At 37.4% G+C, this 72089-nt stretch overlaps 1 protein-coding gene across 1 annotated transcript; it reads right to left on the bottom strand.

Annotated features, from left to right (window-relative positions):
* Nucleotides 1–17725: 17725 nt before the first annotated feature.
* Nucleotides 17726–42200, bottom strand: Gm21477 (predicted gene, 21477). Its single transcript, XM_030251623.1, has 9 exons — nt 42083–42200; nt 36691–36757; nt 36090–36124; nt 29001–29067; nt 28388–28422; nt 21115–21232; nt 20258–20357; nt 18115–18213; nt 17726–17755 (listed from the first exon to the last, which is right to left on the bottom strand). The coding sequence occupies exons 1-9, from the start codon at nt 42198–42200 to the stop codon at nt 17726–17728; spliced, it is 669 nt and encodes a 222-aa protein (XP_030107483.1).
* Nucleotides 42201–72089: the final 29889 nt, after the last annotated feature.

Here is a 72089-nt window from a genome sequence, read left to right as displayed (position 1 = left end):
GGATGCTGAAAGACATCTCTGAATGACTAATACTTACTGAAATATTACTGTGCAATTAACATGTTATTGTTCAGAGAATAAGGGCAAAACAGTAATCTATTTATAGTACAGATGCAAGTTTTATTTCCAATATTTTAACTGTTTTTGACTAGATTCAGAACACAGACAAAGTTGGACTCCTGAATGTAGCACTAGTGGCCTTAAAGAATTGTTTTGTCTGTCACAGTTAGCAAGTTGGGTTCTTATTCATTTTCATATTTGGATTGCTTGTTGAAGGTCATATAAATCTCCTGAAGCACAACAGGATAATGGCTCACATCAGTGGCAACACATGGAAAATTCAGTTTATGTCCAATGATGCAGCTGGAATATAGTTGCACAGGATTGTTTATTAAACACTTAGTCAAGCTGATTCTTTGAAAGGTCATGTTTTATAGAAATTGGTACACTGAGAAAGTGTAAAATTGAGGCTATAAGTGAAGATCCTACTTTACTGACACAGAAACTTGTTTTGCCTGTTTTGTACACTTTGCCAGTTTTCTAAGAGCAGTTTTTGATCTTGCTGGATGAAAGGTGTTTATTTGGCTCCTCTCTTTGATTTTTGTGAAGGATTTCTGTTTCCCTTTGGCTATGCAGCAATAAAGGCTTGCATCATTCAGAAACTCAGGGACACTTTCTATCAACCAGTTATTTCCTTGTGCCATTGCCTCAGTGCTATGCCATAAGTTCTTTCTTCTTGGAATTCTTGAATGCTTTACCACCCCCTCTCTTTTTTTTTTTAACTCCAACTTATCTCAGGAGTTTATATTTAAAAGCTATTTGCTGTCAGAATATCCACTCTTCTCCTACAATCTGGGGTAACTTGTATTCCTGGCTAATTCTGTATTAACTATTCTTATCTGAATTTCTAGTTGGTCTTTTGCTATCTCTGAAAACATTGAATTTAAGTAACAGAACAATCCTGCTAGGCATGAAGAACTTGCTGCATGGTAAAATGGGTAGGAAATTATATGTATCGATTCAGATAATATACAACTTTTGAGAATTAGCTGTGCAATCTTAATGTCAGAACAAAATAGCTTTCTGGATTTAAGTTACTGTTACTATGTTTCTTTCAGATAATCTATAAAGGCAAAATGAGTAGTGGTTTATAAATGGAGAAATGCTTGATTTAAGCATGGTGATATTGAAAAGAAAGTTCAATTTTTCACTTTGAAATTAAATCTATGAAGGTGATTACTTGACTTATGTTTTGAAAAGTTTTCTGTGAATTTTTCTAAATATTGGATATGTTTTTAAACATATCATTATTAATAACAGCATTATAATGTTGTTCAAATAAAATGACTTTTATTCATTGTAAATGTAATAATGAAAATAACTGAATAGGTTTGTAGCATTTAACACAGTAATTAATATTCTTTAATAAAGCTTTTAAAATCTATTCCTTTTCTTAAGTTTATTCTCTTACATGAACAAACAACTGAATGACCAGGAAAGACATAAGACCAAGTCTTTTTGTAAACTAAATTAATATCTTTTGACATTTGGCATGTTAAAAGCTTGACACTGGAAGTCAGTCAAACAAAATGTTGGTTTGGATATTTAATAGGGCCTTGGTGTACTTTCTTTTTCATGACTGGAGCTGTATTGATGACACCATTGTGCTTTTATGCTATTTCTCCTAGCAGAGTTTTGTGGGAACAGTAAGACACTCTTGTTTGTCCTGTCTTAATGTTTTCTTACAATTTATCTTCTTATGACTCCTCCTCATCCCTTCTCTCTTTCTCTCAGTCTCTGTCTTTCTGTTTTTCTGTGTCTCTGTCTATCTTTCTCTGTCTCTCTGTCTCTGTCTCTGTCTCTCTCTCTCTTTCTCTCTCTCTCTCTCTCTGTGTGTGTGTGTGTGTGTGTGAGTGTTTGTGTGTGTGTAGAGTGGATGAGGGAGAATGGAGGTGGATCTTAATGGCATGTATATATAATGTTTTTTCATGTATGAAGCTGTACATATATGTAAGTGTATATGTTCATGTGTGTGCATGTGCATGTACAGACCACATGTTAAAGCTGTGTAATTTGATGACTTTCACTCTGTTTACTGAGCAGGGTTTGGGTTGTCTAGCAAGGCAGCTTGATCCAGGATTTCCAGTCTTCCTCTGCTCAGAGTATAGGTGAGCAGACACACTCACTCACCACTGGGTACTGGGTTATCTGAACTCTTTTCCTCACATTTGTGTGGCAAGCACAATATCCCCTTAACTATTTCCCAGCTCCTATTATTTTTAAAAAAATGTTATTAGGAGTTGGCTTTTACTTCCTTTATTTCTTTCTCAGCAAGTTCATTGATGGCATATATAAATATGTTGATTTTTTAATGTGACTTTGTATCACTCCAATTTGCTGAAACTGTTTGTATATAAGTTTTCTGTTGAAACTATTAAGGACAGGATTGCATTTTCTACAAATGGGGATCAATTGACTACTTCCTCTACCATATGTATCCATGGTGGTATGTAAACATGGGCAGCACTGTGTAAATTAGTACACTGGTTTTCAAAACTAGACTTATGAGATAGTCTAGCTGTCACACACCAAGACAAATACTTAAAGATCCCACGTCCTACATCTGATATATGTTCAATGCATGTTTATTGCAATATTCACAATAGCTAGGAAATGGAACCGTTTCTTTTCCATTATGAACTTAATAGATGAAATGTGGTATATAGGGCCGGTGAGATGGCTCAGTGGTTGAGCGCTCTGACTGCTTTTCTGAAGGTCCAGATTTCAAATCCCAGTAACTACTAGGTGGCTCACAACCATCCATAATGAGATCTAATGCCTTCTCCTGGGGTACCTGAATAGAGCTGGAGTGTATATATATATATATATATATATATATATATATATATATATATATATATATATGATATAATTTTAGTCAACTGAAAGGTAGCTTGCCACAGACAAACCTCACTTGGGTCCTTGCTCCATGGGCATATCTTGGATTCTGAGTAAAGGTGGGCAAGGATTTAACAAGAAGAGAGGCTGAGAAACAGACAAGACACAAAGGAGTGTGGATCTGAATGTAATTTGTCTCAAAGGGAGCAATAGTCTTATAAGTGACTTTTACACAAAATAGAGGAATGCCTACAAAGGACTGGCAGGGACCAATTGGGATAAAATTCAATGTTAAAAACTGGGATCAAAAGTAGCCTTCCCTAAGGTTTGCTTAATCTTAGAAGTCATAGGCAATGGTTTTGTGCCCTTGCAATAGTTCCTCTTCTAGTCTATCATATAATACCTCGGGCCCCTAGGTCATTGCAAATTCCTGTGTATGTTAGAAGCTCAAATATCTATAGTTCTAATTATCTATTCTGGTTTCTTCTTATAACACAACCTTTCTTATTCCTAGATAATAGTAAATTCTTGCATATGGTAGTAGTTTGCCCTGAGAATTCTAACTCTGTGGAACAGATAGTAATGCCTGATTTCTTTCATTATCTCTCTTACAGTACTAGAGGTAAATCTGAATGTCACTGAATAGGCAGCATCCTTGGTGAATTCAAAGACCATAGTTTGCTCAAGGAATGCCTAGGACAGGAATTCCTAGGTGAGGTATCTAACTTAGCAATATGTCAAAATCAATCCTTAGAGGCACTTACAAAAAAGCAATATTAAGGGAAAGCACACAGATCCATTTACCGACTAAAGCAAGGACATTGGAACATTCATTATACAGGTTACCATGAATACAGGAGACTAAGTTTCCGTGAAGTTTTCGCCTCGGGACCATGTCTAGGCTTTTCGGCCTGTCAGGTGGGTCACTACTGGTGTGTTTGTAGCAGTAGCTGAAATCAAGGCATTTGGAGGAAAATGGATGGAAGGAGAGTGTTTTGTTAGGTGAGTTAACACAGATTTGGAATAAGGTAATTAACATAGTTTTGCTCTCATACGGGTTTGAGGCCATTTTTATATAATTTCGTGCATGTGTGAGGTTGAGTGATAGTATTCTCTTGCAGAAAGATAGAAAACCTAATATATTACTTATCATAATGAACATAAAGGGGAGTTAGCAATTGCTGTATTATTGCTGTGATCAACCACTATTACCAAGGCAACTAGTAGAAGGAAAGCTTTTTTTGTCTTATCATTCCAGAGGGATAAGACTTTATCATGATGCCACAACTCTTCCCTGCAGCAGAGCTGGTGCTCCAGAACTCCTCCCACATACAGAGATATCTTGACTACTAGGAGGTCTGTCATAGCCAAGCTCACAGATGAGATACCGCTTGCCACAATACTGTGCCTACCTGGGACCTCAAGGGGCCCAGTGAACGCAAACCATATCTGTCTTGCCCTGGTAGAGATACATTTTCCTTCTGGCCGAAAACTCGGCCTGGGCCAGAGCCACTGCTCCAGATCCAGTCCCACAACCATCGACAACTTTGATTCCTGGAAGCTCCACCACAACCAGTTCACAATCAGCTCGTTGGAGGAACAGGATCCAGTCAGAAACAATAAGGCCAGTAAAAATCTGAGATAAACAAATGGTGAGAGGCAAATATAAAAATTGCAAAAGACCCAAAAAACACTGAAAGTTTAAAAAAATCAAGAAAACCAAAAAAAAGAAAATATATATATATATAAATGTATATGTATTTATAAATATATATATATATATATATGACCCTAAAGCCCTAACAAAATATACCAAATTTCTAAAAAATAAAATAAAATAAACAATGACAAACAAACAAACAAAACAAAAGCCTTAAAAAAATAGAAATTAAAAAAAAATCCTAAAATCCTTTAAAAGCCCTAAAAGACCCTAATACCCTAAAATACTTTAAAATTCAAAAGAAATCAAGAAACATCCATCCCTCTCCAAATATAGACCTCAAGAAAACCCTAAAATCCCAAAAAATCCAGAAATATTTTTAAATCATAAAAAACTAAAACCCTACATAAAATCCCTGTCATTCAAGCCCCCCATCCTAAAAACTCTAAAATACTTAAAACTCCCTAAAAGACTCCTAAAATCTTAAAAAAGAAAACCCTAAAACACTTTAGAATCTTTAACCAAACACTAAAAGAGACCTAAAAAGCTTTTAAAATAACCTAAAATACTTTATATTTATCTATCTACCTATCTACCTTTCTACCTATCATCTACCTACCTACCTACCTACCTACCTACCTACCTACCTATCTTATCTATGTATCTTATCTTATCTATCTATATCTATCTATCTATCTGTCTATCTATCTATCTATCTATCTATCTATCTATCTATCTATCTATCTATCTATCTACCTATCTACCTACCTACCTATCTATCTATCTATATACTTTTTACGGATTTTCAAGACAGTGTTTCTCTGTGTAATTCTGCCTGTCCTGGAAATCACTTTTTAGACAAGGCTGGCCTTGAAATCAGAAATCTGCCTGACTCTCCCTGCCATATGCTGGGATTAAAGCCATTGGACATCACAGAAAGGAGACCCGAAAATACTTAAACAAACAAACAAAACAAAAAATAAAACAAAAATACAAAACAAAACAAAACAAAACAAACAAACAAACAAAAAAACAGGAACTCTAAAAAGACCATTAAAAATTCTAAAAACCCTTTAAAAATGCCCTAAAATTCCCCAAAATCTCAAGAACCCTAAAAAGACCTTAAAAATTGTAAAAGCAAAAAAAAAAACAAAACAAAACAAAAAACAAAACAAACAACAACAACAACAACAACAACAACAACAACAACAACATGTCTTTAAAAAGTTGCCTGAAACACTGAGGAAACCCTAAAATTATTTTTTATATGAAAGAACCTTAAAAAAAATCCTAAAAGACATAATTAAAACTTTACAAACCCTAAAGAAAAATCTAAAATTCTAAAGAGAACTCAAGAAGTCTTACTAAAAAAACAAATGAAACAAAGAAACAAAATATAAAACAAACTAATGAAAAAAAAAACCTAAAATTCTAAAATAACCTTAAAAAAAATAGAACCCCAAAAAAGACACTAAAAACAGCAATGCCCAAAAACCCTGTGTACTGTGGCATGAGAATAGGCACACACGAATATATTAAATGAACAAATGAATTTGAATAAATAAATACAAATATTTTGACTTTAGGCCATGTTTCTGCTATAAGCATTAAAGTTGGCAAAATCAGAGCTGGCAAGAAGGCTCAGCAAGTCAAATTTCTTTTTTTGCTCCCTGGCATCTGGATTTCAAGGACTGAATCCATATGGGAGAAAGGGAGAATTTCACTGAGTTATTCTTATACACAATAAACAAGCAAAAATAATCAATCTGTAATAATTAAGGCCAAATGTTGGCTATTGCATTAACTGTGGTGGAATTAGAACTGGTTATGCTATAAATGTTGCTGAATTCCAAATTGGTTGATGAATGAGTTTTACTGGGATTCCTTACAGGAATATGTGTGAGGGGTTACTTACAGGAGCAGAAATGACTCAGGGACAGCTGCACCACCAAAGCCCACCCCACTATGGTCCACAAAAACGGGAACCTGGAGAATAGAGCAGACAGCTCAACAGGTTGGAGAGAATCCTTTCAATGTAGCTCAGTGGATCTAAACCTCTTCCAGGCAAGGTAGCTCCAGCTCCCTCTTGTTTCTGCTTCTTTCAGACAACTAGTCTCAACTTCACCAAGACTCTGTAAGACCCCCAAAGCTGGGCCTCCACTCAAGTCCCAGGATGAGCTGCCCAGCACCCCAAAGACTCAAGAGAAAACCACACCTAATGCAAACTGCAAGAGGTTTTATTATCAGGTAGCTGAGGAGGAACTCCTTCTGCCATGCAGGGCAGGGGAGTTTGACCCTGAGCAGTAACATTACAGGACTTTAACAGCTAGCTGAGGAATTGGAAGAAGTTGGAAGGAGAGTTGGCTATAGGTGGGGGTATAGTGGGGGAGTAGTCTGCACCTCCTCTCTATATCCATATCTTTGTAGGTCTTCCTACAATTATCGCATCTCTGGCTGTAAGGCACAGAAACAAAAAGCCTTTTGCTGGCAATAGAATACAAAGAGCTTCTTTCTGATGTTTATTTAGAGATCAAGGGAAAAAAAAAAGGTTGGGAAATGTCCAGGGGCTCTTCCTTCCAGGGATAAATGCTATAAGACAGGGTCTCACATACCCTACTCCTTCTAGTAAATAGTTCTAATATTAGAACTAGGAAAATTAAACCTCTGGCCCAGCTGTCAAATAAAGCCAACATGAGGTCACATCTTCAGAATTTGTTACATTGAGAGCCCCAGAAGCGCTTTAATGAGACTAAAGAGTTTCTCACCAGAAGTGGGATGGAGGGAGGAGGTTCAGTTCCTGAGCCAAGGCCAGTTAGTGCAAGCAGGGCTGGGTCAGTGGGCCTCGGTGGGGCCAATAGGAGGAGCCAGACACAGGCTGGAGGAGCAGCAGCAGAGCTTGTCACAAGCACCAGTTAGGGTCCTTTTCGTCTGGGTTTATGGTTGTTAGAAAGGTGGTATCAGGCCAGGATAGGATGCTCTATTTGAAATTGATGTGGTCCCATTGTGGTTCCTGGTACCTATGTATTGTTTGTTTGTTTGTTTGTGTGTGTGTGTCTGTGTGTGTGTCTGTGTGTCTGTGTGTCTTTGTTTGATTTTTTTTCAGCAATTCCCAGGAATCATTTTTGATCAGTTATAGGGCCTTCAAGTGAGCTGGCAGGGGTTGGGAAAAAGGAACACCAGGTCAAACATTCTCCCTGCTTCATTAGGTCTCCCATGGAGGAGTTCAAAGGGTGTAAGTATAAATTTCCCTGGGAACAAGGCGAAGGTTAGGAGTGTTGTCCAATCTTTTCTGCTGGTCTCTAAAGCCAATCTAGTTAAGGTTTACTTTAATGTTCTTTTTATCTGCTCTACCTGTCCTGAAATCTGGGGTCTATAAGCAATTGTCTTATCTGAGCAACGAAGGAGGGGATGTTGTCTGATGAAATTACCTTAGGGATGTCAAATATTGGGAAAATTTCCTCTAATATCTTCTTTACCATGACATTGGTGGTCTCCTTCTTAGTGTGGAAGGCTTCCATTCACCCTGAAAAAGTGTCTAAAAATACTAATAAATATTTATTACTGTACTTGGCTGGATTAACGTCAGTAAAATTTATTGCCCAGTATGCCCCTAGCGGGTCACCTCTTCGCTGCTTTCCCGGGGCGACGCCTGAATTTTAACTGTTAGCAACAGAGTATTCCCGGAAGACTGACAAGGGAATAAAACACCCAGTTCTAAGAGCTTTTTGAGGTGAGGTCTGATGCCCTTGAAGGCCTCTTTGTTCATGGGGTATTATCATACCCCAATAGGAGTCGCACCAGCTTTGAGCATCACAACGATGGGGGCACCCTTTTTGTCATTTTTATACCTGCAGTCTCTGGCCAGGCTTGAGGATATCTCTCTAACCAGTTCCCTTCTAGAACTTTTCTCTAACAGGTTTGAGGCTCACTTTATCTATATTAGTTTTCTGATTTTCAAGCTAAAATTATAGAGATGGTGGAATCCAAGAGACTGAAGTTCCTTCTGAAAAGAAACTTATGTGGGCTTTTATTTTGATAGTAAGTCTCTCCCCAACAATGGGGTGGAGCATTCAGGAATGATGAGAAAGTAATGAGTTACTTGGCTTCTTCTTAAATCAACTTTATTATCAGTGGTCCAAGAGTATGGATTCTGACAAGTAGCCACTATTACTACAGTTTTCTTGTTCTTCAATTTCCCCAGTGGCTCTTTCAGGACTAAAAATTCTGCTCTGGTATCAACAAGGAAATATGTTGTGGTCGCCTCCACAGTTAGGATTACCCTAGGCTCGGGGAGGGGGGCCTGAGGCCCATCTGCCCTAGGCATTGTCATCTGGGTTAAGGACCTTGGGAGGACTGATATCTATTTTTTTTTGGGGGGGGCAGTCTTTTGCCCAGTGTCCATTTTTTTTTTTATTGGTCCTTATCTAGAGGTGGTTGCGAAGGTCCTCTGGAGTTTTGACATCTTCTTGGTGCTGTGTTACCCAGGTACACTGTCTGCCTACATCCTCCTCCCTTTCTATAATATTCCTTATCACCTGGAATTATGTCTAAAACCCTAGTTAAATTTCTTACAGCCTTCTATCTCGTATAATTTATCTTTTTTCAGACTCTCTCTTTACTCTTTCTCTTTTTTCTTCTCCAGTCTCTCTCTTATAGTACACTTTCTCTGTCTCCTTAACCAGATCTTTCAAAGATAATATTTGCAGACTCTATAGACACTGTAACCTTTTAATGTCAGAAGCAGACTGGCCAATGAAAGCCATGGCCATCGCTGCCTGCTGGCCCTCTGATGTAGGGTCAAAGTGAGTGTAAGGCCTGTATGGTTCTAAGAGGTGCTCAAAAAAAAACACTGCTGGGTGCTACTTTTCCTCTTGTAGGATCCCTCTTACCTTGGCCAAATTAGTGGGGCACCTGCCAGCTCCTTTCAGCCCTGTTACTAGAGCCCAGAGGAAAACTGTCAACTGCCCCCTACTGTGAGGACTTTCAGGGTCCCAGTCAGGACTTGTCAGAGGCAAGCCTGCATCTATTTCATTCAGAAGATGTGACAGCCATTCATTGACCCCTAGCATGTTCTTTCTGGCCTCCAGCAGTATCTTTTTTTTCTCCTCTGTGGTGAAAAGAATGCTCAAATTCTGTTGACAGTTATCCCTAGTGGGCTGATGAGAGAACATGAGAGATTACATTAGATGAGTATGGCTAGAGGGATTTCCAGAAAAGGGGGCATGATATGCCTTCAAATTATAGGATCAGTAGAGGAAAATGGCCAGTACTAAAGGGACTGCAGTTGTCTGGGTTCTGATGGAGGAGGGCCGTAAGTATATAAAGGCAGCACTGTGCAGTCTGTTTCCTCTAGGTTCCGAGCTCAACAGCCTCAGGTTCCAGCTGCTGGTCCCACCCCCACATCTCCAGCGGCACCTCAGACATGTTGAGAGGTCTGGGAGGGGACGAGTTGGGGATATGGTGGTAGGGTGTTATGCCATTGTGGAGGTTCTTCTAACTCTGGATATATCTTTGTGGGAGCCAGGGTTGCAGTTCAGACTCCACTATTTTTATCTCAGTTTTTTTTTTTTCTCTGAGTGGCAGAGAGTTAGGTCTCAGGAGTCTGGCTTTTTCCACTGAACTCAAGGTTTCAACAAGGATGGGGTGGATCCTTGGCTAAATTTTTTTAGATGAGATTCTATGGCACTTGATTTGGTTGAGACCCTGGTCCCCTCTGCCTAAACAACATTTTTAAGGGCAGAAATCACAATCAAATCAAGAGTGTCCTCTGGTGTTAAACCAACACCAAAAGCGTGCCATTCCCTAGAGCAGAAAGTTCTTCAAAATCTCTTTCTGACATCTACAGACGGGTTGTGAATCCTAGTCTTAATTTCAGTCCAAATCACAAGACTCATACGAGGGGAGTGCTAAGAGTCTGTCTCATTGTCAGAGTCACATTCAGGGAGACAAACAAGATATACACACAATAAATTACGATAACTGCAACCAGTACCCAATCAGACAGCCGAGTAAGCACACTCTTAACTTTGCACCCAGTAACAGAAACAGATGACTGAGTGAGCACACTCTCACTTGGCACCCAGTAACAGAAATGGATTGCTGAGTGAGCACCTTTCAATTGGCACACAGTAACAGAAACAGATGGTTGAGTGAGCACCACTCAATTAGCACCTAGTAACAGAAACAGACGGGTGAGTGAGCACAGTCTCAATTGGCTCCCCGATGGGAAATACCCAGGCATCCCTGGAGCTCCCTCAGACCTTCTGGGATGTCTCCCAGGTTGGCAGGCAGTTACTCCTGACACGTCTGTCAGTAACACTCCCCTCCATCCCAGACAGGGAATTTGTTGCTCTCATGTGCACAGGCTACTGTAAACTAAGAATACAAAATTCAAAAAAGGCCTGCAGACAAAGACATAGACAAAGACATAGACAAAGGCAGGATCTTACCTCTCAGCGGGGATTTCTGAGAACTGGGGTAGGCCACAAATCTCAGCAAATGAGCACCCACATGTAAGACCACCAAAAGCTGGGCCTCCACTCAAGTCCTAGGATGAGCTGGCCAGCACCCCAAAGACTCAAGAGAAAACCCCCCCTGATGCCAAATTCAAGGGTTTTTACTAAATCTAGCTGAGGACAAACTCCTTCTGCCTTGCAGGGCAGGGGAGTTTGACCCTGAGCAGTAAGAACAGGGGGTTTTAACAGCTAGATGAAGAATTGGGAGGAGTTGGGAGGAGAGTTCGGAGGAGATGGGGAGAGTTGGGAGGAGTTGGGAGTAAACTTGGCTATGGGTGGGGAGTAGTCTGCATATCCTCTCTATCTCCATATCCCTATAGGTCTTCCTACAATTATCACATCTCTGGCTGTAAGGCACAGAAACAAAAAGGCTTTTTGCTGGCTATAGAGAACAAAGAGCTTCTTTCTGAATGTATTTTAGAGATTAGGGAAAACAAGGTTGGGGATTGTCCAGGGTTTTACCTTCCAGGGAGAAATGCTCTAAGCCTTGGCCTCATATTTCTCTTTTGTACCTCATCTTTCTGAATATGAGAGGGACTCTCAGCTTTTATTCCTTTCTCTGGCAGGGAGAAGCCTACTGACTTTTGTCAGTTTGAGGGACTCCTTGAAGCTCTTTGAAGGTGTTTGCCTTCCTGCTTAAAGGGCTTCCTGGATTTCTTTTGAGTTGTTTATCTCTCTGCTTAAGGAGCTTCCTGTAGGGTGGAAGGTTTCAATCCTCTGAGGATAGTATTATACAAATGTATATTAAGAGCTTTTGGAGTTATAGTAGTAATAAATTCAATGTTTCTTGTATTGTACAGTTAATAATTTTATGTCACAAAATAATATTATACTAATACTTATTTAAACTGTGTCTTATACTGCTAATATGGTTTCACATATACATGGGAGTTTGGTAGCCTCAGGACTCTGTCCAGGTAGCTGGATCATGTTAATGAATTTTACACTCAGATTGCCATTCATTTTATTTTTAGTTGCCAATTTCAAGGGCACCCCATTTACTTTGCGACTACCAGTACTTTAGATTTTTTTTTTATTTTCATGACAGGGTTTCTGTGTATACCCCCAGCTGTCCTGAAACACACTTTGAACAGCAGCCTGGCCTCGAACTCAAAAATCTGCCTGCCTCTGCCTCCAAAGTGCTGGGATTAAAGTCGAGTGCCACCACCACCTGGCTAGTACTTTAGATTTCTAAATGGTCCCCTCTGGTAAGTTGGAACAGGAAGAAAATTGTACAGCTAGTCCCCAAAACACACAATCCTGATTAGGTGAGAAAAAGTATAATCGAGGCTGTGTACCCAACATATCCAGTATAGCCCACAAAGGGCATGGTACCTGATACCTGCATTGACATTTTTTTTCGGTCCTGTCAGAGATTAGAGAAACTAGACAAGGAATAGATGTTTTGTTCAAAGTGGTTTGGGAATCCACACCATTGAATTTCCCAAGTGACTGCATTAAAGAATGTTTGGCCCAGGCATGTGGGGCTTCCAGCTGAAGTTTAAATCACCCTTCCATTAGGTAGGTCAGTTTTCCCCAACAACTTAAGTATTAGTTCAATTTTGGTTTTGGTTTTGTCCAGGATCTCATTATGTAGGTCAGAGTAATCTGGAACACACTGTGTAAACCAGGCTAGCCTCAAAATCACAGAGGATTCTGACTCTGGAGTGCTTAGGTTTAAACACATGTGCTATTACCACTCCTAGTCCCAATAATTGAAGTTTTAGTGAGTCAAGATTTGTAGCAGGACCGGGGAACCTTGTCTCATACAAAGGATTACAGGAATCCAGTTCTTTTTTTTTTTTTTTTTTTATCTATCCAGGCCATAGTTCTTCCATGTTAGTTTTTTCACATGCATGGCCAAAATACACCCTTAGCTACTGGACTCTAGTGTCTACCAGGATGCCGCACATGCACACTGTAGTGAAGTCTGCTTGGCAGTCCAAGAGCCCTGGAAGCACTCATGAGTCAAAGAGTTTCAAAATGAACTCAACTCCTGGAGCTTTGGCATTCTCATAACCCACATATTCATACCCTATCCCCTTGTTAGTCTGGTGTACAGATCCATGTGCTCTCTTTTAGTAATATCTTATTATAAGTGCCTTTTAAGATTGATTTCTGACATAGCTAAGCCTTTGCCAGTGTTCCAATGTCCTAGAAAGTCCTTGAGCTGACCATGGGTTTGGAATTCAATGTTGCCTATTCAGTGACATTCAGAATTGCCTTTGGTATTACACTATCACTTAGAATAAAAGCCAAATCACTCCCACATACAGGAATTTACAATGGTTTAGGCAGTAGATCTGGCTGTGGTTTTAGGGTAATGAGATGGTTAGCTAGAGCCAAACTCCCTAATTAGAAATATGACTTGGGTGTGAAAGCCATTGCCCTAGGAGTGTAAGACCTCACACCTGGCTTCTAAGACTTTAGGTGACCTTAGATAGGGCTGACTTTGTCTCAGTTGTTTTATTGACCAGTTCCTGCCTGTCTTTGTGTTTACATTCCTCTGTTTTGTGTAAGAGCCATTAAGCACCCAGTAACCTCATTTGTACTTTGCCAATGTGTCACCTAACTTCCCTATTTTCTTGTGTATAAAAAGTTTGATGCTCAATTTGACAAATGACATTCAGATAGTACACAATCTCACGTGTTCATCTTTCTGTCATTCGCAGACTCTTTGCCCATCTCGGACTAGTGACTCTTTCCATGCAGAAAGAGGGACCCAGAGGGTCTGTGGCAACAGGACCAAAAACAGATTTCTTGCTATGGGAGCAATGAGAAATGGGCTAATTTTTATTTCCTCATGAAAAGAATGGAAGATCTGGATGTCACTTAATGCATGATAGAAACTCTCTTGACATTTAACACAGACCCTGTGATCGTGCCCTTTCCAATCTGCCAGCCAGTATTCTGTCAGGGGTTTCTTAAGTTAGTGATATTGAAATTAGAATGTTTCCAGGTCCCTAGTTGACAGTCTGATGCAGAAGGCTCCTTTTGAAGGAGCACCATTTTTGCACTTGTAGTGCCAGGTTGTTCATAAGATGTGCTTCCAGTAGGAAATGTAAAAATGGGCTTTAGGGGTACATCTGGCCAGAGTTGAAGGATGTTCACATATATAGTTATCATTTAGCCTGTATGCCCACTCTGAGTGCTACCACTGACTCAATGAAGTTGATCAGCCATAATCTAGGTTTGCAGAGACATATAAAATTATTGACACTGGTTGTCCTAGGTTAGAGAATAGTAACTTTTGGATCATTTGTCCCTGTCCTAAGGGATGGCTCTGGTCGTCTTGTCATTCCACTGTTGGGGAAAACTGCATATCAAAAAATAATGTCTCCCATGTTGGTAGATGGAGTATGTGATTTTTTTTATACTTGAAAAGTGGATGTGACAAATGAAGCTGGGTCCAAGTAAATCCTTATCCCAAATGAGTCAGACAAATACAGTAGATAACAGAATTAGCAGGCTGGGCCCACAAAGCAGGGGAAGATCAGTCCAAGCAAGTAGTTAAAAAAAAAAATCTGTTCATGCTGTAGGCAGCCAGCACCTAAAAGATGGTGCTGGTCTCCGGTACACCATCGCAGTAAACAACACCACTGAGCAGGTGCTAGACCAAATCTGGCACCAACCCCTCCTGAGTGGGTGCATGCAAATTAACATGTCTGCAGACTGACCAACCCTAGCAGGACGCATAGCCCTCCCCAGTGCTGGGGTGTATTTAAGCAGTCCTCCCTGGGTTCCTGGGGTTCCTGTAGCATTGAGGCATTCCTGCTCTTAAGCTGTTGAAAAGAATTCAACTGTGTTGAATTCTCTTTACCAGGAAGAGGTAGGCGAAACATCACCCCAGCAATTGTGTTCCTCTTTTCTTGCCTTTGGGAGGGCCTCAGCAAACCTAGCCCTTTCTGAGCTTCCTAAAACTTGGAAGTTTTATTTGCTTCTGAGTTGTAGGATCCTCCATCCTCCTTATAGGAAAAAATGTATGAGAATTTTGCTTCCTATAAAAACCCAGCAATGTTATATATGTAGTTTTTTTTATTTTGTTTTGTTTTAATCTCATGTCTGTCCCCAGCTGCAGATAGTTTTTGTTTGAAATTCTAGTGATTCTTGAGAGTGAATAAAAGAAAGAGCTCCTGAGAGGACCTAGGGCAGATGCTGCTCCTGCTGCACCTGCTTTTGTTATCACATGATTAAATGAGCAATGCTCTTGTCAATGGAGCAAGTTTGTGGATTTATTTGTGTCAAAGGGCACTGATGGACATACATTGTTGCAAGGAGAAAAACAAGTGCATAATTTAGCATTCTTAGTGATTAGGTAAGGTTAGGATATCTGAATTTATCTGAAGGCCAAGCCAAATGAAATGTTGTTTTGATTCCTTTTTGGGAATACAAAAATCCATGTCTCAAACTAATATTTATAGTTTTTGTCAGTTGCTTTTAATGTGTTAGTGTTATGAAATATTACATAGCAAGGGAATACATTTGCTGGACCCATGCATGTTGTGACCTTCAGAAATTACACCACGGAACAGACCTGGTATAAAGGGAATGATTGGGAGAGGGTAGAGGAGTGAGGAAATGGGGGAGGTATAGAGGCATAGAGGCAGAAACAAAACCATTAGGTCAGAAAAATGTGGGGCAAAGAACAGATAGAGGGGTAGCTGAAAACAAAGAGAGAGACAGAGCTATAGAAACAAGAACAATGGGAACAGAGAGGTTGGGCCTAGAACAGAGAGAGGGGGCTAATCTGTCCTTTTATCCTGCCTTGAATTTAGCAGTTTAGTTTCTTTCAAGAAAGAAATATACTTTCTATGAATTTTGTAAGTTAACAGGAAATATTTTCATCTCTGAGAGCAATGTTAATTTTAAAGTGTTTATAGGAAATTTTTGTGGGACTACTTTCTTAAGAACAATATAAGCCAGGTATGTTGTCACATACCTGTAATAATACCTACATGGAATGCTGAGATCACCTGGAACCTAAACATTCTAGAACTTCTTGGACAATACACAACATACTATGTGCCTATTTCAAAAATGAAATGAAGTGAAATAAAATCAACCCAATGTACCTTCTTTATTTGTATCTCTTACCTTTGGAAACTAATAAGATAATGAATCAAAAAATAAATAAATTTCAATTATCTGTATGAATGAAAACAATTTTAAATGTTAAGAAGGTTAAAAAAATCACTACAGTGATGGGGAGGAAAGAGCCTGGGTGGGAAATGGGACAAGAAGGTGAACATGATCAGGTATTATGTGTGTGGGGAACATAACTGAAGTGCTGAGGAAAAGCAAAAAGAATGGAAACAGGCAACTTTTTGAGGTAGGAGGTGAGAAAACCCTCGGTTATATCAGAGACCTGGGAGGTGAGAGACCCTAAGGACTCAAAGGGAGGGACCTTAGAAGAAATGCCCTACAGTGGGGAGAGGGAACTTGTAGAGTCCTCCTCCAGTGGAGGGACAGGACATCAAGTGGAAAGATTGAGTTACCATCCCACAGTAAAAAGCTCTAACCCAGAATTGTTCCTGTCTGAAAGAACTGCAAGGAAAAAACATGGAGAAAAGCCTAAAGAAAAGGAGATCCAGTGACAAGACCAAATTGTGATAAAGCTCAAGGAGAGGCATCAAGGCCTGACACTATTACTGATGCTATTCTGTGCTCACAAAAAATGGGCTTATCATGACTGCTCTCTGAAAGACCAAACCAGCAGGTGAAAGAGTCAGATGCTCAAATTTATATGCAACAAATAGACAGAAGCTGGGAACCCCTGTGGATGAATTGGGGAAAAGCTGGAAGAAGCTGAGGAAGAGGCCTACCCGGTAGGAGGACCAACAATCTCAAATAACCTGGACCTCCCAGGATGTCTCAGACACTGAGCCAGCAACCAGGCTTCATACACCAGATGATATAAAGCCACCAACACATATACAGAAAAGGACTGCCAGGTCTGGACTCAGTCAGATGAGGTCCATGTAATCCTCAAGGGACTTCAGGCCCCAGGGAGCAGGGAGGTCTGGTGGAGAGGGGACAGGATGGTGGGGACATACTCTTGGAGATGGGGATTGTGGGCTTGGGGCCCTGGGAGCATGGGGGCATATAGGCAGGAGATATGGGGTGTGGAACAGTAAGAGGGGGAACTAGGAGAAGAATAAAATCTCGACTTTAAAAAAAGTATAAGAATAAATTTTAAATAATTCAACTATATTAGTGTGTGGAATTTCAGTCCACGGGACTATATACCATTCACATATTCATTTAGATTTCCTTTGGAAGTTAATATAAAGATGCACTTACACTTAAATAAGAAAATGATTAAAGATATTTAAAAATAAAGAAGTTCTATTTTAACTCTAAAGGTATAACTGCTAGTTAACTTTGTAATCACATCACTGGGATTAACTTCCTTCTCAGAATCATCAGAATAACAAGGATTAAAGAAACTTTAAAACTCTGTTTCATAGGAAACAAAAAAGTTAGAGATTTTTTTATTTGTTTTATATATATACCAGCAAGTGAAAATTTTTCATGCTTCATTTTTCTGAAGATGGGAAAGTAGAAGAGTACTTCAGATTATTCTCCATGATGGCTCTTTCAAACATAGACATTTTTTTTTTCTCAGTTCACCATCTACACCAAAAAGCATATCTTAGTTCTTGGTCCCCAAGTTCATCAAAACCTAAAACAGAAAAGTACCTCTTATTAAATAAATTCCCAAGGATACAAATATGAAAGATTCTGTGCAGATGATGTATAGGGTAAAGGTTAAGGTCAGGATTAGGATTAGGGTTAGTGTTAGGGTTATGTTTAATAAAGCAGGATAATTATAGTGTTATTAAAGTATGAGGTACATCTGAGGTCAAATTCCCATTTTATCATTTTATATCTTTAATAATTCATACAAAGCTATTAGGATTTTATGGATAATAGCAGTCATTTCAGTAAGAAATAATTCAAAATAATAAGTAGTTAAAACTTTATGATTATTAAAACATATTTAGATTCCTAAGGTCATTTTATGGACCATGTGCAACATACCTCCATGGACTTCTCATGCATTTCTTTAACTGCTTCCAGGGTCTGGTTCTGACTACATTTGGACAGTTTCAATGCTTGTTGTTCTTTTTGACAACTATTCTACAAATGTAAAAGGAAAACATTAGTATAACAATTCTGTTTATTTTTGTTGTTACTGCCATGCAACATGCATGGTAGTCTAACAATAAAACACTAAATGTATATCTAATACTAAAACATTTATGTGAGCAAAAATAATTCTATATGAAAGTTAAAAGGAATAGTTTTCCAACTGATTTAAAATTTTAACAACTATTTTGACTAAATATATATATATATTTACAATAATATGAAATAACATTATGCTACCAATTGTGGGGTAGGAATTTTTTTTAATGTGAAAGAGTTTTTCATAATGCACAGACTGGCTTTAGCCTCCCAAGTTCTTATGTTTATAGGCATGCACCATGTATACATGAACTCGGTAAAATCCTAGTCTTGGAATCTTAGATTGGTTTTCTCTAGATTCCAATCTCAAGCAACATATAGAAGTAGTAACATAAAGTTCTCATTGTATTCTTTAGGGTTGCGCACAACCATGATAATTTGCATTTAAAAAAAATTAAGACAAGCCCTTTACACCTTTTCACCTTGGGCTACTACAATCCTGTTTTGCCCTTTATTCACTGTGATCAATTTTTTACCTCACATTTGCACTCAAATCATCATAATTAAGTAAAATTACCTCTAATTTGCAATGCTTATCTTTAAAAAAAGTGCACCTGCATACATTTGGAGACAAAGGGTTAATATTGGGTGTCATCTTTGATTTCACAGTACTGTTTCAGAGACAGAATCTCACTAAACCTAGAGCTCATCATTTATGCTACACCTGGTGGCTACAAAGATCTGGAGATCTTCTTTTCTCTGAACTAAATCTGAGATTGGTTGTTTTAAAATGCTCACAACCACACCAACTTTTTTTTGTTGTTGTGGTGGTGGTTTGTTTTTAGTGTTGCTAGTTTGTTGTTGTTTATTTTGTTGGTGGTGGTGGTGGTGTGGGCATTCATCCCAATGCAGGGAATATAAGCTGGGGTCTCCATGCCTACACGGGAGAAAGATTACCAATTAAACCATCTTCCAGCCCTGTAAATCAATCTTATTGGGCCCACATGCAGCATATGACACATTTAGGGATCTTTTCTTCTTTAAAACTTTCCTTCACTCATGGTAGTTTTCTTTCTACCAGTGGTTCTCTTCCTTTACTGGCTCCCTCTCACCAGCTGCCATATGCAGAATTACAAATTTTGAAGTACCCTGCTGTTCTGTCTTTAGACTCCTTATTTACAGGGATGATCACTTTCCCTTGAAATGTCATCCAGAGTCCAATGTTTAAAAACTGTCTTCAATTGGAGTATTTATTATTTATCTTTAGTTCCTATCTCTTTCCAGAACTGACTCATAATGGCAGTTCCTCAATGCCTTCTGAGGCAAGAATGAATTTGCTGTTCCTTTCAAATTGAATACTTTCCAAACTATTAACCAGTAAATAAAATAAAATAGTTAATATGATTATCGTTGTCTCAGATCTTACTTGGAAACCAGGTGATGACTCTACAGGTAGAGTAATGGAGACGTGATCTAAAATTGTTTGCTGATATTCTTCCACAGGAAAATTCTTCCAGGGCTGTTGAGATTGTTTGTTTCCATCCTCTGTTGTTACTAAATCTTTACTAAATTTAGGACTGTAAGAACTGATTTACCAAATTGAGTTGGTTTTTTAATATAAACAACAGAGTCCAGGTGAAACCAATAAATAAGCTTTCTCTCTTCTTTGAACTCTGATATATTGTGGTTTTTTTGTTTTTTTTTTTTTTGTTTTTGTTTTTTTTTTTTTTTTTGTAGTCACTGGTAATCATCTCTTGATCTTTCTGCAAATGTCTGCCTCTTGAAAATTTATGATCTGGTATACCATAAAATGCCTAGTCGTTTTCATTGATATAGTATGCAATCAATAGTTTATATCTCAGTAAGACTAGAACAGAAGCAAGGATAGATAGATAATGGAACTTAATTTAGTTTCATATGCTCAACTCAAGGCTAGTTGTTCCATTCCTACTTAGTAATACTAGGTTAAATATTAAGTTTTTTTTATGGTACCAACCACTGATTTTTCTTTTTCTTCATTGAATTTCTGTACATCCATATCAGACTTCTGAAATGTAGTTATATACTGCTCACAAAATTTGTTGTTGATGTTCTTCCTGTAAAGCACAGTAACAAAAGCAGGCACATTTCATACCAATATGAAAATGAACACTCAGAACAAATTCAATTGAACATTTCATACTATAAAAAGAAAAATAGCAGTATAAAATATCTAATGGGAAATCATTATAGATTTTTCCGCTAACATATTATCAGAGAGGTTTTCATTTACGTTTTAGCTTTTCAAAATTAAAGAAATATAAACACACACAACACACACGTAACACACACACACACACACACACACACACACACACATATATATATATATACATGTACAAAATTTAATTATATTTCAATGTGGTTTTTTTTTCATTATTTTCTACCAAATATAAGTTCTAATTTATTTTTCATACATTGCCTTAGTAAAGACAGTGCAAAACATGTCAACTAAAATATACAAATTGTCTGCATATGTAATTGTAGTTGTTCCTTTTGAATATTGTTAAACATAATAATCCATAAATTACATTCCTAAGACTATGTGCAAGACTTCTGTATTTCCACAATGAATGTAAATTAAAATTTAAATCTCATTAACATTGACTTAAAGCAGAAAATAAAATTTTCATAGATTTCTATGAATTAGATTTAGTTTGCTTGAAGGCATGATGTTATAGGGTTAACTGTTTAGACAAAATCAAAGCCACACATTTTTACTAAAGAATCAGACATGATATATTTTTTTAAACTTCAGCCACATATAATTTTTAAAATGATACACATTTGACCCTACAAATATAACAACTCTACCTCTCTCGTTCGTTCGTTTTGCAAAATCTTTCTAATTTCTGGTTGCTGCCTTTGAAAGATTCTTTGACATAAGTTTCCATCCATTTTCTCTTTATGTGAAGCGTCTTATAAATGTCATCTATATTAAAAATAAAGAGTCATTTTGAAGAAAAATTAGATGATTCCATGTATTCAAGTAAAAATAGATATAGATAAATTTCATTCAATAATGCTATGGAAACTTAAAATTAAATGATAGATATCACAAACATGCTTCATACTTTAGAATACTTAGGGTTTGGTATGTTCAGATGAAGGATGTTCAACCTGTAAAGTCTACAGAAATGTTCCACAACATAGAAAAAAACAGTCCATGTATTTTGGATAAGAAATATCTAATCTTATCTGAATTTTAATTTCTGTAAGAAAAATAATTTTGAGCTTCAAGAACAGTTTTCAAAAGAACAAATGCACAAAACAAAGGATCAAAAGTATACTTAATTCTTCATAAGGAAACACTTTTAATAAAGGCTAATTCTTTTCCAAATCTAAAAAAGATGATGCAACTGAAAGAACAAACTTGACTGTGGAACTGTTAGACCCATTGTTTAAAATATTCAATTAAAATAAGAGGGCAACCGGTCATATTGGTTCCCATGTTAATCCTAGTATTCTGGAGGAAAAGGCAGAGAGATATTTGTGTGTTCCAGGTTAACCTGGTCAACATACTGAGTTCCAGGACAGACAGAGCTACAAATGAGACCCTGTCAGAATCAAACCTGCGTTTGATTCCTAGCACCTACATAATGTGCACAAATATCTCCAACTCCAGTTCCAGGGGATGTGATGCCCTGTTCTAAATTCTGCATGCACCAGGTACATATGTATATGACTCACAGACATACTTATAGGCAAAATACCTATATAAATAAAAATAGATAAAAATGTTAAAATCTATGTTTAAAACAATGATCTCCAAGTTTTTTTTAATCAAAATAAAATTATTTCTAAAGTGAATTGGTAATTATATTTCAGAACATATCCTTTAAAAAAACACTTGAAGAAAATTATGGTAGGAACTTTTGATCAGTAACTGCTGCAGTTCATGAAAATTGTAATGCTTCAGAAAATGTTTAGTACCTTTCTAGCATGCACAGTTAGCTTTCAGTAACTAGGATGAAGCTATATTTCGGTGTACATGTTTAATATTCTCACCATACATAGTACTAGACAAAATCAGATTATTAAATGATTATTCTGCCTCCTCTAAATAGAGCAAATCCTTCAGTTGAAAAAAAATAATTTGGTAAAATGGGTAACTTGAAAGAAGCAAAATATTATTTTTTAAAAATATAATATTGTTTCATGGGGGTAGAAATATGGCTCAGCAGTTAAGAGTACTTCCTGTTCTTTGCAAAGGACATAGGTTTGGTGTCTAGCACTCATATGGTGGCTCACAACTATCTGACTCCAGTTCCAGGTATCTGAAATAATCAACTGATATCTGAACAACAGGTACACATGTGGTGCACATATATAACTGTAAGCAAAACACTAATACACATAAATAAGTCCAAAAATAGGTATTAGGAGCATTGTTTAGTAAGCCATGTAAAGATGTTTTTTTTTTTTGTGTGTATGATCCTAGTATTGGAAGCTTAAGCAGGAGATTTCCAGTGTAAAGACTGCATAGGTTAAATAGGAAAATGCAGGCCAGCCTGAACTACATAATGACACCATATCTCAAAGACAAGTTACTGTCTTCTGAGAAAGCTCACTTAGCATTCAGTTACATATAATTTAAAACAGATACTTTAGAATCTGAGTATCATTCTCTCATTGTTTAGTAAGTTGTCTTCCACTTACAGTTACATAATTCATTTTATAAAAAGAAAAAAAAAACAATGAAGGGATTGGAGAGATGATTCAGCAGTTAAGAGCACTGGTTCCCTTCCAGCTTTCTGAGATTGGAGTACCAAAACCCACAAGGTGGCTCACTACCTATAACTTCAGTTTCAGGGGATTCAAGGCCTTCATCTGGCTTCCTCAGGTACAAGACACACTAGTTGTGCACATACACACGTGAAAGAAAAAAAAAACAATAACCATAACATAAAATTTAAAAATAAGTTATAAGGGTTACATTAAAGAATTCAGTTTTGCACTGTGCCATATAAAGAAGGAAGCACAGAAGACTCCTAGAAAAGAAACTGACTTAATATAAAATTAGCACTGGATCAATGAAAATATGTTTCATGTACAGAATTTTGTATACATATCACTTAGCTATGAGTACATGGAACTGTGAAATTGTTTACATCTATTTTTTTTTCCTTTTAAAATTCCTTCAAAGCTGTTACAAAAAAGCCTCAGTAGTCAAGAGGGCCTACTGTGAAAAGAGGAGGTTCACAAAGTACTTTTTTTTTGTTTTTTAAGGTAAGTAATGTTACTTCATGCTTATCAAAGGATAATTCATCAAAGATGAACTCACAATTCTGAATATCTATGCTCCAAATACAAGGGCAACCAAATTCATAAAGAAATTTTACTAGAACTCAAAGTACATATTGTACCCCATATAATAATAGTGAGAAACTTCAACACCCCACTCTGAGCAACGCAGAGGTCCTGGAAAAAAAGAAATGAAAAAGAGACACTGTGAAACTAATGAGAAGTTATGAAACAATCGGATTCATCAGATACATATATATGTATCTGTCACACACACACAGACACACACATCCAAACATGCACACATATATTGAAGCAAATTCACACACAGTTCTCACTAGATGAAGAGAAATTATTTGAAAAAAAATCAACAAACCTTCATGATAATAGTCTTGGATAGATTAAGAATTTTAAGCACATACCTAAATATAGAAGCAAACCAGAAGCCAACATCAAATTAAATGGAAAGAAACTTGATGCAATCCCACTAAAATAAGACAAGACAGGACTAGACAAGGCTTCTTACTCTTTCCCTACCAATTCACTATAGTACTTCAAGTTCTAGACAGAGCAACTAGAAAACAAAAATTGGTCAAAGGAATAAAAATTGGAAAGGAATAAATCAAAATATCACTATTAGCAGATAATAAAATAGTATACTTAAGTGACCACAAAAATTCCATCAGAGAACCCATAAACCTGAAAAACAACTTCAGCAAAGTGGCTAGATATACAATTAACTCAAACAAAACAGTACCTTTCTTCTACTCAAAAGATAAACAGGATGAAAGGCAATTATGGAAACAACACCTTTTAAAAGTCACAAATTATAGTTCCTTGATGTGACTCAAACCAAGCAGGTGAAAGATTTCTATGACAAGAACTTCAAGTCTCTGAAGAAAGAAACTGAAAAATCTCAGAAGATGGAAAGGTCTCCCATGGTCATAGATTAAGTTAGTAAAAATGGCTGTCTTCCCAAAAGCAATCTACAGATTCCATGCACTCTCCATCAAAATTTAAACTCAATTCTTCGTAGAGACAGAAAGAGCAATATGCAAAACCATTCGGAATATCAAAACTCCAGAATATCCCAAAACTATTCTCAACAATAAAAGAACTTCAGGGGGAATCATCCCTGACCTTAAGCTGTATTATGCAGAAATAGTGATAAAAAAATGTATGGTAATGGTACAGAGACAATGCCTTCATGAAATGGAGAGATCTAAAATATATCATCCTGTGTGATCTCAAAGGAAAAAAAAACATGGTATGCACTCACTGATAAGTGGATATTATCCTAAAAGCTCAGAATACCCAAAATGTAATTCACAGACCACATGAAGCTGAAGAAGAAGGAAGACAAAAGTGTAGGTGTTTCAGTCCTTCTTAGAATGGGGAACATAATATTCCTGATAGGAAATGTGGAGATCAGGGCAGAGACTTAAGGAATGACCATCCAGATTCTGTCCAACCTTTGGATCCATCCCATATACAGAAACCAGGCACAGTCACTATTGTGGATACCAACAAGTGCTTGCTGATAGGAGCATAATATGACTGTCTCCTGAGAGGCTCTGCCAGGGCTTGGCAAGAACAGAGGCTGATGCTCACAGCCAACAATCAGACTGATCATGGGGTCCCCAGGGGAGCAGTTAGAGGAAGAACTGAAGGAGCTGAAGGGGTTTGCAACCTTACAGGAAGAACAACAATATGAACCGAGCAGACAGACCAGAGCACTCAGGGACTAAGCCACCAAACAAAGAGGGGCACCCATGACTCTAGCGGCATATAGAGCAGAGGATGGTATTGTCAGACATCAGTGGGAGGAGAGGTCCTTGGTCCTGTGAAAGCTCCATGCCCCAGTGTAGGCAAATGCCAGGGTAGGGAGGTGGAGTATGTGGGTGAGGGAACAGGCTCATAGAAACAAAGCAAGTGTCAAATGGAATAGGGATTTCCTGGGATTAAACCAGGAAATGGCTGATATTTGAAATGTAAATAAATACACACACACTCACACACACACACACACACACACACACACACACACACACACAGATGGCTTTAACTGTGTCTTCAGGTGGGTTTACATCTAATCACAGGATGATCTAAATTTTTCCCATTCCTGCTAGTTTTTTGATAAATTAGAGTAAATGTGTCTGCATCTCAATCTCCAAATAAAATCATAGTTGCTCTTATCACAACCAAGCTCCTCAACCTTTTTCATCACAATACAAATCTAAGACAAATCTTAAATATAAAATTCTTCCTGGCTGGACAAATATTTTACTGCTACAGCAAGAAGCTCTGGTTTCAATCTTCAGGAATGAAAAATAAAAACCCCCAAAATTTAGATATAAAAAATAAAGAAGGCATGATTCCTCGGGCCCCATTACATTTCTGAGGCTGAGGACTTCAGGTACAAGGTCAGTCCAGGCTGCAATTGAGGTTTCAGACAATCCTGAGATATAGAGCTAGAGGTTACTTTCCTAAACCAAAACAACAAATAAATAAAGACAGCCTGGTCTGAATTATGTCTGAATTCCCAGCACTTCTGAGGCTGAGAGAAGCCTCTAGTATTTGAGGCAGTTTGGAACCTATATATAGAAATTTCGGCAATGTGGCATTATCACAACACGTTAAAATGTAGACTGGTCTTCAGTTTCTATTTAATAAATTCCTGGTGGGAAGCAGTTGCATAGAAGAGGGTTTTGTCTGTTTCATCCACTAAGTGAAGTCCAGTTTACTCACACCTCACATCCCCAGTCCCCAAGAATACTTTCAGGGTCTCCATTTCCTTGGCCTTCCTGATTTCTGCTAGGAGCTAGTCTGTTCAAACTCTTGCACTTACAGTGAAGTTCTCAGTTTTTCTCAGCAGAGGCCTAAGTGGGAAAGGTCGATTGTGAACCTGGAAGTAGCAACTTCCTGAGTCCAGTGAGGGTCACCTAATCTCATTACTCCTGAAGAAACACCTCCAAAACTCCACCTTCATCCCCACCCAGACCCCTAGCTGAACCAGGATTAACCAACAGACAATTGACTACCTCCACTGAGACTTCATCCTACCATGATTCCTCAAGAATTTTGCTTCCTCAAGAACTCTTTGTAGCCACCATACTGGGTAACAGGGTTTGAACAGCAGGAAAATAATCTCAGCCAAGCCCATTGCTGATTGGCTGTGTTTGCACATGAGTACTAAGGGTAAGAGAGGCTCTTTCAGTCATCTGTGATTAAAGCTTCAAAAAGCGGGTAGTATTTTAACTTCCACTACTACCCAGAGGCTTTCCATTTTCTAAGTTTGCAATACTAACTTGAAAGTTAAAATAAAATGAACTCCAAAGACGACTCTCCTACTTTGTTTCAGATGAAGGGACTGTTCTGTGTAACTCTAAATTGTTTTTTTTTTGTTTGTTTGTTTGTTTTGTTTTTTTGTTTCTTTTTTTTGGTTTTTTTTTTAAACTAAAGTGTTTTTGCATGTTTGTATTTATATAACATGTATGATTAGTTCCCCTAGAAACTAGAATAGGATGCCAAAATCCCTGGATCTAGAATTAAAAATGATTTTGAGAATTATGTGCGTTCTAGGAACTAAACCTTGGTTCTGTACAAAAGCAACAAGTGTTCTTAATTTCTAAGCCATCTTTCCATTCCTATCCTGTGTGTGTTTTAAGGTGTGCTGGACCATTTCTCACGATAGATGTTTAATTTTACTATATAATGGAGAGTATAAAAAAATGACTTTGTTAATGTTGTCTATTTCCAGAAACAGAAAAACAAACAAACAAACAAACAAAACAGCAACAAAAAAAAACATAATTTTAATGGATTGTGTAAATCATAAATAGTTTCAGGATAAAAATGGAGTGTATACATTTCAGTATATGGGTGCATAAGGAGGCCAGATATAGACATCTGTTTTATTCTCAATTATATTCCAAATTTCTTTTTCATTTTCAGTTTTTTTTTTCTCATGTCAGGGTTTATCTGTATAGCTCTGGTTAACCAGGAACTCACCCTGTATACCCGGGTGGCATCAAAATCAAAAATCTCCCTGCCTCTGCCTCCCAACGTCTGGGATTAAGGCATGTGCCACCACTGACTGACCCAACTTAAAACTTGAGATAGGTTCTCTCTGAATATGCAGCTAACCAATGCCACTACCTCGGCTAGCCAGCAAGCTGTCTCCACCTACTCAGCACTGGTTGGCAGCCTGCATTTTAGAAGTGGATTCTAGGCCCCCACTTTTATTTTCAAGAAAAACATTTTACTAAAACAGCCATCTCTCTAGCCACTCTTCAAGGTTTGTTCTGTTGCTATAGACACTGCAATTTTTTGTTTGTTTGTTTTTTTTTGTTTGGTTTCTTTTTCTATTTCTCTAATCATGCCTAAGTTTAGGCTCCTAAAATGCTTAGTGGTGGTTTTGCTTGTTTCCTTACAACAGCAAATTGGTTTTCTTGCTCACTTTACAATTTGCAGCTAATTTGGCACACTGGACGAACTGACATTTCATTTACTAGTCTTATTGCTGTGTTTTGTTTCCTTGGTGCTTTTTTTTTTTTTTAATTTGCTGGGTTTGTTTTTTTTTTGCTGGTTTTTTGTTTTTGTTTTTGTTTTCACCACTGAAGATGAAATTTATAACTTTTAATGGTGCTTTACCACTGAGCTACATCTTTAGTTGATCTTTAGTTTTGAATGTTGGATGAGAAGTTATCTGTGTGTATTTTTTAACGAAAACTATAATTTCTGTTAAGCCTACAATTATCCCCCTATGCTATAGGTTCTATAGAGATCTGTTTCCCTCGTTTGGCCTCTTCAAGAAACAGGGAAATACTTCTAAAACACATACCTCCAGATTTATCCAACATACTGCCTACTTCATGTCTGTGAAGACAGAACAATAAAAAATTAAAGCAAGAAATATAGTAGACTGGTAGGCCATTTTTTTTACCACACACAAAACTTTACACAGAACCTTCTTTAATTTTTTATAATAAATATATAATGTTTGGTTTGGAACAAATGTCATATGCATATAAAATATATGGTGGACTACCAACTTGAACTTGGATTATTTACTTTTAACAATTCATACGTTTACACCCCACAAGGAGTTTATTCATAACTCTCCCACAATTGCCAAGACCCCTTTTTCCCCCAGATAGTCCCCTACTTATTTTTATGATGTTTCTCATTTTCTTTGAGTGTGTCAAAGATCACATGCAGGTGGTCCTATTGTATGAGTTCCTATGTGTTTGTGATCACAAAGTCTAAAGGATCCCAAGCTGGGCTTGAACTTAACATATATCAGCATCTGACATTGAAATGCTGATCTTCCTGAATCTAGTTTTCCAGTGAAGGTAACACAAACACTACTTTTGAAGTACTCTATTGAACTGGCAAAAAAAAAAAAAAAGAAAGAAAAAAGAAGAGAAAAAAAGAAAAAGAATTGAAAATATTACCCCATGTCTTCATCTCCTTTTACTTGAGGCGATATATTTTCATCTTTACCAATTGCTGGATTATTTACTGTATTGACAATAGAAAATGTAAACATTTGAAAGTATGCAATATTAGTAATAGTTAATAAAGTACTATCAATTTGAATTTCTTTGGAAAAACTGCCCATTTTGAGTTTTTGAAACAGATTTTAAAAATTAAGTAAAATTAAGTACATCCAGGAAATCTAGGACACAAGGAGAAGAAAAAACATAAGGATAACAGGTATAGATGAGAAGTAAGATTTCCAAATTATAGGGCCAGTGAATATCTTCAACAAAACTATAAAAGAAACCTTTCCTAACCTAATGAAAGAGATGTCCATGAACATACAAGAAGCATGCAGAACTCCAAATAGTTTGGACCAGAAAAACAACAACAAAAACAAAAATCCCTGCCATCATATATTAATCAAAGCACCAAATGAACAAAACAAAGAAAGAATATTAAAAGCAGTAAGGTAAAATGGTCAAGTAACATATACAGGAATTCCTATCAGAATTACACCTAACTTCTCCCCAGAGACTATGAAAGCCATAATATCCACGGTAGATATCATACAGACACTAAGAGAGCAGAAATAAGAGCCAAAGCTATAATATGCAGTAAAACTATTTTACCATAGATTGAGAAAACAAGGTATTCCGTGAAAAAACAATATTTACACAATATCTTTGAACAAACCAAACCCTTCAAGGGATAATAAAGGGAAAACTCCAATATAAGGAGGGAAATCACATGCTAGCAAAAGCAAGATATTAATCTTGAAGTAAACCTAAAAGAAGATAGCTACATGAACAAAATTCCAACAAAAATAACAGGAAGAAACAAAGACTTTGTCTTAGTATCTCTTAATATTACCATATTCTATTCACCAATTAGAAAGAAATAGACAAACAGACTGGATGTGTAAGCAAGACCCAGCATACCAGAAACAAACCTCAGGGACAAAGACAGACATTTCCTCACAGTAAAAGGCTGGAAAACAATTTTCTAAGCAAATGTTCCAAAGAAACAAATTTGGAGTAGCCATTCTAATATCAAATAAATTTGACTTTCAACCCAATGTTATCAAAAAAGACAAGGAGTGACACTTCATATTCATCAAAGTTAAAATTTACCAAGATGAATTTTCAATTCTAAACATTTATAGTCCAAATGCAATGGCATCCATATTCATATAAGAAACTTTAGTACAGCTCAAAATGCACATTGCACCACACACAATAATAGCAGAAGACTTCAACAACCCTCCTCATCAATGGAAAGATCCTGGAAAGAAAAATTAAAAAAAGACACAGTTAAACTAACAGAAGTTATGAAACAAATACATTAGTTGATATCTATAGAACATTTTATCCTAGAACAAAAATTGTCCATTGTGCTCAGCACCTCATGACGCCTTCTCCAAAATTAACAATATAATCAGTCACAAAACATGCCTCAACAGATATAAAAATATCCAAATAATCTCATACATCCTATCTAATCACCAAGAACTAAGGCTGATCTGAAATAATAATATAAATAATTGAAAACCCATGTACACGTAGAAGGTGAACAAAAATCCAGTCAGTGATAAATCAGGTAGGGAAGAAATAAAAAAAAAAATAAATGTAAGACTTTTTAGAGTTTAAAAAAAAATGAAGTTACTACATACCGAAAGTTGTGGAACACAACTAAAGCAGTGTTAAAGGGAATCTCATAGCTCTGAATGCCTCTAAATAGAAACTGGAGAGAAGATACAGTAGTAGGTTGACAGCACACCTAAAACCCCTTGAATAACAGGAAGGAAATTCACCCAAGAGGAGTTGAAGGCAGGAACTAATCACACTCAGGGCTGAAATCAAACAAGTGGAAACAAAGGAACTATAACATAAAATCAAACAAACTAGGAGCTGGACCTTTGAGAAAGTCAACAAGATAGATAAAACATAAGCCAGACTAATTACAGGGCACAGGGAAAATATCAACATTAACAAAACCAGTAATGAAAAGGGAGACATAACAACAGATACTTAGTAAATCCAAAAAAAATCATCAGATCCTACTATATAAGCCTGTAACTTAGCAAAAGTGGAAAATCTGGATGAATTGGACAATTATCTAGACAGATGTCAGGTACTAAATTTCAATCAGGTTGAGATAAACCCTGTAAACTCTCCCATAATCCCCAAAGAAATAGAAGCAGTCTTTAAGAGCTCCCCCCTCAAAAAAAAAAAAAAGCCCCGTATCTGATGGGTTTAGTACAGATTTTTATCAGGCTTTCAATGAAACACCAATACCAACAATCTTCAATCTATTATGCAAAAACAAAAGAAAATGAACACTACTTAATTTGTTCTATGAAGCCACATTTACTCTTATACCCAAACCATACAAAAACCCAATGAAGACAGGATACTTCAGACCAATTTAACTTATAAATATTGATGCAAAAATACTCAATAACATCCTGTTAAACACAATCCAAGAACACATCAAAATGATCATCCTTCATGATCAAGCGGCTTCATCCCAGGGATACAGGAATGGTTCAATATATGGGAATCCATCAATGTAATCCAATATGTAAAGAATCTCAAGGAAAAAAACACAGTATTATCTCATTAGACGCTGAGGAATCATTTAAAAAAAATCAACACACCTTCATGATGAAGTCTTGGATAGATTCAGAAAGCAAGGCCCATAACTAAACATAGTAGCAAACCAGGATCCAACATCAAAATAAATGGAGAGAAACTCGATGCAATCCCACTAATATATGACAAGGCTTCCCACTCTCTCCCTACCTATTCACTATAGTACTAGAAGTTCTAGCCAGATTAAATAGACAACAAAAAGAGGTCAAAAAGTTAAAAATTGGAAAAGAACAAATGAAAATATCACTATTAATAGGTAATAAGATAGTATATTTAGTGACCCCAAAAAAATCCTCTAAAGAACCCTTAAGCCTGAGAAACAACTTTAGCAAAGTGATTGGATATACAATTAACTCAAATAGATCAGTAGCCTTCCTCTACTCAAAGGATAAACAGGCTGAAAAGGAAGTTATGGAAGCAACACTCTTCACAATAGTCTCATATTTTAATAACTTGGTGTGACACGAAAAAAGCAAGTCAAAGTTCTGTAGGACAAGAACTTCATGTCTCTGAAGATAGAATTGAAATTCTCAGAAGATGGAAAGATCTCCCATGGCCATAGATTGGTGTCCCAAATAATTTAGTAAAAATGTCTATCTTGCCATAAGTAAGCTCTGATTCCATGCCCTCTCCATCAATATTCAAACTTAATTCTTTATAAAGATAGAAAGAGCAATATGCAAAATCATTTGGAATAACGAAAATCCAGGATATTGTAAAACTATTCACAACAATAAAAGAACTTCAGGGGGAATCATCCCTGACCTCAAGCTGTATTATAGAGAAATAGTGATAAAAATGTATAGTGACCATAAGGAAAAAATGACTTCAGGAAGTTCACACGCAAACGGATATGTCTAAAGTATATCATCCTATATGAGGTAACACAATCCCAAAGGAAAAAATATGGTATGCACTCACTGATAAGTGGATATTATCCTAAAAGTTCAGAATACCCAAAATGTAATTCACAGACCACATAAACCTTAAGAAGGAAGAAAAAAGTGTGCATGTTTCCGTCCTTCTCAGAATGGGGAACAAAATACTACTGGGAGGAAATATGGAGACAAAGTTCAGGGCAGAGACTGAAGGAACGACCATTCAGAATCTGCCCCACCTGTGGATCCATCCCGTATATAAACACCAGACCCTGTCACTATTGTGGATACCAACAAATGATTGCTGAAAGGAGCCTAATAAGGCTGTGTCCTTAGGGGCTCTGCCAGAAGTTGGCAAAAACAGAGGCTCATGCTCACAGCCAACAATCAGACTGATTATGGGGTCCACAGTGGAGGAGTTAGAGGAAGGACTGAAGGAGCTGAAGGGGTTTGTAATCTTACAGGAAGAACAATAATATGAACCAAGCAGACCGCCCCCCTCCCCCCAGAGCACTCAGGGACGAAGCCAGCAAACAAAGAGGGGGACCATGGCTCCAGCTAAATACATAGCAGAGGATGTCCTTGTCAAACATCAGTGAGAGGAGAGGTCCTTGGTCATGTGAAGTTTGGTGTCCCAGTGTAGGCAAATACCAGAGCAGGGACATGGGTGTTGGTGGGTGGGGGAACATGCTCATAGAAGCAGAGGGAGGGTGGAATGGTAAAGGGAATTTCTGGGGTGAAACCAGGAAATGACTAATATTTGAAATGTAAATAAACACACACACACACACACACACACACACACACACACACACACACACCTAATATGATGGCTTTAACTGTGACTTCAAGTGGGTTTATATGCAATCACAGGATGATCTAAATTTTGGTCCCATTGTTGCTAGGGTTTTGATAAATTAGAGTAAATGTGTTTGCATCTCAATCTCCAAATGAAATCATGGTTGCTTTTATCATAACCAAGCTCCTCAATTTTTTTCATCATAATACAAATCTAAAGCAGATCTAAAATATAAAGTTTTTCTGGCTGGACAAATATTTTACTGCTACAGCAAGAAGCTCTGGTTTCAATCTTCAACAAGGAAAAAAGGAATAAAAAACAAACAAACAAACAAACAAACAAACAAAAATTTAAATATAAAAAATAAAGAACACATATTTCCTCAGGCCCAGGTACATTTGTAAGGCTGGGGACTTCAGTTTCAAGGCCAGTCAAAGCTGCAGGTGAGGTTTCAGACAATCCTGAGATATAGAGTTAGAGCTTACTGTCCTAAACCAAAACAACAAATAAATAACAACAACCTGGCCTGAATTATGTCTGAAGTCCCAGCACTTCTGAGGCTGAGAGGAGCCTCTGTATTTTGAGGCAATTGGAGTCTATACATAGAAATTTCGGGAATCTGCCATTTTAACAACAGGTAGAGGTAAATGAAGACTGGTTTTCAGTTCGTTTTTAATGAATTCCTGGCAGGCAGCAGCAGCTAAAAGAAGGTTTTAGTCTGTTGGCTCCACTAACTGACTTCCAATTTACTCACTCCTCACCTCCCCAAGCCCCAAGAAGACTTCCAGGGTCTCCAATTCCCTGGCCTTCCTGCTTTCTGTTAGAAGATAATTCTGTTCAAACCCCTGCCCTTAGCGAAGTTCTCTGTTTTTCTCAGCAGAGAACTAAGTGGGAAAAGTTGATTGTGAGCCTGGAAGCAGTACCTTCCTGAGTCCAGTGAGGGTCACCTCCTCTCCTTACTCCTAAAGTAACACCTCCACCCCTCCACCTTCTTCCCCACACAGGCCCCCAGCTCAAACAGTATTAATCATCTTTCAACAGACAATTGACTACCTCTACTGAGACTTCTCCCTACCATGCTTCCTCAAGAACCTTGCTTCCACAAGACTCGGCTTGATGACTACCACAAAGCATACTGGGTAACAGGGTTTGGATAGCGGGAAAACAATCTCAGCCAAGGCCCTTGCTGATTGGCAGTGTTTGCACATGTGTACTAAGGGTGAGAAAGGCTCAATCAGTCGTCTGTCATTGAAGAGCAAAAAGGAGGTAGTATTTTAGCTGCCACTACTACCCAGAGGCTTTCCATTTTCCAAGTTTACAATACTAACTTGAAAGCTAAAATAAAACGGACCCCAAACAAGACTCTCCTACTTTGTTTCAGATGAAGGTGCTGTTGTTTGTAATTTTCAATTGTTTTATTTATTTAAGTAATTTGTTTTTGCATGTTTGTGTTTATAAACATGCATGTGTGGTGCACATAGAAACTAGAAGAGAATTCCAAAACCCATGGATATAGAATTAAAAATGGTTTTGAGCCATTGTGTGGGTCCTAGGAACTAAAACTTGGTTCTGTCCAAGAACAACAAGTGCTCTTAATTTCTAAGCCATCTTTCCATCCCTGTCCTTTGTGTCTTTTAAGGTGTGCTGATCATTTTTCTTGAAAGATGTTTATTTGTACTATACAGTGGAGATTACAAAATTATAACACTTTCTTAATATTGACAATTTGCTCATAGAGAAAAAACAAAAAGACAAAAACCATCATTTTAATGGATTGTGTAAATCAGATAAAGAGTATTGTAAAAAACTGATGCATATACATTCCAGTATAAGTATGCATAAGAGGGCGACAAATAGACATTTGCTGCATTCTCAATCACATTCCAACTTCCTTTTTTTTTTTTTTTTTTTTCAAGGCAGGGTTGTAGTCCTGGACCTCACCCTGGTTACCAACTGCTGGGATTATGGCATGAACCACCTCTGACTGCCCAAATTTAAAACATGAGACAGGTTCTCTCTGAATCTGCAGCTCACCAATGCCACTAGCCTGGCTAGCCAGCAAGCTGTCTCCAACTACTTTTCACTGGGTTGCAGCCTGCATTTTTAAAGCCGATTTAAGACCCCCTCCTTAATTTATATACTTTCAAATAGAGCACATTACCAAAACAGCCATCTCTCTAGCCCCTCTGAGAGGTTTGTTCTCTTGTGGTAGCCACTGTATATTTTTTTTTCTTCTCTAATCATGCCTAAGTTTAGGCTCCTAAAATGCTTATTGCTGGTTTTGCTTGTTTCCTTACAAGAGCAAACTGGGTTTCTTGCTCATTTTACAATTTGCAGTTAATTTGGCAAACTGGACAACCTAACATTTCATTTGCAAGACTTATAACTGTGTTTTGCTTGTTTGGTAGGATTTTTGTTAATTTGGTGCATTTGTTGGTTTGTTTGGGGGTTTTATTGTTATTGTTTTGTTTTGTTTCTTTGTTTGTTTTTGTTTGTTTATTTTTGCCACTGAAGATGAAACTCATCACTTTTAAATGGTGATTTACCACTGAGCTACATCTTCAGCTAATCTTGCATTCTGAATGTTTGCTGAGAAGTTATCTCATATGTGTTTTAAAGGAAACTACAATTACTGTGAACCCAAAATTATCCCCTTTTGCTATACAGTCTAGAAATCTGATGCCCTCTTCTGACCTCTTTAAAAAACAGGCAAATACCTCCAAAAACACATACCTTCAGATTTATCCAACATACTGTCTACTTCATCTCTGTGAAGAAAGGAAAATAAAAAAATTAATGCAAGAAATATAGTGGACTGGTAGGCATTTTTCTTACCCACACAAAACTTTAAAAAGAACTTTCTTTTAATTATTATAATAAATATATAATGTTTGGTTAAGAACAAATGTCATATATATATATATATATATATATATATATATATGTATGTATTACATGGTGGAGTATCAAAGTGATCTTGTATCCTTTACTTTTACCAATTCATACTTTTACACCCACAGTAGTTTATTCATTACTCTCCCACTCTTGCTGAGACCCTTCTTCTTGCCAGATGGTCCCCCTCTTATTTTCATGATTTTTCTCCTTTTCTTTGTGTGTATATCTTGGAAGATCTCAGGCAGGTGGTCATATTATACTAGTTGCTATGTGTTTGTTATCACAAGGTCTGAAGGACCTCAAGCTGGGCTTGAACTCAACATATAGCAGTGTCTGATTTGTATTGCTATCTTCCTGAATCTACTTCTCCAGTGAAGGTAATACAAACACTACTTATGAAGTAATCTATTGAGCTGGCAAAAAATATTGAAAATGTTACCCCATATCTTCATCTGCTTCTGCTTGAGGCGATATATTCTCATTTTTATCAAATGCTGGGCTCTTTACTGTATTAACAATAGAAAACAGAAACATTTGAAAGGATTCTATATAAGTAATAGTTAATAAAGTACTATCGATTTGAATTTATCTGGAAAAACTCTCCATGTAAATTTTTGGAAGAGATTTTAGAAAGGAAATATTTACACCGAGAAAATCCAGGACACAAGGAGATGACAAAACTTAAGGATAATAGGTATCAATGACAAGTAAGTTTTTCAAATTTAGGGACAGTGAATATATTCAACAAAATTATAGAAGAAAACTTCCCTAACCTAAAGAAAGAGTTGCCTATGAATATACAAGTAGCCTACAAAACTCCAAATAGTTTGGACCACAAGAGAAATTTCTTCCATCATATAGAAATCAAAACTCCAAATGCATAATAAAAAAAAAAGAAAAGAAAAAGAAGAATATTAAAAGCACTAAGGGAAAATGGTCAAGTGACTTATAAAGGAAATCCTATCAAAACTATACCTAACTTATCCCCAGAGATTATGAAAGCCATAATATCCAGGGCAGATGTCATACAGACCCTAAGGGAAAAGAAATGCCAGACAAGGCTACTAGACGCATCAAAAAATTTTACAATAGATTGAGAAAACAAGGTATTCTGTGAAAAAAAAAACGATATCTACACAATATGCTCGAACAAATCCAGCCCATCAAGTGGGTAATAATGGGAAAACTCCAATATAAGGAGGGAAATTACACTCTAGAAAAACCAAGAAATTGATCTTGAAGCAAACCTAAAAGAAGAAACCTACATGAATCACATTCCAACTCTAACAACAAAAATAACAGGAAGCAACAACTACTTTTCCTTAATATCTCATAATATCAGCGGACACAATTCACCAATAAAAAGACATAGAATAACAGACAGGATGTGTAAGCAAGACCAAGCATACTAGAAACAAATCTCAGGGACAAATACAGATATTACCTTAGAGTAAAAGGCTGGAAAACAATTATCCAAGGAAATGTTACAAAGAAACAAGTTGGAGTTGCCATTCTAATATCAAATAAATTCGACTTTCAACCCAAAGTTATCAAAAAAAAAAGAGGAGGGACACTTCATATTCATCAATGTTAAAATTTGCCAAAATGAATTCCCAATTCTGAACATTTATACGCCAAATGCAATGTCATCCACACTCATAAAAGAAACTTTAGTAAAGCTCAAAAACACACATGAATAGAGCATTAAAAGAAACCTTGACTAAATTGGTTTTAGAGACCTGCAGAAAAGATTATGCAGCTCTTTTTCCCTTCACCTTGTTCTGAGTATGGAACACCACAGGGAAATTTAAACTTACACCATTCGAACTCCTCAACTGGGGACCCCCCCCCTTTAACAGAAGCAGGTGGAATGTTTGACCCTCATGTTTCTTTTTCAGAACTCCCACTAGCTCACTTGAAGGACCTACAACTGGTCAGAAAAGATGCCTTGGAAATGTTGAAACACAATAAAAAACTTAAACAAAAACAAAAAAACAAAAAACATACGAACCAGAAACCATCTTGGTGCCACATAAATTTCAAACAGGAGTACCTGTCCTGGTCTGGTGCCACCATTCTGGCAAACTTGAACTCAGATCAAAAGGACTTTCCCTGATGATTCTCACAAGCCCTGCTGCCACACCTCCAGCATGTGCCCAGTTCTGGCATCCAGCCTGCCATGGCCCACTGGCCTGGCACTGCTCACACACAGTGGGCACTGCACAGGAACCTCCCTCCCTCCCTCCTCCCAATGGCAAGAGGCTCTTTTGTCTCATTCAATGGGCTTCTGAGGTTCTCAATCTTACATATCCTAAAGCTGTGACCTCATGTTGGCTTTGTTTGGCAGCTGGGCCAGAGGTTTAATTTTCTAACTTATAAGATCAGAACTATGTACTAGAAGGAGTGGGAAATGTGAGACCACAACTTAGAGCGTTTCTCCCTGGAAGGTAAAGCACCTGGACATTCTCCAAGATTGTTTTCCCTGATTTATAAAAATACAGCCAGAAAGAGACTCTATGTTCTCTACAGCCACCAAAAATCCTTTTGGTTTCTGAGCCTTACAGCTAGAGATTCAAAATTGGAGTTTTGACAAGGACATCTGGGCAGAGAAGAACACTCCTCCCATCTCTTCCCAACTCCTCCAAACTCTCCTCCCAACTCATCCCAATTCCTCAGCTAGCTAATAAAAACCTTCTTCTGTCACATCTCAGAGTCATACGCCCCTGCCCTGCACAGTGGAAGGAGTTTGTCCTTAGCTAGCTGATAATAAAAACTCTTGCAGTTTGCATCAGGTGTCGATTTCTCTCAAGTCATTGGGGTGCTGGCCAGCTCATCCCGGGACTTTACTGGACTTGAGAGGAGGTCCATCTTCGGGGTCTTACACATGGAGACCTAATACCAAAACTCTTCAAACTAATATGCAAAATCAAAAGAGAAGGAACACTATTGAATTTGTTCTATGAAGCCAGATTACAATTATATTCAAACCATACAAAAACACAATGAAGAAAGGAAACTTCAGACCATTTTCCCTTATGAATTTCGAAGCAAAAATACTCAATAAAATCACTGCAAACCAAATAAAAGAATACATCAAAACGATCATCCATCATGGTCAAGTAGACTTCATCCCTGTAATGCAGGGATGGTTTAATATATGGAAATTTGTCAACTTAATCCACTATAGAAACAAACTCAAAGACGAAAACAACATGATCACCTCATTAGATGCTGAGAAAGCATTTGACAAAACACAACACCCATTCATAATAAAAGTCCAGGAAAGGTCAGGAATTCAAGGCCCATATCTAAACATAAAAAAAAAAAATACAATAGACAGCAAACGAGTAGGAAACATTAAACTAAATGAAACAATCTCATTAAAATCAGGGACTAGACAAGGCTGCCCACTTTCTTCATACCTATTGAATATAGTAGTTGAAGTCCTAACCAGAGCAATTAGACAACAAAAGGAAAACAAATGAATACAAATTGGAAAGGAAGAAGTCAAAATATCACTATTTCCAGAATATATGATAGCATGTATCAGTGACCCAAAAATGCACCAGAGAAATCGTAACCATATATATGACTTCAGTGCAGTAGGTGAATATAAAATTAACTCAAACATATCAGTGGCCTTTCTCTACTCAAAGGAAAAAAGAGGATGAGAAAGAAATTTGGGAAAACTCACCCTTCACAATACTCACAAATAATATAAAATAGCTTGGTGTGACTCTAACTTAGAAAGTGAAAGATATATATGATAAAAACTTCATGTCTCTGAAGAAAGAAATGAAACAAGATCTCAGAACATGGAAAGAACTCCCATGCTCATGGATTGGAAGGATTAATATAGTAAAAATGGCTGTTCTGCCAAAAGTAGTTTATAGATTCAATATAATCCCCATCAAAATTCCAACTCAATTCTTTACTGAGTTAGAAAGGGCAATTTACAAATTCTCCTGGAATTTGAAAAAAACAAACAAGCAACAACAACAACAACAACAAAAAACCAACAACAACAACAACAACAAAAAACAAAAACCTGGTATAGGAAAAACTATTCCCAACAATAAAAGAACCTCTTGTGGAATCACCATGCCTGACCTCAAAGTGCACTACAAAGCAATTGTGATAAACACTACATGGTACAGGTATAGTGGTAGACAGGTAGATAAATGAAATAGAACTGAAGTCAGAGAAATAAACCTTTAGTCACTTGATCTTTGACAAAGGAGCTAAAACCATCTAGTGGAAAGGAGACAGCATTTTCAACAAATGGTGTTGGTTCAATTGGCAGTTAGCATGTAGGAGAATGTAAATTGATCTATTCTCATCCCCTGTGCAATGCTCAAGTCTAAGTCGATCAAGGGACTGCACATAAAACCAGAGACACTGAAACTTATAGAGGAGAAAGTGGGGAATAGCCTGGAATACATGGGCAAAGGGGGGATATTCTTGAAAAAAAATACTACCAATGTCTTGTGCTATAAGATTAAAAATGGACAAATGGGACCTCATAAAACTGATAAGGTTATACCCAGAAGTTCAAACTTTAATAAGGAAACATGCTTCACTTTGTCCATAGCAGCCTTTTGTATAATAACAAGAAGCTGAAATGAACCCAGATGACTCTCTTTAGAGGAATGTATATAGAAAATATGGCACATTTACTTAATGAATTACTACATAGCTATTAAAAACAATGAATTCATGAAATTTTTATACAAATGGATGGATCTGGATGATATCTTCCTAAGAGAGTTAACCCAATCACAAAAAACACACATGATATTCACACATTGATGAGTGGATGTTATCCCTGAAGCTCAGAATAACCAAGGTAAAATGTGCAAAACCCATGAAACTGAAGAAGGAAGACCAAAGTGTGGATATGCCGTTCCTTCTTAGAATGGGGAACCAATAATCATGGAGGGAGTTACAGAGACAAAGATTGGAGCTGAGAATAAAAGAATACAGAGACTGCCTCACTTGGGGATCCATCCCATATACAACCACCAAATCTACTGAAGATGCCAACAAGGGATTGGGTGCAGGAGAATGATATAGTTGTCTCCTGAGAGGATCTGCTAATGCCTGACAAAAAAGTGGATGTTCACAGACATCCTTTGGACTTAGCACAGGGTCCCCAATTATGGAACTGGAGAAAATACCTAAGGAGCTTAAGGAGTTTGCAGGCCCCTAGAAGAAAAAACAACATGAACTAACAAGTACCCCACAATTCCATGGGATTAAACCACCAATCAATGAAAACAAATAATGGGATATATGATTCCAGCTTCTTATGTAGCAGAGGATGGACTAGTCAGGCATCAATGGGAGGAGAGACACTTGTTCCTGTAAAGATCCTATGCCCCAGTATGGGGGAATACCTGGGTTAGGAATTGGTAGATGATGTGTTGGGGAGATGGGGAGAGGGGAGAGGACAGGAGATTTTTTGGAGTGGAAACTAGAAACGGGGATAATATTTGAAATGTAAATAAGGAAAAGTTATAATAGAAAAAGAAAGGAAATAATTTATTTGCAAGTTTTATGAAATAAATTCATGTTTGGCAAACATATTATACGAACAATGTTCATGTCTTTTCTTGAGGTGAAATCAAGAAAGTTCTTCTCTCTCAACATATGCTGATATAGTTCCAAGAGTAGGTTTATGTGCTGCAAAACCTTGTATATAGGAATAGAGAGATATAGGTAAAATTAGAAATGAAGTATATGTAAACTCTTAACAAAGACTTCTTCCATTTCAGGTGACTAGGTAAAGTCTAATGAACTGCAGGACACAATTAATACTGGAAATGCGATACCTTCCGAAAGAGCCTCCTCTGAAACTTTTATGTCATCGTCCTCATCATCAAAGTCCAAAAGTAATAAGTAACCTTCCTTTGGTATCACCTTCAATTTCTTAAGAGCCATTCTTCTCATAAGAACTCAGTAGTCTTCTTAGTTTAAAAAAAAAAACAATAAAAATAAAAAGGAAAAAAAAAGAACTTAGTTACCTGATTAAAAATTATCATTTAAATAATTAAAAATAACAAAAAATCAAATAATTATTTTAGCTCAATGAAAGATCATTTCTTTTTTTACTTAACATGTATATTTTTAATCAATTGCCTTTATCAGAGAGTTCTGTGTACATATTCAATATGGTGATGCATATATATATATACACTTACCCGTACCATTTCCTCCGTGTATCCCATTTATCATGTCCCTCTCCCTCACAACTTGTTTTAAAAACTTCTTTAACTCACTTCTTTAAAAACCTCCTTTAGAACCTAAATTATTAGTCTGCCATTTCTCAGTTTAAAGAGAGACAAAAACTGGCCAACCTTCAACATATGAGTCCTCCCCTCCTCCCAAAAAACGATGAGCAACATCCTTTAACCTTTGAGGTATCTGAATTTTGGTCCTATCTCCCACAGAATATTTTTAAACAAAACATCAGCAATTCTGTTTACCAGTTTATCTCAGTCTAACGTAAACTCACAGTTCTATCCAGAAAGATAAAGAACATGGTAACTGTATATTCATATCAAAAAGATCCACCACTAAGTCTACAAAAAAACATGAACTACCACCACCACCCACACAGAAAGACCTTATATTGGAGAAATTAGGGATTTGGGGAAGCCGAGGATTTCAAACATCTGAAGATTGTAAGTTCAAGGCCAGGCCAAGCCGGGCCAGCTGAAACTACAAAGATAGATCCCATCCTACAGAAACTAAACTGAGAGAAAAAGCTGAACTTGGTGGTGCAAGTCTTTAATCCCAATACATGGGAGACTGAGACAGAAAGATCTGTGGTCAGAATCCATCCCCAATGACTTATGAATCTCTTACAATTATCTCCTCTTCTTCTTTTCATTCATCTTCCTATGCCATTCTACTGTCTGCAATGTTCATACAGTCTATACCAAAGGAACACACCATAGAGAAGACAATGAGGAGGGAGGAATCCTCAGTGTGTTTCTAAGGGATCCTGAATATCACACAGGACAATCGCCAAGGCATCTCACCAATGGTTCCCTGTTCCCTGACCCACAGTCCTGCAGCTGGTTCTCTGATCCTATCCCCAGGCCCCAAGCTTTTCTCTTCCAAGGGTTCCCAATTCTCTATGGCCCTGACCTGTTCGATCCTCTTCCATGAATATGGTCCTCCACCTTCCATTCACCCTCAGATTCCACAGAAAATGGCGATCAGGAGGCTTTTCCTCACATAGTGGCCTCCTGGGCCTGAGATTCCCCACCCTGTCACACCTCGATTAACTGTCCAACAACCCTGATCAGGGCAGACTATCACTTACAGCTCATCTAAGAGGAGAACACCTTCCAAACCGCACCCTTCTGTGCTTAACTCCTCAATGGCAAAAAAAAAAAAAAAAAAAAAAAAAAAACCGTTGTCAGGGGCCACACCCAGACAGAAGCTTCAGAGGATCCTTTGTGATGCCAGCTGGAGCAAATAGGTCTCACCAAAGGACTGTGCTGATTGGCTGAATACACCCTGCGCATGCGTTCACGGAATACCAAGTACTTTGAAGGGAGATTTTAGAAGGTGGGAGTAATCTACTGGCTTTAAGACAAATGATTTCCAGTTTGTTGGTTGACAAGTGCTTACAAACTTGAAAATCCAGAACAAATATGTAACATATGAAATACAGCAAATGGCTCTACTTAATTTCAGCTGTAGAGGCTCTTGTAAGCATTTTTGGTTTTTTATTTATTTATGTGCATAAACATTTAATAATGTGGACTTCTGCATGTACACACGCACACCAGAAGAGTCTATGCTGCCCTAAGAGTTCAGAAGGGAACATGCAGATTTCCTACAACCCCTGGTACTCTCCTTTCTCTACTTTCCTAGTCCTCAGCTTGATAGAAGAGTGTGCTAGGCAGTGCAGGCCCTCACTCTCTCACTTATGTGCTTGGCCACTCAGGCCACTCTCTCACTTAGGAGTTAGGCTGGGCAGGTCCTCTCTCTCTCTCTCTCTCTCTCTCTCTCTCTCTCTCTCTCTCTCTCTCTCTCTCTCTCTCTCTCTCTCTCTCTCTCTCTCTTAGGTGCTAGGCTTCACATGTCCTCTCTCTCTCTTATGTGCTAGACTGCCCAGGGCCCTTCTCTCTCTTATGTGCTAGGCTTCCCAGGACCTCCCTCTCACTTAGATGTTAGTCCTTGCAGGCCCTCTTTTTCACTTATGTGCTAGGCTGGGCAGGGCCTCTCTCTCACTTATATGTTGGGCTGCCCAGGTCCCCTCTCTCACTTATGTGCTAGGCTGAGCAGCCCCTCTCTCTCACTTATGCCTCTGTTGCCTACAGACGCTGCAAGAGAGCACTGTTTCTCTGAAACTGTGATTGTGCATATGTTATGAGCCACAATGTGGGTGCTTTGTGCCTGGTCCTCTGCATAGAATAGGTGCTTTTATTATTATTATTATTATTATTATTATTATTATTATTATTATTATTATTATTATTAAATTTCAAGACAGGGTTTTTCAGTGTAGCACTGTCTGTCCTGGAACTTACACCAGGCTGATTTTGAACTCAAAAATCCTTGTCCTCTGCCTCCCAAGTGCTGTGATTGAAGGCATGAACCACCACTGCCTAACCAAAAGTTGCCCTTAACAGCTAGTTTTTCCATTTTTTCAACTAGTCTAGTGTGTATTTCATGTACCCAAGAGCATTCCGCCCATTAACTTGCAGTGTTTTCCTACTTGTGCATTAGATTTCCAAGGCTGGTTTGGTGGAAAGAAATGAAAGGAAGTAGTTAGACACTATAATAATAATAATAATAATAATAATAATAATAATAATAATAATAATAATAATAGAAACATTTTAATGTGTTTAAGTCTATCATTTTTAAAATGTATGAGTCCTCTTTTTATGGGTTCACCTTCATGAAAGAAGGGGTCATCAGATCACTTTATATATGGTAGTAAGCCACCATGTTGTTGCTGGGAATTGAACTCAGGAACTGTAAAATAATAGCCGGTTCTCATAACTGCTGAGCAATCCCACCAGTTCTAGAAATATATTTTGATTTAATTTTTATTGCATTATGATAAGAAAATATACATAATTTCAATTTATCTGAATTTGTTAACATCTAAAAACATATTTTGAGTAAACAGACTTACATCACATTCTTCTTTTTATTTTGTACCCCAACTCCTCCAGCTGATGCCCACTCAAAACCTATCAACCTTCCATTTTTTATCATGTTCCTTAATATTTATAAAATATTGTAACAATAAAAATGAATATTAAAAATGTTGTTTGATAGAAACAACAATCAATTTATATATTTGTCTGCAGCAATACTGAAAATTATTTTTTCTCATAAATTTTAAATAACTGCAAATATATTAACTGTATGATATATTAAAATAATATATCACTATTAGATTTTTGGTGAACATAAATAGTCTTTTGGTTTGTTTGTTGTTTGTTTGTTTGTTTGTTTGTTGTGTTTTTAGGAGATCTTAAAATTCTTGACTTACAGATTATGCTAACAGGACCCTGAAGTTGTCTTGTGTGAGGATAGTCCAGTGACTGGCAAATACAGAAGTGGATGCTCACAATCATCTATTGGATGGAACACAGGACTCCCAATGGAGGAGCTAGAGAAAGTACCCAAGGAACTGAGATGGTTTGAAACCCTAAATAAGAACAACAATATTAACTAACCAGTACCTCCAGAGCTCATGTCTCTAGTTGAATGTGTAGCAGGAGATGGCCTGGTAGGCCATCTGTGGGGAGAGAGGCCTATGGTTTTGTGAAGGTTATATGCCTCAGCTCAGGGTACTGCTAGGGAATGTAGGTGGGAGTAGGTATGTTGGGGATCAAGGACAGGTAAGGGGGGAGGCGGGAGGGGACTTTTGGAATGTAAACGAAGAAAGTATATAATAATTGTAAAATTAAAAAAAAAATCTTGGCTTACTGTGATACAAAAAAAAAAAAGAAAAGAAAAAAAGAAGAACAATTTATGGACACTGGATTTCATTGTAATAAGGCTGTACTTGAATGTCCCTCACATCACCAAAATATTTTACCTCCATAGTACTAAGGGTAGAGTTGTTATATCTGCTGTGGCAAGGAATGAACTGTAGGCATGATTTTTGGATACTAATTTCCTGCTATGTTCAAAGCTATTTGATTTGAGTGATTGTTGTCATTCTCAGGCCACATGTAACAGGGTACATTCACTTATGGAATGGGTGTTTATTAAGATGGTCTATCCATGAAGTCATTGATCAACTGTTTCAATGAAGAATTGTTCTGCTTGGAGAGTGTCACAGAAGTTAGTTGATGATAGAATTCAGTTTTATTGGATGTGATGTTTTTTCAAAAGCATTCACCTTAGAATAATAGTAACTTATAAAGTCCTCTTCAGAATTTATACAATAATAATAAATATCAAGCAAAGCCTTTAGTCTCACTCTTTGCTGTTCTCTTATAAGCCACCTCCCAAATTAATTGTCTACATTTATTTTGGTTTATAAAGAGTTTTGAAAAATTTAAGCTGTTCTGAAAACCATAGTATAGTGTAAAAATATCAAATAAACAATCCTACTAATACAGAGGCTGAGATAGGGGAACAATGTTTTCAAGACCATTATGTGGCACATAGCAATACAGTGTTATGTATAAACAAGAAGAAAGACTATATGGATTATACAATATTGGACTTATTAATCCTATTTACCAAATTAGGAACAACATAATGAAAAACGGACAATTTCTAATTCCTCATATTTTTGAATTTCATTCAATTAGGTTATGATGGTAATATTAATTTTCATATTAATAGATATTAAGGTAAAGTGATTGTTACTTTCTATTAGTTTTATTCTTAGAGGTGGAAGCATGTTTTTGTGGATTTGTTGTAAGATTACTTTCTTGTTTCTTCTATGGTGTAGTTTCACTCCTTGTGTTGTTGTATTCCACCTATTATTCTTTGTAGGGCTGGATTTAAGGAAAGATTATGTGTAAAATTGGCTTTGTCGTTGTATATATTGTTTTCTCCGTCTATGGTGATTGAGAGTTTTGTTAGGTATAGGAGCCTAGGCTGGCATTCATGTTCTCTAGAGGTGGAATAGATGCTGGGATTAATATCTTTTTTTATGAAAATACATCCATGAGTTGAGAGAGGAGGACTTCCACTGGCCTTTGTACCCTAGTGCCATGTTCTAGGTGCTGCTAGTGAATGGGGAAATAAGTGACACCCCAGTGACAACAGAAACCACCTCTTTCAGAATCCAACCTAAGAATGTCAGGCAGAGTTTATTTTGGCTGACTCATGGTAAACAGATCTTATATAGAGAGGGTGGGACTCATGTATCACTTCAGAAAATGCTTTTAAGTTTAGTCTTATATATTTTACAGAGAAGGAAAAGAGAGAAATAACTTCATGAAGGATAACACCCAAGAAAGCAAATGATCAAGGCAGCTTTATAGCAACACACAAATCTGCCCAACAGTAGTGTTTACTAGTGGTTTGTTGGTGTTAAAAAGCCATGGAGGCTACTGGACCATAGAGGGGCTGGAGAAAGTCAGATTGCTTTTTGTTATTGTTTTATTTTTTTTTAACATTTCCCTTTTGAATTCAGGCAGTCTCATTTTAGATTTTTCCTGTCTCTAAGACCACTAGTGTTCTCTGGTACATTCAACCTTACTGATCTCCAGGCGACTAGACTTGTCAGGATCAGAGTGGAAACTGGATATTTTACAACCAATTATCTGGTCCACTTGCCTTCCTCTGGTTATCCCAGTTTCTCCACCTAAATTCGTTACTGATAATTTCCTCAGTATGCAGCCTGCCATGATTCACAGACAGGTACAACAACTGCTTCTGACTCAGTATTAAATTCAAGTCCTTTCTCTTCTTCAGGAATGTTAATATTTGACGATATACAAATGCATTTATCTGAGGTAGAATGGGCTATGCTAACCCATGGAAGAAGACACTCTACAGTGTTGTAATGCTGGCCATCTACAAGCTAACCACCTGACTAGTTTAACTGGTTAACTATAACTCCTTTCCTTTGTGTATACATTGTGTAACCTGGACTGTAACAGTGAAAAATATACTCTGGGAGATATTGCCTTTTGGATTATAATTGATTTAGATTGCTTCTTCACTGTTGAATCAGGAACTGCTACAGAAAAATAAAATATTTTCTATGTTATTTTTTGTTTTGGGGTTGTTTGTTTTCTTTGTTTTTTTAACATACAATTTCTCTGCATAACTCTGGCTGTCCTCAAGATCAATCTGTACAGCAGGTTTACCACAAACTCACCTGCCTTTGTGTCCCAAGTTCTGGGTTTAAAACACACACCACCACCATCCAGCTCAGCGTGAAAGTTCTTAATTTTAGTGAGGATCAATTATTTCTCTTAGAATGAATATTTCTTCCATGAAATCTAGCACTCTTAACTCTCTTAATCATACATATACTCCAATTTTCCTAAATTTTTTTTGTTCTTACCTGCCCTTGTGAATTATTTTACATACAGTATGAAGTTGAGATTGAGTGTGAGGCTGACTCTTTTACCTATTATGTGTCACTGCTCTCGGGTGAAACAAAACATACAGCACAAATTATATATATGCATAATTTAATAAAACTATGGTGTATATATTATATATAATTTATTTTATATGTAATATATTTTATCATTTATAATATTTTGTTATATAATATACTGTAAATGTAGTTTAAATATACTTTAAAGTGAATTACAGGGTGTGATCCAACAATAGCTGTCTACCAACTGATATTCTAAGAACATAATAGTTATTCAGTCAATGAGGTGGATTGTCTCAGGTAGTCTCCAGTGTATTATGGAATACTGAAAATGGCCTGTATTGACAGTGAAGAAATGGGCTTCCCAATGAGGGCAAACAGGCAAAGAAAACAAACTTTCTTCTTCCATGTCTTTCATATAGGTTGCAGAACATTTATATAAGTGTGTGCCAGGTTTAAAGTGACTTTTCCCACTTGAAAGATTCAGATTCAAAATGGATCTTGCCATCTCAAATTACTAAGAAAAAAATCCATTAATGTCTTGCCCAGTCATTTGGATTTTAGTTAATTTTTGATGCAGTAAAGTTCAAACCCAAGAACACTCATCACATTGTCCAATTTGCTCCCCATCATTTATTGACATTTATAGCCTTCCTTCATTGAATTGCTTGTGTGTTTTGTTAAAAGTTACTTGGCAATTTGTATACATATGTCCAGACTGAGCTGATTGACTTTTTGTTGTTATTATTTAACTCTTAAACAATTATAGATAAGCCCTCATATCTATTATACAATATTTTTCTATTTTATTCATTCTTGTTATTCTTTGCATTGTGAAGAAAGAGATGGCTCAATTCTTAAACAGTACATGTTAAACTTCCCGTTCTGTTTATAGCACCAAATATAGTTTAACAAAAAAACTGTCTAATGTCAGGCAGTGTGGGAACAGGTCTTCAATCCCAGCATTTGGGGGGTGGGGGCATAGGCAGGCGAATTTCTGAGTTTGAGGCCACCTTTGTCTACAGAGTGAGTTTTTGGAAAGCCAGGGGTAAACAAACAAACTTTGTCTAGAAAACAAAACAAAACAAAACAAAACAAAAGAACAAAAAAAAACAAGAATAAAAACCTACTTGTGTCTCTAAGTCTTCTGGTCTCTTTGGATTCTGAATACATATCACACACACACACATACACACACACACATGCACCCTCACACACAGAAAAACACCGTTCAGATTTCAAAATACATTATCTGACTCACTAAGAAATAAAACTACATCTGTGTTCTTGTTGCCAGAAAACCTTTAATCATAATACAAATTTAGTTGAACATGAATGATTTTATACAGGAGAGAATCCTGTTTAACTGTATTGAATGTGGGAGACCATTCCTTCAAAAATGTCACCTCATTAAGCACCAGCTGACCCACATTGCTGACCATCCCTATACATGTAACCTGTGTGAGAAAATGTTTAACAGATGATCAAGGCTTCTCAGACACCAGAATGTACTTAGTCAGAAAAGTCAGACAGAATGGCCAAGCTAAGGAAAATTAGCATATTGCAGGGACAGAATGTAAAGAACTTTTAAAATCTAGAAAATTTGGGAGAGTTATGTTTCATATCATAAAAAAAGATACAATAGAATTCTAAGTTGTTTCCCACTGTCTTTCATTATCTGTGTTATCCACACTTTTTTTTTGTATTAGTAATAAAAGAAATGAGTATTTGTTTGACATTTGTATCCATACCTATGTTTTTGTTAGACATCTGTGTCCATAGCAATGTTTTCTTAGACACTATCCTCTGGTTTCAGGTACCATGGACTATGATTTAATTCTTCACTTTTCTCAGAAGAGATGTAAAATGCTATTATGGCCCTTGAAGTCAGAAAGAATTAATATTCATGGCATAGTTTCAGTGGCTATAATGTTGACCGTCATAGAATACCAAAACAAAGATTCAGGTAAATTTATGAACAAGATGATAAGACTGTGTCTTCCTTCAGTGTAAGCATGGTAGTTGTCACCTCAGTTTCTCCCTTGACATTGTCTATTTTCAAGGAAGCTTGGGGAACACAAGAAGACCTGAAAGCCAGCACAAACCTAAGAAAGTTGTAAACATTTGAAGTCCACTTACAGATCTCACTGTCCATACTAGTTATCCATCTCTGTGGAAGTAAAAGAGAGCAGTAAAGTGACTTTGATTATTTTGGCTTTTATTACACACACTGGAATTTTTAAATGATTGCATACCACTCCTGTGCCTAAAGGGATGTACAATTTGTGATTTCTTAATTTTAAATGAGTATAGCAGTTTTCTCTATAGAAAAGTTTGAGCATTAATTTATTGATAAGGTCAGTGCATGGGAGCTTCTGTACCCTCTCCAACATGGTATGCATCTGATACTCGAGGGTCTCATCCACTAGTAGTCTGGCAGAGAAACACATGTGGCTTATACATTTGGTCCCAATTAGAAGCAGGGTAGATTGAATCCCAGGTTTATGTTGAAATAACAACTGCTTGGTCAGGAGGATACTTCTTAAGATGGCCGTGTAGTCAGAGAAGTGAATCCTGGCTTGTGAGCTCATGAAAGACAAATTATATTTTGCTAGCTACTTTAAGCAACATAGTAGGTTCACACACCAAGACACACAGACACAGACACAAACACCAATACGAATTCACTGTAGGATCTCAGATAATAAAATTCTCCTTAATAATAATTGTTGAGATGAGTTTTCTCTAACACCAGAAAATAATCTGTCCTGGAGCTGATTTTTTAAATTAGTTAATCAATCAACATCCCAAACCTAGTATTCCTTCTCTTCTCTGCTCCCTGACTTCTCCTCCACTCCTGCTACCCCAATCCACTCTTCCTCAATTTTTCTTCAGAAAAGAGATCTTCCATGATAACTTCTAGTTTTGGCTATTGTAGTTGCACATCCACTCATATTGATGATAGACAAGGCCTGGCAGAATTTCATTCCATTGGCTATGGAAATATAGCTAAGTGGAAGACAGGCTATGTGAACAAATCTTAACAAAAATTTACTCTCATTAACCATAAAGTCTTTTTTATTTCTCTTTTTATTTATTAGGTATTTTCCTCGTTTACATTTCCAATGCTATCCCAAAAGTTGCCCATACCATCCCCCCACTCCCCTACCCACCCACTCCCCCTTTTTGGCCCTGGCGTCCCCCTGTACTGGAGCATATAAAGTTTGCAAGTCCAAAGGGCCTCTCTTTCCTGTGATGGCTCACTAGGCCATCTTTTGATACATATGCAGCTAGAGACAAGAGCTCTGGGGTACTGATTAGTTCATATTGTTGTTCCACCTATAGGGTTGCAGTTCCCTTTAGCCCCTTGGGTACTTTCTCTAGCTCCTGCATTGGGGGCCGTTTGACCCATTCCAATAGGTAGCTGTGAGCATCCACTTCTGTGTTTGCTAGGCCTCGGCATAGTCTCACAAGAGACAGCTATATCTGGATCCTTTCAGCAAAATCTTGCTAGTGTATGCAATGGTGTCAGCGTTTGGAAGCTAATTATGGGATGTATCCCTGGATATGGCAATCACTAGATGCTCCATCTTTTCGTCACAGCTCCAAATTTTGTCTCTGTAACTCCTTCCATGGGTGTTTTGTTAACTATATTACAAGTACAGCTTTACATTTTTCTCTTTAATATTTTTACATTTTCTACATCTTCCAAGCCTGGTGGACAAAGTGCTCTTTTAGTCAAATTGTATTAATTCATACCAATATTGTCCAGGGAAGTTTCTTGGTAAGCCCTTTAGAGCATCAGTTTCTTGCTTTCAGCTATTCCTTCATCATGAGGAATAAAGTATAAACACAGTACATAGCCACAGTTTCTGTCATCGATGAGGACTTGGTCTGTGAAAGATACTATGCAGATTCTTAGCCTCTGAACTTGGCAATGGTTTACAGATGCTGATGTGAGCAAAATGAGGAACTAAAGGACAACTTTGTTAGGTCTCAGGTCTTCTTGTGCACACTGTTAACAGATAATAATATGGGGAATGAGATCTAGTTTTTTAGTGCAGAGTCATTTGCCCCTGGTCAATATTAAAAGTTTTAAACATTTCTTGAATATCATTTACTGAAATTGAATAAATTTTAAATTTAAATTATGTAATTATAACAAAAAGAAAAACAACAGCAATTAATAAATAATAATAATAAAAATAATAATAATAATAATAATAATAAACAATAATACAGTGAGACTGATGAGCCTTCAGTGACAGGACTTGAGTGTCTATGATAGAATTTGAGTCAGGCATTGTGTACTCACACATTAATTATGAGGATCTTGATTAATTTTGTGTACATAGAACTGGATTATCACATGGATCTTTTCCCCCTCTTATATTCTGAGCATGTGAAGAAAAGTGATGTTTCTCTTTCTTATACAATTAAACAGATTCCATAAAAGCTTATCTTCTCCCACTTCTAAATAAGCATTTTCGTTTAATTTATTGCCATGTTGTATGCTTTAACTGTTTGGTAGTTGTCTGTTAATTTTTGGTTTATCTTACATATAAAGCAAGTTTGATAAAAATTTGGTACGGAATTTTATGCATTTTATAATTGTAAAAATATTATTTTCACTCAACTCAAAGTGCTCTGTGGTTATAAATTGGCCTCTCAGTTAGTAATACACAACACAAATTCAATTCCACTTAACCCTTCTGAAAATGAACTTGCATGGTATTGTCTGATTTGAAGCTAATAAATCTATTTAACTAAACCAGAGACATTTGTGTTAGGAAGGAAACTACTACTGTCTGTTGTTTAGAAAATGGAAAAGTTACTTCTACAGTAAAAGAAAGAAAGGAGGGCCTGCCTTCAGCAATTGTGGGAAGTCTGTGTTGCATGTGCATTTTTCAGTTCAGCAGCATCTAGGGCACTCAGAATACACAGAGATTTCTTCATATGTGGTGAGAAAAACCAAATCTACAGGAATCCCAGGCAAGTGCTTCAAGCGAAGTCTTAGTCGTGCGAAAGTAGATGTAAAACCTCCCTTCTGCATGGGAGGTTTGTAGGAAACAAACAAGCTCCAAATCCTATAAATGTAGTCTCTCTGAAAGTTCCAGTAGGAGGTCTGCTTGTTTTTATATGATTTTATACATTTTAATGTACTTACATTTTGGGTACATGTGTTTGATTAAGTACATATGTGTGTAACTGTGCACAAACCACTGCACATGTGTAGAGATTGCAGGACAGTGTGGAAGAGACAATCCTCTTCTTCTACCATGTATATTATTTCAGAGATGAAGTTCAGGTACGCGGTCTTGAGTGGCTAGTAACCTTACTTGAGTGGCTAGTGGGCCACCTCATACATTCCTTGAGCTTTAATTCTTTACATCCTCTGAAGATTGCCTGTTCATTCATCATGTCAAAACCCACAGAGACTATGAAGGTGGTCATGCTGCAAACCAGCATGAGTATAGAAAATGAAGCAACCAAGTTTAAATGAGCCATTGATATTTCTTATCATCCTATCACTCCCATAGGTCGAAGTGTTTAAAACTCTCACCCAAGGCCTTCTACTATTAGTTGCATTGAACTAAAAGTGTCTGTAGCAGTATCTGTATGCACAGTGCCTGCAAGGTCTGAGATAGAAAGAGCCCAAGCAATGAGAGGGAAGGGCGTGCATGCCACTATCTTTATCTCAGAAGTTATTTCTAGTTTGTAGCTTGGAAAGGAAAACTTTCAAATTTCCACTAGGGTATCACTGGGTATGCAAACCATGCTTAAATCTAAGTCTCTAGTTCAGCATTGCCTGGCAAATGAAAATCAAACTGGATAATAATCTTGGAGGTCCTTTATATAATAAGGTATTGGCAGGGTTCTTTAAAGAATACCTTAAGGGTCCTTTGTTTATATATTATGGTTTGCAGTCTTTTTTGTTTTTATGGGATTTCTGAGTGTTTGTGAACATATATGTCTCTGTGTCTACATGTATATTTCTTGTGCTTTTTCTTTGCCTCTTTTTCATTATGTTTGCTTTGTTCTGTTCTGGTTCATTTGTTTATTTTGTATCTTATTCTTCATTATTATTGTCATTAGTATCATTAATAGTATCATTATTATTTAGATGCCTGTTGGTATTTTAATAAAGGGAGAAAGAAAAAGTGTGAATTTGGGTGGGTCGAGAAGTGGAGAGGTTGTAGAAGGATTTGGGGGGACAGTAATCTGAATCTATTGAATGAAAAACTGTATTTTCAATGAAAAGTGTCTTCCCAGAAATTTTGATCTTACTATTAGTACAAAGGAATCAAAAACTTATTTTTTAAAGAATCATATTGTATACAGAGGAAAAAAATGAGAGCTTTTCCAACTGAGAAATGTTTCATTTTGCAAGTATGGTAAGGACCCTAGAGGTAATAATCAAGAACACAGAGCACAACACAAAGCAGAAAAAAGTACAAAGCACACACAAATATACAGGCAGGAATCAAATTAGTCAATTTACTGACCTTTTTAATGGAGCACAATCCTCATCCATTCTCCATTCGGACAAAACAGATTTGCTGTTGTCTCCAATGACTTTGAGTAGGAATTCATCCAGTAACCTTTCTCATCTATTTCATTAGAGCTGACTCATCCCTGCCAAGATTCCAGGACAGGAAAAATAGACTCCATCATCCACTTGGGTATGTGTGTTTCCAAGTTCCTTCATATATATTCTTCCTTATGCTTGGTGAACCACTACATTAAATTATTTTTTCCTACCTCATAACTATAATTTCCTACTGTTATAAATCCTAACATACATACCTGACATAAAGATAGTCTTAGACAACTCCAGATGATCACATGATTAGACAACTAAAATAGATCACATCTATCCTAGTACAGTTCTGGAAGGCAGAAAGTGTAAAAATCAAGGAGCTGGCTAGTCTTACTAGTATTTCCTGGCACTGTGAATGGCAACCTATAAGTTCTAAGTCCTTGTGACACTTTCATGGGAGTTGTCTAGGACTATCTTTATGTCAGGTATTTATGTTAGGATTTATAACAGTAGGAAATTACAGTTATGAAGTAGGAAAAAAATAATTCTATGTAAGGGCTCACCAAGCATGAGGAAGAATTTAAATGAAGGAACTGTAGCATTAGAAAGGTTGAGAACCACTCTCTGGATGCTTGAAAACAGAAAGCATAATGGAGTCATAGGCTGGTCTTGGCATCAGTCTGATATCTGCTTCAGACTAATATCTTGCTTCCTTTTGTTTCTTGTGACCATGAGGGGAATAACCTAGATAGTATAGTCAAAGGACCAATCTGAGGACATGTTCAGAATCCATTTTGTGAAAACATGTGCTGTTGTATCATTTGGACAGGGCTGTCTTTGGAACCAGTGCATGCACATGAGTGCTTTGGTGCTTTGCTCTTTCTTTCTTTCTTTCTTTCTTTCTTTCTTTCTTTCTTTCTTTCTTTCTTTCTTTCTTTCTTTCTTTCTTTCTTTCTTTCTTACTATCTTTCTTTCTTTCTTATTTTTTTTTGAGACAGGTTTTCTCTGTGTAGGCTTGGCTGTTGTAGAACTCATTCTGAAAACCTGGTTGGCCTTGAACTCATAAATTTGCCTGCCTCTGCCTACCAAGTCCAGGGAATAAAGGCTTGCAACACCACACCCAGCTTCTTTGATTTTTTTTTATTCTGCTATTAACTTATTGTTCCCAAGGTTTTTTATTTTATTATTTTATTTTATTAGATATTTTCTATATTTACATTTTAAATGTTATCCCATTTCAAGTTTTCCCCTCTAAAAACCCAATAACATGTCCCTCCTCCCCCTACTGACCAACCTAAGCACTCCTGCTTCCCTGTCATGCCATTCCCTTACACTGAGGTATAGAGTCTCTCAGGACCAGGATCCCCTCCTCTCACTGTGTCCAACTAGGCCATCATTTGCTACATATTCGGTGGCAGCGATGGGCCCCTCACTTTGCATTATTTGGTTGGTCTTTTTTTTTTAATTACATATATTTTAACTTACATTTCAAATGTTGTATTCTTTCCCAGTTTCCCACTCCTCCAGAAACCCCCTATCACATCCCCTGTCCCCCTGCTTCAATGAGGGTGTTCCTTCACCTGTGCACCCTCTCCCACCTCACAGTGTGGTGGCTAACAAGTTTATATCTCTGTATCCTTATCATTCAACACCATATTGGGGATCCTGCAGCTTATAGGGAAAAGATGTCCAGATTCTGAGAACTGCAGGGTACCATCCAATACATCAATCTCAAGCCACATGTGGGTACATCTTCCTAAAAAACGTGTCGTCCTGTTAATAGCTTTCAGTTGGATCTTTAAGTACCTCAGCCAAGATTGAGGTGACTGCTCCCTGCATAATCACTGCCCACTTCATTTTGGGGAGCATCTGTGCCAGGAAGTCAGGGTAGATATCCACATAGTTGATGCGGATTTCAGTGGCCTGCAGGCACAGATGGAAGTCATGCATGTCCAAGCCTTACACATTTGAGCTTAGGAGATAGTATGTGAGCAGTTTCATGTTGTCATTTTGGATTTCTGCATAGGACATATTGTCTTTCATTAATTTTGGGATTTATTTACATTTTAAATGATAGCTCCTTTCCCATTTTCCATTCAACAAATCCCCAACCCATCCACCATCTCCTCCCTTTCCTTTGAAAAAAGGCTTAGTTTGTATTATATTTCTATATTGCACTCCATCACTGAGTGAAATCAAGACAGGACACATGTAGGAGTATAGGCAGGGTACATGGAGAAAGGCTGCTTATTGGATTGCTTTCTCAGCACAGTTTTCTCAGCTTTTTTTCTTACAAAATTTAAAAGCTTTTTTTTTAACTTTTATTTTAATAACATACCCACAAACACACACACGCACACACACCCACACACACACACACACTCACACACAAGACATAAGATCACTAAAGAACAAGCGAAATGATTGTAAAGCAATGTCCTAAATGTATTTCATTATCTCCAGTGCCACATTTATAAGTCAATTCTAGAGGCCTTATGTCTAATCATATTTGGCAAATGGATATAACCCATTATGCAGAATTTGGAAAACTAAAATATGAACATGTTTGTATCGATACTTGTTCAGGATTTCTTTTTGCTTTTTTCTGCTTCTCTGCATAAAAGAAAAGGTTTCTAAAAACGTAATTGATCATTGCCCACAAGCATTTAATGCAATAGGATTGCCTAAACATATCAAAACAGATAATGGGCCATCCTATTCTAGTAAAAATTTTATTTCATTCTTTAAGGAATTTGGAATCAAACATAAAACTTGAATTCCTTATAAGCCCATGGCAAACGGAATAGTTCAATGTGCTCATCAGACCTTAAAGAATTGGCCTTTTATGACAAAACAGTGGCAGTTATATCCCCCAAGGTCACCAAAGGCGCATCTTTCCTTTACTTCATTTGATCTAAATTTTTTGCAAACTGATATTAAAGGTCAGTCTGCAGCAGATCACCACTGGCATCCAGTTACTTCTAATTCTTATGCATTGATAAAATGAAAGGACACACTAACTAAGGAATGTAAGGGTCCAGATCCGATTCGAATCTGGGGAAGGGGCTCGGTTTGCATTTTTTCATAAGAACATGGAGCACAGAGGCTGCCCAAGAGATTAATTTGTTAGCTGAACACAGATCCTGAATCTTCTTATAATTATCACTCTGAGAACTAAAATTCCTCTTTTGCATAGAATTTAGTTGGGGACTCAGCCTCCCAGAAAAGCTGTTTTCTTGCTACTCTCAGAGCTTTGCAATTTGCAACTGAATAAAGTTCTGGACTTCCCCAAAAGAAGCTTTGCATTGCTACTTTCTCATTGTCTGGGTCTCTTTTTCTTAAGCAGGTCAATCAACATCCTCCAATCAGACTGCAGGGGGAGTGCATCCCTGCAAACAAAGGCTTAAGGTGGCAACTGCTATTTTCATTCTAAAGACATTCTACCATGCATTTTGGCTTTAGGTCTGATTTGAAAAATAGGTTTATTAGAAGGGCTAGGAAGGCAGATATTTCAAATATTAGAAGAGATTGGTTTTTATTCTGATAGATGGTCTTAGTCCCTTTGCTGGTCTCTGGTTCTCCATCCTTGCTGTTATTGCAAGCTCCCCTAATTTCCTCAGGCTGTGGGAATAACAGAGATGAGGAGGATGACCTCCAGCTCCTAATATAGCCTAAAAGCCACAAATTGTGATGTTACCAGTGGTATAATTCTTGTTGAGGCCTTGCTAAATCTGCTGTTGGCAATACTCCTTTAGGAGATGCACAGTACTGAGAACTGTGCATACTGATTCGTGATGATATGAATACAGTATGGGTACAGCTTCGGTGCAGATATTTACTGTATAATATCATGGGTATTCAGTGTTCTTTGTCTAATATCCAGGTAGCAGTGAGTGCATACCATGTGTGTTCTTGTCTTAGGGAGAGATGTTCCACATGTATCTGTTAAATCCATTTGGTCCATGACTTCTATAAGTTTCACAGTGTCTCTGAGTTGAATGGTAGGGATATAAAGTAGGAAAAGAATTTGTTCAACCCATATTACATGAAAAAAATTAAATTAATATATACTTTTTTTAATCCAAAAAGCATGCCTATAGACCCATCTAATGTAGGGAGATCCTATTTGATGTTTCCTCTTCGTAGGTGACTCTAGATTTTCACAAGTTGGCATAAGATTACTAGCACACTCAGATTAACATAAACGCATTTTCAGTCATGTCTAAAACCATCACACCAATCGACCGAGATATTCTCTGTACATTCCATGGGCTAAATGTCAGAAACATGTGTGTTTTACAGTGTGTCTCAGCTTTAAAGTGTAAATCCTGAAAGGAGGGCCATGGTCAACCTTCCTACTTCCTGCTTCTAGGCCACTATTTGCTGCTCTGTGGCACTACAAAGGCTTCTTCGTTAATCAGGTACCACTGTGCCATAGATATCTTGAAGTGACAGAGTGTACAAGCATCCATGGGACCTAGATGCTGATGAGAACACTCTTACACCATCTCCTGCCTTCACAACATACTTATTAAGATGGTGAAATATTGGGAAAGTCATGGTAGAACAAATTCTTTAAAGCCCAGGGCTGTTCTCAACAGTCATCTCCTGATTTTCTATATGGACCTCATATGTTACACTTTGAAGTCAACCCACAATCTCATGTTTCTTGTGCAAGTCATTAGAGTGTCAATTAAATCTAGACTTTGGGAATATATCAATAAGTCTGCATTATCTTCATATTCCCTGCCCTTAATTATGGTAATCTTGCCAAGAATAGATGTCTCACCATTCTCACTGACAGTTTACCTGGTAAATAGATAGTTGAGAAAAAGACATTCTTCTAAGGCCCAAATAGCCTAGTTAATCAGTATATGAGAAGCAGGGCTGACATCACTCAGCACAAAAGCTAAAGAGAGTCTCTTGTTTTGTGGAGAACTGAGAGAACAGCAGGGACAGGGGCCTTAATGATAGTCAGTCCAGACCTGGAGGCTGGGTCTAACAGCATCCAAAGGAATACAGGCCAATTTCCTCCAGCTTCCTGGAGGAGCACTGTTTCTCTTCAAAATGTGACAGGGATGGCACCCACAAGGGGGAAGAATGCAGTGTGTTCTAGACTTATTTTGAGCCATCAGGGTAATGATCCTCCCACATTTCCCTTGCTATTACAAATGATCAACCTCAATAGGGGTCATGTAAGCTCTGCTGACACCAGAATCTCTAATTGCAAAACCCTTAGAGGAAAGACCAGTTTTCCTCCACTCTAAGGATAAAAAGCAAGGATTGGGCTCATATGGCTAAGCATTTTCTGACTAGCTTTGAGAGAACAGCGTGGTCCAAGGCCCAGATTTCAGATTTGGTGATTACTGACAGTTTAAAAATAAGTACCTGTAACGTTTGCTCTGTGGTACTGAAAAATATTGTCCCCAAATGTATGAACACAAAACGGTGAGCATGTAGCCTAAGGAGCAACATTTCCCTGATTTAACACCAGGCACTTGGCATTCATTCTATACACAGAAATACCCCCCGAGTCTCCAGACCACCCTCCTCAACTGTACATTACAAGCATTACAAGTTTTTGTTATAGCCCATAAGATACAAGTCTTCAAGAAAACACAATCAGACACAAGGCAGAAACAAGAACTCATGTATTGATCAAATTGCATTATCAATAAAAAAATGTCAGCAATGGGTTGACATTGCTTAGTGTCTGCATAAAATTGGTATAAATGGACCTAAAAGTTCTGTAACAGTTCATGAGTACAAGAAAAATAAGATTATAATTTCTTAGTAATAAAGAGAGAAACACTTTCTGTTAAAGTATTCAAAACCCTGTCTAAGGTAGATTTGTCACTCAATGGTAGTATTTGATTTGTAACTTCCAAAGCTGACCCGTCCAGCAGGTCCAGTTATTCGAGGGTCTCGACAGGACTTTCTCCTAAGAAATAAATGGGGTGTAGAGAGAGATGAGGATATTGTGCGAACAAAGATATGGAAATGTTCTGAATTACATCAGGACCCCAATGTATTAGCCATGACCAAGGTTTAAATGCACAAGCAAAAGGGGAAGTGCCTTTCAGCAGGAGAAATGGGGCAGAAGCAATGCACCTCAGCAGGAGGGATGGGGCAGCAGGGTGGGGGGGGGAGAGGAAGTACTTCTCAGCAGAAAGGAAGGGGCAGCGGAAATTTTTCTTTTGGCGACTACTGGTTGAAGCAGGAACTTGGCGTTATCAGGGTACATCTTTAGGTCAGGACATCCAGCACTGACTTAGGGTTGGAACAATCTGTAGTTGTTCTCGGAGCAGTGAGTCTGTGGCCTGCTTTTAACCCTCTTTTCTTATCGGGGGAGGGGGGGGGGAGAGACCCAATTCAGAGATCAGGACTCAGCGTTGCAGTAATAGCTCCCAACAAAAAGCATAGATGCACTCCCCACCACCAGAAAATTAAAAAAACAAAACAATACAAAACAAAACAAAAACAAACAAACAAACAAACAAACAAGCAAAAAAAGCAAAAGATACTCCAATGCACTGTATCTGCTTTGTTGTGAGTAAATCCACAAACATGAATGGATAGCAACACAGGAAGGAATTATGCACAGCAAGGCACACACACACACACACACACACACACACACACACACACACACACACACACACACACAAAAGTAAAAAGAAACAGTCCAGTCAAGAAGCTATTGAAGAGAGTCCTTTAAAATTTATGATAAAGAAGATGAAGTGTATTTCTTCACAATTGATGATTTCTGGTGGAGGGCAAGGAAGATTCATTTTTATAGCTTGTGTTTGATATTTTCTAGGTTCTTCTTTTTATACTCCAAAACACTAGATAGGACAGAAATAAAGGTAGAGAGAGGAATTAGAAAATCTCTGAATCTAATTTTTTTCGTAGTGCTTCTTCTTTAACTATGGATATGAAAAAACCACAACCAACTTGCGTAACCAACCACCAAACACCAGACAAAATGTACTAGCTTTGACACTCAATCTTGTGCAAAGTTAATGCAGCAGGAGTTTTTGACTAATGTATGTTGTATGTAAATATAGTATTCCACCAAACTTAGTAACTCTGTATTCCATACTTCCTGCATTCAGCTGTTCACTATTTTAATATTAGTCATACCTATTCCATGCTGTGCCATGTGTTTTGATGCAATTAAGTTTCATCTGGGGACCTCATATGAAATGCAAATATTGTGTGTAAATCTCCCTTAGTGTTACTTCATAAACATGTTTCATCTATGGAGTAACAGTATTAATGCTTTCTGTTTGAAGTACACTTTCAGTGTGCATAAGTAGATACTCCTCTTTAGTATTTTATGATACACTAAATATAACATATAGTGTATACTTAGAAGATGAATCCAGTAAAGGATTTTTAAAATGTTGTGTGAGGGCTTTGTGATTTAAAAAAAAAAGTGTTCTCAATAGTATTGGCTGAGATTCTGCAGTCTTGTGTGTGCTCTTTTCTAATGAATCATAATTAACGTTTATGCTGAGACTCGGGGAGGCAAGCTTATCAGTAGAAAGAAAGCCATTATCTTGGAATCTCTCCTTTTATAAGTACTCCTATAAGTTTATAAATGTCTGGGTGGCCAATTAGACAGAATGATGTTACCCAGAGAGATGTAACCCAAATTCATAGGGCAACAATGTCTAGGTAACTGTCTGGCATTGAACAGTCACTCCACTGTTCTGAACAAACTGATTGTAACCAGTAGTTTAAGCACAGGCAGATAGCATAAGTGTAAGTATGCAAGCCTGTCTTGATTTCAATGTGATAAAGATCGGGGCCCAAAACTACAAAAAGAGGTAATGGGTTCTTTCTGTTTACAAGTCTCAGCTTGTAAATTGCATGATCTAGGAAAGTCAGGACAGAACTTGATTCAGAGCTGGTAAGTAGAGGCAGAAACTGAAGCAGAGATTATGGAAGAACTCTGGATTACTTTCCTCCAAGTCATAGGTATGAGAGGTCCTAGGGGATGCAAAACAGAAAAGAAAGAAAAAATAAGTACCAAACATATCACAAGGTTGACCTACATGCATACTTTAAAGTCTGCTCTTGATAATATTTGTATTCATTTGGAAATCAAGTTCTACATGGCAATTGGTAAACAGCATACTTTTCATTATTTCTATTGGATGGACATTTTTACCTGAAGGAGTGTATTTGTTGGATGTGAACATTCCTGGACTACATGGAGGTCCTAAGTTAGCTTGTATCAGATCCCCTGGAACAGGACTTACATGTGGCTGTGACACACAGGATGATCACTGGGAATTGAATCCCAGACCCTCTGCAAGAGCAGCCAATGATCTTATACTCTGAGTCATGTAAAGATCTCCACATTTCTGGAGAGAGAAGGAAGGTGTAGGAAGAGAACATTACTCAAAATGTCCAAATTCATCTAAGAATAAATTAATGCTTGCAAGGGTCTGTCAAGATACACAACAAAAACAAGAAAAAATTAGAAGGTGTGTAAAAATTGAAAAGAATGTTTGTTTCTGCTCTGTTGTGTGTTCTGACCAGGACTAAATGAACACACTAAATGAAGCTGCACTGAGAAGCATAAAGAAGGGAGGTACCACACTCTGACATGTACTAAGGGTGTTTCAACTGTATTTGTGTAATCCTTCAGGGGCTTCTTGTCAAAAATAAACCCCCTTTATCAAATCCCCAACAGTAAATTCTGTGTGTCTCAATTGGAGACTGGGCAGAAGATATGTGAGATGCACCAGGAATGATTAAATTTTATGTTCTCTTGCTCAGAAACCATTTTCAGGGATCCTATGAAATCCAAATGTCAGCTCCAGACTGCATAGTATCAGGTTTTTCTTGGCCAATTCAAAATTAGAGCCAATATCTAAAAAGATGACTTATCTGTTACACAAAGTTGCTGCTACCAAATAGGAGGTGGCTATGATTCCCAACACCAACACTGTGGATCTCTCTCTCTCTCTCTCTCTCTCTCTCTCTCTCTCTCTCTCTCTCTCTCTCTCTCTCTCTCTCTCTCTCTCTCTCTCACTCTGTTTCTGTCTGATTGTGTCTGTGTGTGTTTCTGTGTGTGTCTGTCTGTTTCTGTGAGTCTGAATGTGATTGAGTGTGTGTGTTATTATAATGTAGCCCATTCTTAAAATAAGAAAGGCACTTTCACTTTGTGTTTTTTTTTTTCTTTCCATTTTGGCCAAATTGTATTGATTAGCACTGGCTGGCCTCAAATTGGCTATGTATGTATGGCTTTCTTAGAAGTCAAAAGAGATATGATATAAGACCCATAGTCCTCTGGTTAAAAGCAGGAATCACTGTGATAAGCTTCCATTTTGTAATATTATAAGGTTTGAACTATATGAAGGTATGTAAGTAGTCTTCAAAATTAATTCCTAGGTGCCAGGGAATGGGGGCAAACACACATTTAATCCCAGGACTTATTATGCTGAGGCAGGAAAATCTCTAAATTCCTTGTCAGTCTCGTCTATAGAGCAAATTCCAGTTCAGCCAAAGATATTCCATGGAATGCAGCCTGGAAAAAAAAACTTGAAATGAATAAACTTCATAGTTAAGTAATGAATAATTAAAAAAAAACGCTGCGAAAGATGAGTGAAATATGCAATTATCTAGACATATACCAAATCCATAAGATAAACCATCTAAACAGCACCTTAACACCTTAAGAAATAGAACCAATCATGATAATCTCCCACCAAAACAACCCTGGGACTAGATGGCTGTAGTGCAGAATTCTATCAGACCATCAAAGAAGAACTAATACCAATTCTCATGAAAGTGTTCCACAAATTAGAAACAGAAGGAACAATACAGAATTCATTCTATGAAGCCACAGTTACACTGCATATTCTCCTGTGGAGATGGAATGGTCACTGCCTAATGAGGAACTGGTCACTTCTTCCTTTCATACAGGACTTTGTTTGAGATTATTTTTTGCTTCTACCATGGTTAATATTACAAATAGATTTTAAATACAGTTTTAACATACATGAATGTTTGCTTTAGAAAATATCATGTATATTTAACAGGCTTTTAACAATCATAACTTATATTCACAACATAAAAGCAAAAGAAGTTACAACCTATTTAATCAATGAGAGAAAATTAGATACTATTCTAACCAAATTGAACCAGGAGGAAAATAAGAACTGTACTGAAAAACTGATTTTTAGTAATAAAAATAACAAAAATAATGATAATAATAATAATAATAATAATAATAATGAAATACATTAGAAATTAAAAAAATGAATACATATATTTTGCTAGTTTAAGTAAAAAATACTAATGAATAATAAGAAATATGTTCACCTGATTTCGAAATCCCAATCCTCTCATTCTATGAAAATTTTGGTTGGAATTTGAAAGATTAGCTTTGTGAATAGTTGTCCAGGAAATTGACAGATGCCCTTAGGTTATGTTGCTTTCAGTTGTTATGGAGACAATGCCTCAATTACACTCCTTTCTGTGGCTTGCAATTCTAGGTCCTCAGTCTGCCACTGCCTCCACCTCCACCTCCATTTCCGCCTCTGCTCTACCTCTGCCTCCTCCTTCTTCCCCCTTTCCTTGTCCATGTCCCTGTCCCTGTCCCAGTCCCTCTCCATGTCCCTGTCTCTCTCCCTGTCCCTGTCCCTGTCCCTGTCCCTGTCCCTGTCCCTGTCCCTCTCCCTCTCCAGCTCCCTCTCCCTCTAGCCTCCCCACTAGCACACAGATAACCCTCAGATTAGTTCAGTTTTAGTACTGATCTACTCTAGATTTTTTTTCCTTCATGTCTACTTCCTTCCTAGCTTGTTGTAAAGCTATTTAATTCAATTTGAATCTTCCACATAATAAGAAATTTATTCAAAATTCATAGGCCAACTATTGCTAAGTAAGTGTCTGGTGTTCATCAACCACTCCACTCTTCTAAAGGAAGTGTTTTGTAATCAGAATTTTAAGCACAGGCAGATATCTTTAGTGTTAGTGTAAAATTCTGTCTTGTGTTCAATGTGATAAAGATCAGGACCAAAACTGTTGGAAACCAGGCCTTACCTAACTTGAACTGTGTTTCACCTGGGAGGCAAACAGAGGCTGAAAAGAGAGGGGAACTATATAGGTGAGAGAAAAATGGAGCCAAGACAATTTTCTGATCTAGGCTCAAATATTTAATAAAAGTTTTCACTTATAAAGGGGGAAACCCATTCTCTGCCATGCCAAGTTTCTTGCTTTCCTGATACCAAGTTGTCAGCACAGCCTTTTAGCACTAAGTCACCAAATTCACAGATTGCAGTTAACTACAGAAAATCTTGGAGAACCAATTTGGCCTCATGGCAGATGGCAGGTAGTTTCACATCAAAGGAAACTAGCTGAGGAGCTGCACTGCAGGTCGCCCTGCCTCAATGGCATAAGGTCTGAACCTGCATAGGTTGGAGGAGGTTATACTCCTCCCCCGTTAATAATATTTTAAAAAGTGCTAAACTGAGGCATAAAATGTATTTATGCTCTATAGTCTTGCCTGGGAGTTATGGTGACTGCAGGCCAAACCTCCCTTAGGAAATCTTAGATCTTCCTGAAGCATCAAATTCCATTATGGATGCTACGTGCAACTAGTTTGTGTTATATATCACACAAAACATGGCTCTGTGTTGTGTTATCAACAGTCATGGATTTTGGCATGTACCTCTGTCTTAGATTGGTATGGTTCTGAGATCTGGATGTCTGTCATTGAATGTCCAGTCCTCATTATCACACCTTATTCCCAATTCAGACCAAAGTCATAATATGTACTAGAATGAAGATCAATAACTGCCACCTTCACTGTTGGAGGCAAGGCTGTACATCTGCTACAGTCAGGCTGAAGGACTTGGATGACCTGCTTGAGAAACAAAGTTGGGACAGTGATAAGCAACAGTATGAAAGTTTCTTTGGAGAAGTCCAGGTACCCCATTCAGTTGCAAATTAGCAATGATCAAGCTTAGTCTTAGAGATTCTGGTGTGGGGAGGTGGCTTTGAGAATTGCAGAAAGGCTGCAGCCTCTCTGGGAGTGGAGGCTGTGCTCCAAATTAAATTTGCTAGCTAATTAAGATTTTAGCTATCTTCCCTAATTCTTCTAATACTGGAATTATTAATAGACCAGTCCAATATTGAATTAGGATACCTGGTCACAGTGAAGTTAGAAGATGAATCACTATAACTCTATCTTGAGACTAATCTTTCTAAATCAGATTACACAGTCTCTACTGTTCTATATCCCATAATTCTTAAAAACCTTGAAGTAAAGCATCTTAGCTTGTCCAAACTGGGAAAATGATAAACAAAGGTAGGTCAAAAACATATACCCAATTCAGCTTTCTTGTCACTACAGTCAGGGCACTAAGCAAACACACCTGTTAGTGTGTCACAAAAATTAGCCTTCATATATCTGCAGCATTCTGTGAAGAGAACCTATTCTTGTCCCATTCCCAATAAAGTAGCTACTTAGGATCAAGCCATATACCAATAAGTAGATTTTTTTCATTTGACCTAGACATGATTATGTCTCCTATTTAAGATATTATCAGGCATTTTTAAGTTCTTTGACATCCAATTTTCAAAGTTCTTAAAGTGTGATTTAAATAATGTGCATGGGGATATAATTTATCTTGTCCTTTGTTTTTTTAAAAAGAAGAGTTTTTTAAAGTTCCACATTACCCTGTATTAGATAAATTAATAAATTGTTTACAAAACATTTCAAATGCTTTACTGTTATAGTCAGTATTAATATAACAAGGCCAGCGACTAATTACACTTTCAATTGTTTATCTTGAAGAGCGGATTTAACTAGAAAGCTTTAAAATGTATTAATAGTCCCCCTCTTCCTTTCTCTTTCTCACTTCCTCCATTTCCAGCAGCAGTCTTCTTGCCTCTGCAGGTATTTTACACATGAAGTGTCCAAGCAAAATGGCATGTACACAAACAACCATACCCAGCATCAAAGTTTATAAAATAAAAGAAATGATGTGTAGACTATGATAATAATTTTTCTGGGAAAGGTAGTATAGGAGAGAGGAATCACTGTGTGTGGACTCACAAAGACACAAAGAACCCCCCAAATAGATCCAATTTACCACTCCTTAGAAACACAAACACCACAGTCAGGAGGAGGGATTTTGAATGAGGAACACTTTCCTTGTCTTTCCAAGTGCTTTGGTGGATGAGCACAACTACAGGAAAATGGTCTCACAGCAGGTAAACTCCCACCACCACCCCACACAAAGGCAAAGTCACCTTGGTGGAACCAGGAGCAAATCACCTGCCTCTGCAGGTTGTTTCTGTTTAGCTGCATTTGGAGAAAGCAGTTGGAGCAGTTGCTGCCTGCTCTTGAGAAGGGCTCTAAGGGTTCAATGTATAGGTCTGTAGAATTGCAACAAGTTTGGCCCCTAGAAAAGTAATGGGTTGGTGAAATGGTCCTGGACTGTGAATCTTAGGGTCTTGCTAGGGAATTTCTTAATCTACAGTGACATTTAGACATTGGAGCAAGCAGAGGTGCTTTGATCCTTATCTTAGGCACTCAAAGTTGTCCTGGAAGACAATCTTTGTGACTGTTTGTGAGGCTTTGCTGGAGGAGAGGGGATATTGACAGCCCTCTACAAGATCTGCATGGCACACAACTAGAGCTTTGTTTCTTATGAAGCATAGAAGTGACTGAGGGCAAAAAACCACAGGAGACAACTATATCAGCGTCCCTTAAGTAAAATCTTGCTGGTGTATGAAATAGTGTGCCTTGCAAATACTGAAGTGGGTGCTCACAGTCATCTATAGGATGGAATACAGGGCCCCCAATATAGGAGCTAAAGAAAGTACCCAAAAACTGAAGGGGTCTGCAACCCTATAGGCTGAACAACAATACGAACTAACCAGTACCCACAGAACTTGTTCCTCTAGCTGCATATGTAGCAAAAGATTGCCTAGTCGGCTATCATTGGGAAGAGAGGCCCTTGGTCTAGCAAAATTTATATTCCACAGTTCAGGGGAATGCCAAGGCCAAGAAGTGGGAGTGAGTGGGTAGGTGAGCAGGGGGCAGGAGGTATAGGGGACTTTTGGGATAGCATTTGAAAGGTAAAAGAAGAACATATGTAATAAAAAATGTGTGGGAAAATAAAGAGACGAGGTCGTTTCTACAATTAGGAAAAGTCTCATTACTTTATCCCATTAAATGTGCACATTAAAAAAAAAGTGGCTAATGGCTTTGAACAGGATCCTTGCTGAGGACAGGATCTTATAAAGGGTTCCAGATAGACAACTCATTTACAGTTTTACAAGCTAGTACTTATAAACAATTGATCATTGGGAGCCTCAAGCTGAGACACCCGATCACTGGGCATAAGTGTTGAGATAATTTGAAGATATTTCCATTGTTTTGAATAATCTGTATGATATTGGATACATTTACTCTATGGAAGGAGTATGTGTGTGGAGTCCCTTGTGTCACTGAAGTAGGAGTTGTAAAACACCTGTGGCGATGATGCAAGATCATATCTATGATGTGTTTGTGATGTCAGTATTTATAAAGGAGGAGGCATCTCTGAGATGCAATAACACATTTAAAAAAGAAAACCACAAGACAAAACGGAAAGGGAATATTGCCTTATGTTGTTGTATTTCTGTGTGTGTTGTGTGTGTGTTTTGTTTTTTGTTTTTGTTTGTTTGTTTGTTTGTTTTCTTATTTGTGTGTATGGTCTGATTTTTGGATTTTTTCGAGACAGGAATTCTCTATATGCCCCTGGCTGTCCTGGAACTCACTCTGTAGACCATGCTGGCCTTGTACTCAGAAATCTGCCTATGTCTGCCTCCCACGTGCTGGGATTAAAGCTGTGCACCACCAACACCCTGCAAATATTGCCATTTTTAGTGAGTAATTTTTAATGTTTTTTTTACTGATTTATGTAAGATATTTCAAATGGTGTGTCCATTTTTTTTCACGTTGTTGCATTATTCCTTTCAAAGTTTGTTGATTATTGCTAACGAATACAGGATTTAACATCAGGACACTGACATTCTTCTTTTTCATTTCATTCCTCTCCTTTTTTTTTCTGTTTAACTTATCTGGAAATGGATTTTTCTGTATAGTCCTAGCAATTCTGGACCTTCTTGTGCAGTTCAGTCCTGAATTCAAATCTACTGGATTTTATCACCAAATCCTGAGATTAAACCCCTTTCTAAGCAGACATCAACATTTTTTTAAATTTTCTGTCTCACAATACTTCTTTAGAAGATGTCCTCATCACAGTTCCCAAGTAATGCCTTCAGACACTTCTAACTTTCTGTAGCAACCTTACCATATAGAGCCTATGTAAGGCATCCTGTTGGGTAGCATTCTGCCTTAAGCTGTCCACATCCAAAGTGTTTGTATTCTTCACAGTGGCCTGTGAGGTTAGTGTGATAAATCTGGGATGAGCTGTCAGGTGAGGAATTATTCACCACTGCAGCCACAAAGCTTGCAGTTTCCACTGCTCCTGATCATGATGCTGCAGAAGGTTTCTTTGATTATCATAGACACTGGCTTCTTATTCCCAAATCTTGGTAGTGGTACTGTATTCTGCCTGTCTGTGTAAACAATTAGACATGAACCATGTCTTAGTATACTGGTTGAATCTTGAGAAGTTTGTTGTTCTTTTCTGCTGGATAGCCTGTTACTGGGGAAATCAGGCCATCAAGATTATTCTTAGCCTGGAAGGTACAGAGTCAGGGTCAGAGGAAGTGTGAAGTCTGGGTAAGGACTAGTTCTTAATCCAGATATTCCCTATGTATAAGAACCGTAATTGTCAACATTTCTCATTAAAAAAAAACACTTGAGGTTTATATGTGTTATTCTCAAATGACAGCTGTAAGTTTTTTCCACTTAAACACACCCCTCAATATACAATAACAGATATCTACAGGGCCCTTTATAAACTATTCAGAGTTGTGCATCCCCATGGTCTCTGGTCTGTTTCCATTGTGAAAGGACATATGTTGAGAGAGATTTGTTTACCTTTGTTCTAATGATGTCCCTGGTCTTAATGTCTCAGTATTCATCCTGGTGTGAATACTGTGGAAATCGAAAATGTTAAAGGAACCGTGAAGAAAAATGTTAATTGGTGTGAAAGAGTTAATGGGAACAGCCGTTAGTTTCCACTGACTGAAACTAAAATATTCATTACCTGTTATATTTCACAAAAACAGAATTATTGCTCATTTGTTCAAAGTGGACAGCCAGGTACAAATGAAATGATTTTATCCACTGGGCTGTTTTTTTTTCAAAGCCTGGGCATGCTTCAACAAAGGAGTGCCTGAGAGCACCTGAATGTTCAGATAAAGTTTACTGAGGTCTCCTTGGCCTGAGAGTGCCTGTCCAGCCGCACTTTTGAACAAGAGGAATGGGTGGGACATACTTTGATAGAAACAGCAGGAGCTTGGTTGCCAGTCAGAAAATTGTTGAAGAACAGCAGCAGGCTGTAGTGTTTGAGATTGTCAGACACCCTGTGAAAATTGCAAAACCCAAAGTAACTTGGAGCTAAAAAGTTAGAGATCTGATTAAGAGGTAAAATCTTGGATGTTGTAGTGAAGAGCAAAAACTTATAATTTTGCGCCTCATAGCATTGTGGTATGTAAGTTCAAGAAATTCAGGGCTGAAGAATAGACCAAGGCGGGTCCAGGCACAGCCAAACCCACCCTGTAGCTAAGAATGTCCAGCCATAAAAGATAAAAAAGAGAATGCAGG

This window comes from Mus musculus, chromosome Y (genome assembly GCF_000001635.26).
Source record: "Mus musculus strain C57BL/6J chromosome Y, GRCm38.p6 C57BL/6J".
Lineage (NCBI taxonomy): Eukaryota > Metazoa > Chordata > Mammalia > Rodentia > Muridae > Mus > Mus musculus.
Note: the sequence above shows the minus strand (reverse complement) of the source record. Positions and strands in the feature narration are given on the sequence as shown.

What these genes read in the sequence shown, in the direction of transcription:
- Gm21477 (XM_030251623.1), bottom strand. Translation starts at nt 42,200, where the DNA reads ATGAGAAGAATGGCTCTTAAGAAATTGAAGGTGATACCAAAGGAAGGT. An exon ending in AGAGGAGGCTCTTTCGGAAG is followed by an intron (nt 36,758 to 42,082) that starts GTATCGCATTTC and finishes TTGTTAATACAG; the next exon opens with TAAAGAGCCCAGCATTTGAT. An exon ending in AAAGGAGATGAAGACATGGG is followed by an intron (nt 28,423 to 29,000) that starts GTAATATTTTCA and finishes CTGTCTTCACAG; the next exon opens with ACATGAAGTAGGCAGTATGT.